A 70,262-nucleotide genomic window follows, 5' to 3' on the forward strand; every position below is an offset into this window, starting at 1 on the left:
GCTGGCGTGAGGCGTGCAATTTCAGGAACAATGGGTACCAAGGTAACCAAAGGGAACAGATGGGGAGTTACTAGCTGAGAGCTGATGAGAAGGGCTAGGCTGTTTACAGTAACTAGGGGCAGGAGGAACAGGAAGAGGTCAGGTTTGAGGGGAACAAAGACAAAGGAAGTTAGCAGGCTAAATCTTTGAAAAGAAACTCAGAGAAACAACACTGTGTGTTGTTACAATTCCTCCCTTTTCATTTTTCTTTTTTTTTTTTTTTTTTTTTTTTTTTTTTTGAGGTAGTCACCGGCTCTGTCGCCCAGGCTGGAGTGCAGTGGCCGGATCTCAGCTCACTGCAAGCTCTGCTACTCGGAGTTCATTCCGGCCTCAGCAGCCCCAGTATGGGACTACAGAAGCCACCTGCACCTACGCCCGGCTAGTTTTGTATTTCTTAATAGAGGCGGGGGGACACCACCGTGTTAGCCAGGATGGTCTCGATCTCCTGACCTCGTGATCCGCCCGTCTCGGCCTCCCCAAGTGCTGGGATTACAGGCTTGAGCCACTGCGCCCGGCCCTTTTCATTTTCTTATGATCTTTTCTCTCTTTAAACTTTTAAACGTGTTTTTGGCTTTGCTGTTGCTTTTAATCTTTTTAAAAGGAAAACACTAGAACAAGGTGGAGGAGAACTAAGGGGGTTTCAGTAAGTGCTGTCTGTGCAATCCTTTGTATTAGCCTATGGATGCATGCTATGACACAACACCTAACAAGAATAATTACATCTGTTAAGGCGAGAACGTAAGTGAGGCTATGATTCTTTGTGAGAACTTCTAGCCATCTTGAAATAGGGTCATTGACTCCAGAATTTTTAGCTAATTCTTTGGATAAAGTGGTAAGTCCTTACTAAAGACCTTTGTTATGCTTGCACTGGGGGCAGTGTTGTTTGGGATGAAGGTGCAACGTGGGTTTTTAATCATAACACAAACTCCACCTTTTAAATTGTCTTATGTCTAGAGTCATTCTGGTTTTGTTTTGTTTGTTTGTTTGTTTTTGTTTTTGAGACACAGTCTCGCTCTGTTGCCCAGGCTGGAGTGCGGTATGAATTTTGATCTCAGCTTACTGCAAGCACCTCCGCCTCCTGGGTTGGTTCACGCCATTCCTGCCTCAGCCTCCCTAGTGGCTGGGACTGAGGGGCCCACCACCACGCTCGCCCTAATTTTTTTGTATTTTTTTTGGTGAGAGCCGAGGGTTTCACCATGTTAGCCAGGATGGTTTCCACGATCTCCTGACCTGTTGATCCGCCCACCTTGGCCTCTCCCAAAGTGCTGGGATTACAGGTATGAGCCACTGTAGCCTGGCGAATACATTCGGTTTTCTTAAGCTATTTGGCTAGTAAGGTCTTCATTGGTCAGCTATTCTTTTGATAGCATCCCTTGGGTAATGATTATAAACTGCTGCTGATTATAATAGATGTAATTTATCTAAGCTTCTGTACATTAATAGTTATTCATGGAAATATAGTTCGTACGATTATTTGGTCTCAGGTTTTGAACTTGTTAGGCAACTGCCGTGGGACTCTAATGGCCTTTATGTAAACTTGAGATTCAAAAGACTTTTTTTTTTTTTTGAGATGGAGTCTTGCTCTGTCACCCAGGCTGGAGTGCAGTGGCTGGATCTCAGCTCACTGCAAGCTCCGCCTCCTGGGTTTATGCCATTCTCCTGCCTCAGCCTCCCGAGTAGCTGGGACTACAGGCGCCCGCCACCTCGCCCGGCTAGTTTTTTGTATTTTTTAGTAGAGGCGGGGTTTCACCGTGTTAGCCAGGATGGTCTCGATCTCCTGACCTCGTGATCCGCCCGTCTCGGCCTCCCAAAGTGCTGGGATTACAGGCTTGAGCCACCGTGCCCAGCCTGAGATTCAAAAGACTTATAAGGGGCTTATTTTATTTTTCGGTGTTGTGGTTTTTCCTTTTATAGTTGATGAAATGCCAGGGTGAAAGGGATTGCCAGTTGGACAAGAGGGCCAGTGCCGCTCCAGTTACTTGCCAGAGTGTCCAGTAAAGGTCCACTACAATACCACCATACATCTGCTTGAGGATGACTAAGGGCAGACTGATGGGTAAGTTTTTGGAAGGGCTTAAGCTTATTGCATCTTGTTAAACTTCTAAGGAATGCTAAATTCTCCTTTTGTCGTGAGAGACACGAGGTGAAATTGACGTTGGGGGAGGGACACTGAATGGCCTTTGGGGGCTGACCTGCAGGTTGTTGGACTTCAGGATATAGCAGAGAGAGAGCTTGGCATGCCTTGTTGCCCCAGGCTGTGGAATTTTGGAAAAGAGCTACCATACAGCCTATGCCTGGTCAACTGAAGGGCTATCCTAGTGGAAAGGAAACAATCCGGGCCTCTGGTCTGCCATGCGTCCAAGCATAACAATTGCTTTTGTTCAGTGTGCAGACAGAATATTGAATCCATTCCAACCAGGCATTTACATCTTGATATCCTGTTTTAATTGCTAGGGTTTGTCTTAAATCTTTTACTTCTACAATATTTACTTTAGTATTATCATTAGGTAGAAAAGAGGTGGCAGTCTGATTAAAAGAAAGCTTAGAAGGAGAAGAGAAGGAAGGGGGTAAAGAGAATGAAAAATTAATAAAACGCACTTCAGAAGACCTTATGAGGTCTGTGCTGGCCAGTTGGCTCCTATGCTATAGAAGGAACTTAAAGTAGGTTTAGGGTCAGTAGAGGCAGAAATTTGTATGGGATTACATTGATTATACTGGCAATTGGGGGAGGGGCTTTTTTAGTGAAATGAATGTATGGTTTTTAGGATATACAGCCACTTGCTGATGAGGTCTAGCCTTGATATTTGGTTGTCCATAGGACATCATTCTAGCTATGACAGACTTGTTTTCTTATATTTGTTAAGGAATAAGAGTCTTGGGGCCGGGCGCGGTGGCTCAAGCCTGTAATCCCAGCACTTTGGGAGGCCGAGACGGGCGGATCACAAGGTCAGGAGATCGAGACCATCCTGGCTAACCCAGTGAAACCCCGTCTCTACTAAAAAATACAAAAAACTAGCCGGGCGAGGTGGCGGGCGCCTGTAGTCCCAGCTACTCGGGAGGCTGAGGCAGGAGAATGGCGTGAACCCAGGAGGCGGAGCTTGCAGTGAGCTGAGATCTGGCCACTGCACTCCAGCCTGGGCGACAGAGTAAGACTCCGTCTCAAAAGAAAAAAAAAAAAAAAAGAGTCTTGGTAGGGGGAGCCTTTCACCTTAAAGGGACAGAGATACTTTTCTGAGGCTGAGACTTGTCTTTGACTTTGGAGATCTTTACAGGGTATGACTAGACATAGCATTAAACGTGATAACTTGGGGTGAGTTTGATTGAGTTACATTAATGACAAGGTGGTCAGCATTAGAAGGGGAAAAGAAGAAAGAGTAATAGAATAGATGGAAGAGAGTTAAATTTTTCTTAGCTTTAGTTTGAGGGGGTTTCCCCCTGCAATAATGGCCTACAATTTTGGGGGTGGCGGTGCTTTCTTGACTCGGGTGTGATGGGTCTATCCTTTCTCTGCTGTCCGGACTGCAGTTTCAATGGTGGGAGGTACTAGGCCGGCTCCTCGGGCTGGTGTTGATGTACTGGGAACTCTAGGGGAGGCACCTGCACTGGAAAATTGTGAGTTTTGAGGGAAGAGAAAGTGGAAGATAAACCAAGTATGTAGGAATGTTGGCAGTGGATTTTTTTCTGGTAACTGAAGGTTATTTAACACTTGGGTGATTAACTCTTCATGAATAAGGCTTTGACCTTTATTATTAATTGTCTGAAATTTTATAAATGTATGAACCACCATAAAGGCGTATTTAGAATCAGTGTAGATTAGAATAGATGGTTCCTTTGCAGGTACTTTAAAGCTTGACTAAGTGCAAACAGCTTACAGATTTGGGTCAACCAATTAAACAATTTTTAAAATTTTATTTCTCTAGGGACTTCTCTGTTAATTATTGAACATCTGTTGAATCCTTTTTTCTTCAATCATTTTTGAAGGGGGTTTCTCTTAAGTTTGGCCAGATGTTTGCATGGTAATCAGTTAAATCTAAACATGTGTGCTTCCTTTTTAGATTTGGATCTTTCTTTAAGAAACTTGTTAGGTTAAGCGAATTACTAGTAATGTTAAACTATCATTTTCAACAGAATAGCTTCATATTTATACACATGCAATTCTTTTTTGGTGGTACATTTTAATATAACTGACTTTAAAGAATCAAAGTTCTTTTCTGGTGGATATTTTCACTTTTAACACTGGCCTGACTATAATAAATGCTAGTGGATATATCAGCTGAAAGATTATCTACTTCTTGCTTAGGAAACTTAGCTGCGGGGATGCCAGGCTGCTTGGAGCCATGGCTGAAGCCCCGTATTACTCGACCTTGGCAAAAGTAAGGCAGATATCCTATAATGTAGTTTGCATGGGGCATAGGCTGGGGCCTGGCTCGCATGTCATGCAGAGCCGCCGTCAATACAGTGCCGGGACCGTGGACCAGCCAGTGGGCAGGAGTATGGGCTTTGCCTGCCACAGGGGTGCACTATGGGCCAGACAATGCTAACAACATGTTGCGGCAGATCCTTCATGTTGCTAGCCTGGCAAAAGCCATCTGGTGAATTAGGAGCTTGGAGTTCTTTAGGGGAGAGGGACTAGGCTGGGGAAGAACAGACTTATGGGGCAATGCCTGAGGGGAAGGGTTGGGTATATTAGGTGAGGAATGGTCTAGGGGATCTTGCGTATTGTTCTTTTTGCTAGGAACCCCTGAGCCCCTTCCTTCACTGTCTTTTTCATTCAAGATGGTTCTATCTTAATAGGGCACATGTATAACTAATTTTCCTCCAAAGATTAGTTTTTGACTTGCTTCTTTCAATCCTTGGAGGAGGGGAAAGGACAACTCCTTGCCACTAACATAGGGCATAATCTATTTCTTCTTGGGAGGCAGGTCTTCTACTAGCAACATTTTCTATTAGAAGTTCACAAATCCGGGCCGGGCGCGGTGGCTCAAGCCTGTAATCCCAGCACTTTGGGAGGCCGAGACGGGCGGATCACGAGGTCAGGAGATCGAGACCATCCTGGCTAACATGGTGAAACCCCGTCTCTACTAAAAATACAAAAAAAAACTAGCCGGGCGAGGTGGCAGGCGCCTGTAGTCCCAGCTACTCGGGAGGCTGAGGCAGGAGAATGGCGTAAACCTGGGAGGCGGAGCTTGCAGTGAGCTGAGATCCGGCCACTGCACTCCAGCCTGGGCGACAGAGCGAGACTCCGTCTCAAAAAAAAAAAAAAAAAAAAAAAGAAGTTCACAAATCCATCCCTCATTTGACTCAAATTCTGGCCAGAAAACTAAGGGTTCAAGGATTAGTTCTTGAGTCTAAAAGGAACAGCAATATTTTATCATTAATTGCTTTTTCTTATGTTTAGCCTTTTCATTATCTTTCTAATATTTTAACATGAGGTCTAGGGGACTATTGGGGATATCTTTGTTGCTAACTTTATATTTTTTGCTTGTAATATTTCCTATACTGGGTCCTGGCTAGGCTCAATCCCTCGTAATAGGAATCTCTTGCCTAGGGGGGCTTGCTGTGGCTCAACCCCTCATATTAGGGATCTCTTGCCTATTTGGGGGGTTCCTTGTGGCTCAACCCCTCATATTAGGGGTTTTTTTGCCTATCCTTCACTGGAAATGTTGCTAAGGCTCAATTCGACTATCCTTTAGCTCCACCTGCTGGAGGTTCGTTGCACTCTTCTTTCGCTTCATCCACTCTGGCTGCTTCCCTCGCAGGTTTGTTTCAGATTCCTCTTAGCATTGATGGCAGGTCAGTATAAACCTGTGACAGGACCCCCGAAGGGCTGCCCTAAGCCGTGTGAGGTGAACACAGAACCGCAGATTGGACCCACTCACTCCGCACAGCAGTAGTGCTTGTTACCATTCATGCACTTTCAACCCCCAGAATGCCCTGCCACACCCCTCCGACTACCAAAGAATTACTTTGTTGCCGACGTTTCCTACCTTGGTGTGTGCACAGAGTTTACCTGGTCCCCGCGGTGTTGCAAGCCTCTCTTCCCCGCGTTGCTGACAGTCCGGGTTTATTCGTCAAAATGGGTGGGTCTCGATCTCCTGTCCCTGAGGCCACCGCAATGGGGCAGTGGGACGCATCTCCCCAGGGTAGGGTGACCGAGGAACCCTTCCAAAAGGAGAATGGGGATCCCGGACGATCCCCCAGAATTGCTGGATATAAAATGCTCCCGGAATAAATGCTCGGTGCCGTGAAATAAAACCAGCACTCAGGCAAAAGTTTAATTCTCTCAGCAAGGCAATTTACTACCGCAGAATGGTGCCACTTGCATCAATCAAGATCACAAGAGCACAGAGAACAAAGGAGACCAGCAGGTTTTTATCCTTAATGAAGTCCCTATCTCTGTGTCACTCCTTCACGGGCTGGGGTTGGACAGCACAATCTGAGCTGACCCGATTGGCTACTTGGGCTACTTGTATATATTTTTCTAAATATAGAAGGGGAGGGGGACATGAGGTACAGAGGTGGAGCGTGTGAGATGTGCAGTTTCAGGGGAACAATGGGTACAGGTACCCAAGGGAACAGATGTGAGTTACTGATTAGAGTTGATGAGAAGGGGGTAGGCTGTTTCAAGGTAACTAGGAGCAAGGAGGAACAGGAAAGTTGAGTTTGAAAACAAAAGACAAGGAAGTTAGCAGGCTAAATCTTTAGAGAAAAACTCAAAGAAATTCACTGTATCTTACAAATCGGACCCCAGAGGCCCCATGCATGTCAAACCCCAAACACTGCCCAGAAGACAACCCCAGGCTTCAGAGGTACAACACTAGAAAGGACAGAACTCCCACACATACGTGTGCATGTTGGTGTTATGCTTTCCAGGGCTCTTCAGCTTCTTGGAATCCACACTCCTTCTGGAGCTGCTTTCAGCAGCTGGAGGCCACCAGTAGGAGAGGGAGGGTTGCCCGGAAGCCCCCCGGAGCTCCCTTTCCCTTCCTTGGCAGGCTCCAGACTGGCCTCAGTGTGGAGTCATTGACCTCGGGCTCTGCTGCCCCCTGCAGGTTATTCAGCTACTTCTCACCCCGTTGATCAGTTCCATGACACAAACATCCTCAATCCCATTGTGTGAATAAGACACCAGCACAGTCCCTGCTCTCCTCCTATGTTTATGTATAAAGTGGGGGAGGAAAATTCTAAGATAACTTAAGTACATTTAAAAGATTTCCAGATCGTGGTGGAGGTGGCAGCTCAGGGACCTACGTTCAATGACACTGCAGCACCTCCAGGCCAGGCTGGTTGGAGAGAGGGTGGAAAGCTGGAGATGGATGTGGATAGGTGGAGGGAGCAGCCCAGGGAACTGGGATCTGCAGCAGCGCGGCTCTAAGGCCCAGAGCCCGGGAGAGCAGAGATGGGGGCTCTCGGGACAGCACATTCGGGGAGGAGAGAGTTGGGCGGTTTCCATGGTACGGGGGTGCTGTGGCAGCTGGTGTGGGCCAGTAGCTATCATAACTAAGCCCGATTGGAACGTGAAAACTTGGATTCCGTGGGAATTTATGAAGAGGAAAGCTCTGATGACAAAGAAGTCATCGATGAGGAGGGGGATGAGGGTCACTGGCAAGCTCCCCCCCTTATGGAAAGAAAAGTGAACACTCAACTACTGCTGCAAAATGGGGTCAAAAGATGAGACTCTCACTGTCAGGGAACAGACTGCTGCAGAAGAGATTGCGAAGACCTTTCGACAACAGCCTGGGAGGCCCAGTGCTGTGGATCATGCCTGTAAACCCAACATTTTGGGAGGCCAAAGTGGGAGGATCACTTGAAGCCACAGGTTGGAGACCACCCTGAGCAGTGAAGTGGGACCCTCCCATCTCCATGAAATTTTAAAAATTACCCAGGAGAAGTGTGTGTACCTACAGTCTCAGCTACTCAGGAGGCTGAGACAGGACGGTCACTTGAGCCCCAAAGTTTGAGGCTGCTGTGACCTGTAAATGGGTACTGCACTTCAGCCAGGCACTGTCTCAAAACAAACAAAATAAAAATCCTACCAAACTCCCTGGGGAAACGCTGACCCCGTTTGATGATCTAAGTGCAAAACACAGCAGGTGGTGACATTTCCTTATGGACTGGATCATTCCAGCCACTTAAGAGGCTTGGACTATTGAGGATTTACCAGGAGAGATGGCCTCCTTGCAGTCAATGGAAAGGCCCTGGTAAAACCATCCCTTTAAACTTTATCAGATTCATCACGGAGGAAGGGAGGAGGAAAACTTTAACCAAGCTTGCAGCACCTCCAGCATTAATCATTGGGTCAGCTTGTTCTCTGACGTTCCTCATATTTGCTTCATACCTAGTGTCCTAGAACCCCTTAGACCCTAAATGATAGTTCCTGTTAACTGCTCTATAGGTAACAACTTGAACATTAGATATTTTCCCTTTGAATTTCCCTTCGAAATATTTCCTTTTCAGGGCGGGGTGCATTGGTTCATGACTGTAATCTCAGCACTTTCGGAGGCTAAGATTGGGGGATCACTTGAGCCTGGGCATTCAAGAACAGCCTGGGCAATAGAGTGAGACTCCATCTGTACAAAAAATTTAAAAACAGTCAGCATGGTGGCATGTGCCTTTATTCCCAGCTGCTTGGGAGGCTGAGGCAGGAGAATCCCTTGAGCCCAGGAGTTTCTGCAGTGAGCTATGATCCCACCACTGCACTCCAGCCTGGGAAACAGAACCACACTATGTCTCTTAAAAAACAAAAAAGAAAAAAGAAATCCAGACATTTGTTGGTCTTCAGATTATTGGACAGCATTATCTGACACTTAGCCCAACATTTGATACCAATATGCAGAATTATTAGAAAGGGGCACTTTGGGACTGGGACACAGCTCTGCAGTTAATGTGTTAGTATGCTGACATATTAACTTCAGCGAGACACGGTCTCAAAAAAAAAAAAAAAAAAAAAATTCCCACGAAACTCCCTGGGCATGGTGGCTCATGCTTGTAATCCTAGCACTTTTGGAGACTGAGCTGGGAGGACTGCTTGAGAAAAAGAATTAGAGAACAGCCTGGGCAACATAGCATAATCCTGTCCCTATTACTTAAAATTCTAAATAAAAGTCTGAAAAGCAGCATTTCCCACCTACTCTCTCTGAGGGAGCCTTCATCTACATAACAAGGACTCCTTAGCAACACAGAAGGCAAGCTTCTTCCCTTCCTCTTCCCTAACCTGTCTTGCCATTAAACCTGACTTACCCACCAAATTCGGGATTTTTTGGCCAGCCACATCTGCATTCTTTCCTGGCCTCAGAATGGTATATAAGCTTTTTTGTCTTACTGTTGGGTGGGTCTTCATTCTGAAGGCTCCCATATATAAATGTTAAATAAATTTGTATGACTTAATCCAAGTTCTATGATCTGAAAACATTTTTCCTGTCTTTTCACCTTATTTTATAAAAAAAAAAAAGTGCAAGAACATACATATCTAAAAATGAGCGTTTTCGTATCTCAGAAATCAAGATATTTTTCATATATAACCAGAAAATGGTATTCGTATTTAATAATGCCCTAGTATCAACACATTGAGGGATATTAAAACATTATTAATAGTGTAAAGCAGAATTCTGGAAGTTTAGCTTTGAATACATTTCATTTTGTCGGTTAAACACTGAAGAGAGTATGTAGTGTTAGGATATGTATTGGTTTTCATCCAGGGTAATAATGTTGGGTGTGTTAGGTCTCCAGGAAAGTCCTTGACCTTCTCCTGCCCTCCTTCCACTCTAATTTAGTTTCCCCACCTTTTTGATTGTGGGTCTTAAAACTCTCCCATGAGAGGGTCCCACTGACTTCATGAAGAGTTTTTCCTACGGAGTGTAGCCTTGGAAATACTCATTAGATTCCCCATCTGTAGCTGTGTGTCTGAAGGTAGTTTCAGCATAAACTACGAGTCTGAGGATTGCTTAAATAACTTATTTCTAAATGCTGAAACAAAAATTCCAGATTTCCGGCCGGGTGCGGTGGCTCAAGCCTGTAATCCCAGCACTTTGGGAGGCCGAGATGGGTGGATCACGAGGTCAGGAGATCGAGACCATCCTGGCTAACACGGTGAAACCCCGTCTCTACTAAAAAATACAAAAAACTAGCCGGGCGAGGTGGCGGGCGCCTGTAGTCCCAGCTACTCGGGAGGCTGAGGCAGGAGAATGGCGTAAACCCGGGAGGCGGAGCTTGCAGTGAGCTGAGATCTGGCCACTGCACACAACCCCGGGCCTAATCCGAAAATCCCTATCTAAAAAAAAAAAAAAAAAAAAAGAAAAAAAATTTTTTTTTCAGATCTCCTTGTCTAACCAGATGCAGAAAAGCATGTTATAGATGAAGCATCAGGACTCAAACAGGCACCAATGTCGCTGACTTCCAAAATTAGTGGCCTTCCTGGCATATGAAGATCCTTTGGGACTGTGCTCCAGTGTCCTCTTTGGGGTGCTCCTTGGGCTCTTTGTGAAGCATCAAGACACCCCCATATCCAGGCCAATGTCAGGCTCTCCACTGTGTCCTGTTCATCACCCTCACCCTGCACTTTCATTGTCACTGTCATTGGCCATTCCAACACTGTGCTTGCATCCTGTGGAAAGTCACATTTGGGATCAAGTGAATTGTGTTGTTTCTACTCTTTGGTGAAAAGTATCAGGGTGTATTTGGCCTTCAAGGGAGAAGGATGAGACAGGGGTTGGATTCAGGTGCATCCAACTCTTTTTTTTTTTTTTATGAGATGGAGTCTCGCTGCGTCGACTAGGCTGGAGAGTGCAAAGGTGTGATCTCAGTTCACTGTTATCTCTGTCTCCAGGCTCAAGCCATTCTCCTGCCTCAGCATCCTTATTAGCTGGGATGACAGGCACACACCACGATGCCCAGCTAATTTTTGTATTTTTAGTAGAGACAGGGTTTCACCATGTTAGCCAGGCTTGTCTTGAACTCCTGACCTCAAGTGATCCACCCGCTTTGGACTAGCAAAGTGCTGGGATTACAGGTGTGAGCCACCATGCCTGGCCAGTTTTCACTGCCCTGTCTTCCCTGCTCTGAGTTACTTTGTGTGATCTGACAATCAATGATTCCACCCTTCACTGATGTGGATACATTATCTGGGACTGGGTATGTCATCTCCACACACAGACAGGGTTTGGTCAGTGATTGATGCTGCATCCTGTGGTGCCTGGATTTTGAACTTAGGGAGTTTTAAATAAGTGTTTCTGAAGAGCAGCTTCATTGGCACCTTAAAGGAAGTGACTGAATTGGTCTATGCCATTGCATAATATATAAAAGAAACTTTTCCATGTTGCTGTTAACTTTACACTGCTGACATAAGCAGGCTGTTGACAAGTTAGCATCGACAGCACATTATCAGAGAAAGACAGGCTTGTATTTAGACAATTTACACAAATTTTTAGCCTCCTATGACTCAGTAAAGCAATTTGAAAAAATGTAGCTTTATAAGGCATAAACCAATTTATATGTTTTAACTAAGGTACTTTCTGGTAAACAGTGCCCATACATTTTAGGAAATATTTTAGTCTTTAGAGAATAAGTAAGGCAAAAACGGGTCCAGGAGTCTACAGATGACATCACCTCACCACAAGGTCAAGTCTTTTTTTTTTTTTTGAGACAGAGTCTTGCTCTTGCTCTGTCACCCAGGCTGGAGTGCAGTGGCGCAATCTCGGCTCACTGCAAGCTCCACCACCCATGTTCACACCATTCTCCCGCCTCAGCCTCCCGAGTAGCTGGGACTACAGGCGCCTGCCACCACACCCGGCTAATTTTTTGTATTTTTTAGGAGAGATGGGGTTTCACCGTGTTAGCCAGAGTGGTCTCAATCTCCTGACCTAGTGATCCACCTGCCTTAGCCTCCCAAAGTGCTGGGATTACAGGCGTGAGCCATCTCACCTGGCCCTAAGGCCAAGTCATTTTTTGTGTTATTTTTGAGATGGAGTTTCACTGTTGCTGCCGAGGCTGGAGTACAATGGTGCGACCTCAGCTCACTGCAACCTCTGCCTCCTATATTCAAGCGATTCTCCTGTGTCAGCCTCCTGAACAGCTAGGATTACAGGAGCATGCCACCACGCCCTGCTAATTCTTGTATTTTTAGTAGAGATGGGGTTTGATCATATTGGTCAGAATGGTCTCGAACTCCTGACCTCAGCTTCCCAAAGTGCTGGGATTACAGGCGTGAGCCACCATGCCCAGCCAAGGCCAAGTCTTTTACTGTTGGAGAGACACGTCATATACCAGGCGTATGAGACGATGCTCCTCAGTGACCATGATGAATCAGGACAAAAACAAGGGCATTTTGTAACTATATTTCTAAATGTGACAAAGGAAAACATATTTCAAATCATAAACATGACCAAAATTTTTCTCTTCTTACTAATGTGACTTGTAATTCTCATACATCTCACAATCATTTATGGCTTTTGGTCATCTTTATCACTATGGTATATTACATCCTTGCTGACAGCAGGTATGGCACTGCTGGTTTTGGAGAAGGCGGCACTCAGAGGTACGTGAGATAACTATTGGTATTATGACTGAATGAAAAATAGGGTTGCAGCTGGGCACGATGGCTCATGTCTGTAATCCCAGCATTTTGGGAGGCCGAGGCGGGGCAAACCATGAGGTCTGGAGTTCGAGACCGACCAGACCAATATGGTGAAACCCCATCTCTAATAAAAAATACAAAAAATCAGCCTGGCATGGTGGCGCATGCCTGTAGTCCCAGCTACTCAGGAGACTGATGCAGGAGAATCGCTTGAACCCTGGAGGCAGAGGTTGCAGCAACCTGAGATCATGCCACTGCACTCCAGCCTGGGCGACAGAGTGAGATTCTTTCTGGAAAAAAAAAAAAAAAGAAGAAAGAAAGAAAGTAGGAAAGATTGATTAGGGTTAGATAAAAATGTAAGTACCTAAGTATGAAAAGTGAAATTTCCAAAAAAAAAAAGATGCCTGGCATTTTATCCACATGGTTATACTGACTCACAATGTCCAAGTAATAACAATTTAACAGTATAAGGTTGATCTAATACATGACACCAATGGGGTATTATAGCTTCTTAATTATTTAAAAGGAATAACATTTGTTAGTATACAGTTATTATAAACAGTTAATTGTTTACATTCATTATCTGTATTCAAAGAATCTTGTCAGGTCTGAATGCTTTCCCATACTGTTTACATTCATAGGGTTTCTCTTGAGTGTGAGTCCTTCCATGGATTTGAAGGTGTGAGGCTGATCTGAAGGCTTTCCACATTGCTTACATTTTTTTTTTTTTTTTTTTTTTTTTGAGACGGAGTCTGGCTCTGTCACCCAGCCTGGAGTGCAGTGGCCGGATCTCAGCTCACTGCAAGCTCCGCCTCCCAGGTTCAGGCCATTCTCCTGCCTCAGCCTCCCGAGTAGCTGGGACCACAGGCGCCCGCCACTTCGCCCGGCTAGTTTTTTGTATTTTTTAGTGGAGACGGGGTTTCACCGTGTTAGCCAGGATGGTCTCGATCTCCTGACCTCGTGATCCACCCGTCTCGGCCTCCCAAAGTGCTGGGATTACAGGCTTGAGCCACCACGCCCGGCCCACATTGCTTACATTCTCAGGGCTTCTCTCCCATGTGTTCTTTCATGATATCGAAGGGAACTAGAAGAAATGAAGGCTTTCCCACACTGCATACACTCATAGGGTTTCTCTCCCGTGTGAGTCCTTTCATGATATTGAAAAGAAGTGGAATAAAGGCTTTTGCACATTGATTACATTGATAGGGTTTCTCCCTACAGTGAGTTTATGATATTGAAAAGAACTGGAAGTGAAAACTTTGCCACATTGCTTGCCTTCATAGGGTTTCCTTCAAGTATGAGTCTTTTCATGTCTATGAAAGGAAACAGGCAAGCTGAATGCTTTTGTGCATTCTTTACATTCATAGGGTTTCTCTCCAGTGTGTGTTCTTGCATGTATTCAAAGGATCTTGGCAGATGTGAATGCTTTCCCACAATGCTTACATTCATAGGGCTTCTCTCCTCTGTGCATCCTTTCATGTATTTGCAAAGAAGAGAAATTATGGAACACTTTTCCACATTCCTTACATTCATAGGGTTTCTCTCCAGTGTGTCCTTTTATGAATTCAAAGATTTTTGACAGATCTGAAGGCTTTCCCACATTGCTTACATTCATAGGGTTTCTCTCCAGTGTGACTCCTACCATGCTTTCGAAGGTGTGAGGTAGATGTGAAGGCTTTCCCACATTGCTTATACTCATAGGGGTTCTCTCCAGTATAAGTCCTTTCATGATATCGAAAGGAAGTGAAAGAAAAAAGGCTTTACCAAATTGCTTACATTCGTAGAGTTTCTCTCCAGTGTAAGATTTTTCATGTATTTGAAATGACTTGGCAGAATAAAAGCCTTTCCCACATATCTTACATTTATAAGGTCTCTCTACAGAGTGCATTCTTATGTGTGCTTGTGTCCTTTCATGAATTTGACGGTTCCGGGCAGATCTGAAGGCTTTCCCACATTCCTTCCATTCATAGGGTTTCTCTCCATTGTGCGTCCTACCATGCATTCGAAGGTGTGGGGCAGATCTGAAGGTTTTCCTTCATTGGTTACACTCACAGGGTTTCTCTTCAGGGTGACTCCTACCATGCATTTGAAGGACTGAGGCAGCTCTGAAGGCTATCCCACATTGCTTGCCTTTATATGGCTTCTCTCCAGTGTGAGTCCTTTCATGATATCGAAAGGAACTGGAACTAATGAACATTGCTGGCATTCATAGAGTTTCTCTCTCTGGTGGCCAGGTTTTTTTCATGTCTTTGAAGCTTGATTTGGAACAATAGAGCCTTCCCACATCATACATTTATAACATCTTTCTCCAGAGTGTATTCTTATGTGTGTTTGTCCTTTTCACTTATTGACTTTGAAGGTTATTCACATATCTGAAGGCTTTCCCACATTCCCTTACATTCATAGGGTTTCTCTCCAGTGTAGGTTCTACTATGCACTCGAGGTGTGAGAGGCAGATCTGAAGGCTTTCCCATTGCTTACACTCATAGGGTTCTCTCCAGTGTGAGTCCCTTTCATGATCTCGAGGGAACTGGAATGAGGAAGGCTTTACCACATTGCGTGCATTTATAGGGTTTATCTCCACTGTGAATTTTTCATGTCTTTTGAAATGAATTTGCAGAACAAAGCCTTTCCCACATATCTTACATGCATAAGGTCTTTCTCCAGAGTGCATTCTTATGTGTGTTTGAAACTTTAATAAGAGGATAATGCTTTCCACACAGCACATTCATAAAATTTTTTTCCTAAGTGGATCCTTTCATGTATCTGAGCGTACTTGGGGACAAGTGAATGCTCCCATTCCTTACACTGATAAGGCTTCTCCGTGTGACTCCTTTCATGTCTCTGATAGGATCTGGGACTATGAAATGCTTTCACATTCCTGATATTCATAAATTTTCTCCAGTGTGAGTTCTTTTATGTATTTAGAGGGTAGCAGAATAGCGGAAGGATTTACCACATTGTTTACATTCATATGGTTTCTCTCCAGTGTGAGTTCTTTCATGGATAAGATATAATCTGAGACAATGGAAGGCTTTCCATAAAACATTTATAAGGTCCATCCCCTTTAGTAATATTACCATGTGTCTTTTGAATGCTTGAATAAGAAACAAAGAGTTTTTCCACATTCTTTACAAACATAGGGTTTTCTCTCCAGTGTGATCCCTTTCTTGTGTTCTAAGGAGAGGCGATATCGGAAGGCTTTTTAGGTTGTTGACACTTACATGGCGGTCCATATTCCTGATACTCATATACCTTGTGTCCAATGTCACCTCGATGTTCATATTAAGATGAGTTACCTATGCCAACTTCACCACACACAAAGCTGTCATGATTTTTAGCCAGGGCTTTCTTCTCCTGGAAGTTCAACCTGTCATCTGGAACCTGGGTAAAAGTTTCTCCACAATGACTGTTTTCTTTAATTTCATTGACTTTCTCTTCTATGAGACTCCTGTCAAAAGTGAGAAGCACATTACAAAGGGTTTGTTTATAATTAATTTTATATTCATCAACAAGTACTGCACTTGCATTTTAACGCACCATCGTCAAAGTGTAGGCTTCGGCCCTGGCTGGTGTTTGAAGGTGATTGGACAACATATTCTACAAAGGTGTCCCAGCCATAACTATTATTTTAAAAAATGTTTATATGGGACTTCTTAATACTCTTCCCAAGTAAACTATTTTACAAATACTAAATACTCTGTGTCATTTTTCTTTTGTTTCAGGGTCTAGTCCTGTTGCCCACGCTGGAGTGCAGTAATATCATCATAGCTTACTGCAGCCTTAGCTGGCTCAAGTGAACCTCCTGCCTCAGTCTCCTGAGTAGCTGGGACTACAGACCACAATGCCCAGCTCATTTTTTGCTGTTGTTGACTTGTGGTCTTGTTATGCTGCCCAGGCTGTTCTTGAACTGCTGGCCTCAAGCTATCCTCCTATCTCCACTTCTCAAAGGACTAGGACTACAGGATTGAGTCCACAGCCTAGGCCACATTTACATATATGTTTTTTGATCACATATTCTAAAAATAAATGAATTTGATCCTGGACTTTGTTCTTTGTTTTACTTATTTTCAATATATTGTCATATTCTAAGATTGTCTAGAGAGACACTGCTTTGTCTTATAAGTACAAATTACCTGAAGTTTCTCCTGGGGTTTTGGTACTCATATTCAATATTCTGGTCTTTCCAACTTTTTCCTAAAATACAGACACACAAAAATAGTCCTGAGGCATTAAAAAATTGTGAAAAATTATTAGACTCTATGCCCATGATTTACTGCAGCCATACCTCATTTATTCATCAAAGTATTTCCTGTCTATGTTCTAAATCACTCAACAGCATTGATGAGCTAGAAACACTGGTTCACTAATGGACTGAGGAAAGGAAAACTGTCATTCTTACCCTATAGAGTCCAGGTTCACCAAGAAGTTTCAGCATCACTTCCCTGTAGAGATTCTTCTGAAAATATCCGGCAGCCCACTCCTCCTGGGTGAAGTTCACAGCCACATCCTCAAAGGCCACGGGTCCTGAAGCATCTCACATGTTTAGAGGAGGAATGGTGGGAAGTGACTTGGCACTGGGGGCCCACACAGACTCTATTCTCAAAAGAAGTTCTCAGGATGCCGTGGACTCCAAACACTTATTCCCTGCTTTGCTCATCAGATCCCTTTCTCCCTGTGTATACTTACCTTCTTCCATAAAGCAACTTTTTTTTTTTTTGAGACAGATTTTCACTCTTGTTGCCCAGGCTGCAGTGCAATGGCGTGATGCTGGCTCACTGCTGGGGTTCAAGCACTTCTTATTCCTCAGCCTCCTGAGTAGCTAAGATTACAGGCATGTGCCACCATACCCAGCTAAGTTTGTATTTTTACTAGAGACAGGGTTTCTCCATGTTGGTCAGGCTGCCGACCTCAGGTGATCTGCTTGCCTCAGCCTCCCAAAGTGCTGGGATTACAGGCGTGAGCCACCATGCCCCGCCAGCAATTTTTTTTTCAAGACAGCGTCTCGTTCTGTTACCCAGGCTGGAGTGTAGTGGCACCATCTTGGCTCACTACAACGTTTTACTCCTGGGTTCATGCGATTCTCATGCCTCAGCCTCCTGAGTAGTTGAGACCACAAGCATGTGCCACAACACCTGGCTAGTTCAAAAAGCAATCATGATGCTAGAACTGAACAAAGGGTAAAGCCACAGCAGAATAGGAAAATGTGTGTATTCACTGAACCCAGGGAGAAAAGTGAGCTGCCTGGCTGTCCCTAATGTCTCTTTGGACTGTGGGTCTGCAGCACCTGTCATAATAGAGTCCTGTGAATTCATATGCAGAACAAAGTTAACATTAGCAGTCCTGAGGCCGTGTATCCTTGAAAATGCCTGTTCCCAAAGTCTAATCTTTGATGATATTGTCATATGAAGCAGATAGCTAGCAATGAGGACGAGGGGGAGACCCTGGGAAATCTCACCCCCAGGGACCACCTGAAACAGACATGCTAGATATAAGCAGAGAGTAGGGGAATCACCTGGGTAGAAAGAAACTTCCATTATGATGTCCAGGATTCATTCACTTTGTAGTTATCCTGTCAGAATGTAGCTAGATAGATGCTGACAGGGCAAAGGGGACATTCCTAAAAAAAACCTGGCACTGTATGTACACAAGAGGGCAAACAGATTTACCCACTATACAACCTTCCTGAGGTGGCAGTAATGAGCAATGCAGCCAATAACCTATCCATTCACGGCTGAATGGAAAAACAAAATGTGGTAAGCATATACATAAAATGGGATATTATTTATTCTTAGAAAATGACATCTTAGCCGGGCATGGTGGCTCACACCTGTAATCCCAGCACTTTGGAACGCTGAGGTGGGTGGATCGCCTGAGGGTCGGAGTTTGAGATCAGCCTGACCAGCATGGAGAAACCCCATCTCTACTAAAAATACAACATTACTCGGGTGTGGTGGCACGTGCCTGTAATCCCATCTACCCAGGAGGCTGAGGCAGGAGAATCGCTGGAACCTGGGAGACGGAGGTTGCAGTGAGTCAAAATCACGCCACTGCCCCCCAGCCTGGGTGACAGAGCCAGACTCAGTCTTTTTTTTTTTTTTTTTTTTCAGACGGAGTCTCGCTCTGTCGCCCAGGCTGGAGTGCAGTGGCCGGATCTCAGCTCACTGCAGGCTCTGCCTCCCGGGTTTACGCCATTCTCCTGCCTCAGCCTCTCGAGTAGCTGGGACTACGGGTGCCCGCCACCTCGCCCGGCTAGTTTTTTGTATTTTTTAGTAGAGACAGGGTTTCACCGTGTTAGCCAGGATGGTCTCGATCTCCTGACCTCGTGATCCACCCATCTCGGCCTCCCAAAGTGCTGGGATTACAGGCTTGAGCCACCGCGCCCGGCTCAGTCTTAAAAAAATAAAAAAATAACAAACCAATCTTTCCAAGTATACCTCCCCCTAAAGAATGTAATTATGGCAAACATATGACAGGATGCTCTACATTACATGTCATTAAAGAGCAAATGAAAACAGGCCAGGCGCAGTGGCTCACGCCTGTAATCCAGCCCTTTGGGAAGCTGAGGCGGGTGGATCACCTGAGGTCAAAAGTTTTGAGACCAGCCTGGCCACCATGGCGAAATCCTGTCTCTAGTAATAATACAAACAGCGGCCATGCGTGGCAGCGTACACCTGTCATCCCAGCTACTTGGGAGGCTGAGTAAGGAGAATCGCTTGAACCTGGGAGGCAGAGGCTGTAGTGAGCTGAGATTGCGACATTGTACTCCGGTCTGGGCAACAAGAATGAAACTCCGTCTCCAAAGGAAAAAAAAAAAAAAGGAAAACAACAATGAAGCACCAGCAAATAAGCAAATACCTGGTGGAGTAGCTAAAATCCAAAACACTGACACTTCCTAATGCCAATGACAGTGAACTCTCCTTCACTATGGATGTGAATGGAAAATTCTACAGCCCATTTGGAAGACAGTCCGCGGAGCTCTGAAGAAAATAAGCGTGGTCTTACTGATTCAGTAGTCTCACTCCTACATATTGACCTAAATCAACTGAAAACTGATGTCCACACAAAAGTCCTCCCACAAACGCTTTTAGAAGCCTTACTCATAACTGCCAAAAACTAGACTCAAACAAGGTGAGTCTTTAAAAAAAAAAAAAAAAGACAAGGTCTCACACTGTATCTACCAGGCTGGTCTCTAACTTCTGGCCTCAAGCAATCTTCTCACCTCAGTCTCCCACATGCTGGGAACTCAGGGATGAGGCATCACACCAGGCTCAAGATGAGCCTTTCAACAGGTGAATAAAGAAACAAACTATGGTAACACTGTACAATGGAATGTTACTCAGTGATGAAAGAAAATGAGTGGCCCTGGCAGGTGCAGTGGCTCCCACCTGTAATCCCAGCACTTTGGGAGGCCGAGGCAGGTGGATCACCTGAGGTCAGGAGTTTGAGACTAGCCTCAACATGGAGAAATCCCGTCTGTACTAAAAATACAGAATTAGCCAGGTGTGGTGGCACACGCCTGTAATCCCAGCTATTCGGGAGGCTGAGGCAGGAGAATCGCTTGAACCCAGGAGGCAGAGGTTGCAGTGAGCCGAGATCGTGCCATTGCACTCCAGCCTGGGCAACAAGAGCAAAACTCCATCTCAAAAAAAAAAAAAGAAGAAAAAAAAAAATAAGAAAATGAGTGGCCGGACATGGTGGCTCACAAGTGGAATTCAGGCACTTTGGGAAGCTGAGGTGGGAGGATCACCTGAGCTGGGAGTTTTACATCCTGTCTTTAACAAAACAAAAATCTTTAGATAAATAAAGAAAAATAAAAAATAAATGAGTTGTCAAGCAACAAAGATATTTAGAGACCTTCAATGCATATTTTTACATGAAAGAAGCAAGTCCGGCCGGGTGCGGTGGCTCAAGCCTGTAATCCCAGCACTTTGGGAGGCCGAGACGGGCGGATCACGAGGTCAGGAGATCGAGACTATCCTGGCTAACACGGTGAAACCCGTCTCTATTAAGAAATACAGGCGGTGATGGCTCAAGCCTGTAATCCCAGCACTTTGGGAGGAGGCCGAGGCAGGCGGATCAAGTCACAAGATGAGACCATCCTGGCTAATACAGTGAAACCCGTCTCTACTAAAAAAATACAAAACTAGCCAAGTAAATTAAGCTGAGCGCCTGTGAGTCCCAGCTTCTCGGGCTGAGGCGGAAGAATGGCGTGAACCCGGGAGAAGCGGAGCTTGCAGTGAGCGAGATCGGCCACTGCACCTCCCAACCTGAAGCGACAAGCCGAACTCGATCTCAAAAAAAAAAAAAAAGCAAGTCTGAAATGGCCACTTACAGTATCATTCCAAATATGTGATATTCTGGAAAATGCAAAACTCTAGAGGCAGGAACATCATCATTTGCTTCCAGGGATAAACAGGGATGGCAAAAGAGTGAGGAGAAGGTATGATTAGAAGGAGCACAGGGGAGTTTGAGGGCAGTGAAACGCTTCTGTATAAGACTGTGATGGTGAATACATGACACATGTAGTTGTCTTTTTTTTTTTTTTTTTTTTGGAACAAGTTTTGCCCAGGCTGGAGTGCGGTAAGCGCGATCTCGACTCACGCCTTCTGCGCTGGTTGACGTTGCTGCTCGGGCAGCTGGGATTAAAGGCATCTGCCACCACCCCGGCTAATTTTGTATTTTTAGTAGAGACTAAAACATGGGGTTTCTCCATGTTGATCAGGCTAGTCTTGAACTCCCGATCTCAGGTGATCCACCTGCCTCGGCCTCCCAAAGTGCTGGGATTACAAGCGTGAGCCACCGCGCCTGGCCAGTTGTCTTAAACTACAGAACAAAAGAGTTAAGTTTAATGTAAAAGATGGACTTTAGGTAATAATAGCAATGGCTTCTTCAATTTTCATCATGTTCACATGTAATATATTCTTGCTTCAGTTGTAGGATACACTACACAAAGTCGATATGGTTTCTTTGGTTTAAAACTATTTTTTTTTTTTTTTGAAACAGGGTCTTGCTATGTTGCCTAGGCTGGCCTCCACCACTGGAGTTCAAGCTATCCTCCTGCTTCGGCCTCCCTAAGTGGTAGGATTACAGGTATGAGGCACAGCACCTGGCCAGTCAAGATGTTTAAAATATAGGGAACTATGAGCCTGGAAGAAAAATGCAGGAACTCTGTGGATTATCTGCTCAATGTTTTGGGTAAACAACCACTGTTCTAAATAATAAAATCAACTAAGAAAGTGAATTAATTATCATTCCGTATAAGGTTCCATATAACTGAGTTAAAATAAAATCTGATATAAAAGATCACGTATTGGTTATCATTTGCATAAAAAACATGCAAAAATAAAACATACTGATGAGGATGCGTACCCAGGTTGTGAAAGTAGGAGGAAAAGTAAGGCAATTATCTTACCATTCCCAATACTGGCTCCATCATTATTATTTGAATTCATTGTGCAATTCTTTTATGTATTTATTGCATATGTAACAGTTTTAGTAAGTTTCTAGAATGCACACTCTATACAGAAATAAATCTCAGTGAATTTTAATTATCAGCAACAATCTGCTGGACATAATTTTTAAAAGACAGCATACCCTATTGAAACTAATTTTTTTCTTGTTTCTTTTCTTTTCTTTTTTTTGAAACAGGGTCTCATTCTGCTTCCCAGGCTAGAGTGTAGTGGTGCAATCATAGCTCACTGCATCCTCGAACTCTCAGACTCAACAGATCCTTCTACCTCAGCCTCCTGAGTAGCTGGGACTACAGGCACACATCACAATGACGAGGTAATTTTTTGTATAGGCAAAGTTAGCCATGTTGCCGACACTAGAATAATCTCTTTATTTTTTATTTTTTTTTGAGATGGAGTGCAATGGAGCAATCTTGGCTCACTGCAACCTTGGCCTCCCGGGTTCAAGTGATTTTCCTGCCTCAGCCTCCTGACTAGCTGGGATTACAGGCATGCGCCACCAGGCCTGGCTAATTTTGCATTTTTAGTAGAGACAGGGTTTCTCCATGTTCATGAGGCTGATCTCGAACTCCTGACCTCAGGTGATCCGCCCACCTCCGCTTCCCAAATATTGGGATTACAGGCATGAGCCACCATGCCCAACCACTAATTTCTATTAAAACTAATTTTCTTGGAGTCCAAAAAAGTCTCAGGAAGGATATAAAATGATTCTTATGTAAAAAGTGTACACTGAAAAACATCAATATAAAATGAAATAAATGGAAAAATATCATCTGTCCTTAAAAGGAGATTAAATAGCACTATGATGTAACCTTTCTGAAATGTGACTACAGTTATATTTTATTCCATGAAATTTACAAGGCAGTTTGTTTTTTCACTAAAATTAAGAAAAAACTACTTCTAAAAACTGAACTACAAGACAATGACTAAGAATAGCCAAGATGCTCTACAGAATATGGTTGGGGGGTGTTATGGCGTGAATATTTGCATCACTCCAAAAAAATCACACATTAATAACCTACCCCCCAATATAGTATTAGAAGTTGACATCTCTGAAAAGTCATTAGGATTAGATGACAGCATAAGAGTCGATCCTTTCTGAATAAGATTAGTGCTCTTATAAGAAGACACAGGAGAGCCGGCTTCCTCTTTTCCATCATGTGAAGAAACCACAAGAAGATGACCATCTGCAAACCAGGAAGCGGGCCCTTACCGGACACTAGATCTGCCAGCTCCCTGAACGTAGACTTCACAACCTCAAGAACTGCCAGAAATAAATGTTTATTCTTTAAGTCACCCAGTCTATGGTAATTTGATACAGTAGCCCAAGATAACTAAGATAGAGAGGCAATACACCCACCCACTAAACACCATAGCTTTGAACTCTATACTAATTAAGAGAAAATGGTATTATCAGAGAGATGGAAAGATAGGCCAATGGAAAACAGCAAATTGTGAAAACAGGGCATCTAGTTTTTTGTTTGTTTGTTTTTGTTTTTTTTATACCGGAGTTTCACTCTTATTGCCCAGGCTGGAGAGCAAAGGTGTGATCTCGGCTCACTGCAACCTCCACCTCCCAGGTTCACATGATTCTCCTGTTTCAGCCAACCGAGTAGCTGGGATTACAGCCATGCACCACCACGCTCGGCTAATTTTGTACCTTTAGTAGTGACGGGGTTTCACCAGATTGGTCAGGCTGATCTTGAACTTCTGACCTCGGGTGGGCCTCCCGCCTCAGCCTCCCAAAGTGCTGGGATTACAGGCGTGAGCCACCGTGCCCAGTCTGGGCATCTGTTTAAGGTAATGTGAAACTACGACAAACCAGGTATTGTCAGCCAATGATACAAGTGGTGAACACTTAACAGAAAAAGCAGGGACAAATGGTTCTCTACCGGAGAATAATGAATCTGCTACCCATCATCTCCATATACAATAATTTAATTAATTCTAGAGCTGCCGGATATGGTGAGTTCTTATAATTATATGTTACCTTAGCATGCATTTTCTTTACGGATTTAACTTTCTCATAACGGAAGAAAACTTTATCCAAACTCAACAGAGTTTCTAGTTCTCCACCTCCTCCCGGTTCCTCCATGGGGTCAACTCACATATATTTCTTACACGACTGCATTCTGGTGACCACCTCCCTGTGGGACAGCTAGATACAACCAATTTGAGCTGTCCCACTAACCCTTACACTCCACATGGATGGCACAGACCAGCTCTTAATCACAGTGCGACTTCACAGAACTAGTGCCTGCTTGCTCTAAATCCACCAGAAACAACTCCCCGAGAGACACTTCCTTGGTCAATTCCCTGGACCCTGAGAAAAGCTTTGGCCCACAGGTCCCTGTCTGTCCTGCTCTCCACCTGCTGGTTGAATGTACATCCTGGATGTTCCCCCCACTCTGTGTTGCTCTGCAGCTGTGCTGCCCTCATCTCCTGGGATTGTGAGCAGTGCACTGTGATGTCATGGGCTTTGTTGAGTTGTCTCTTCTGTGTCTCACTGACCTACGCAATCATTCTTGGATTTGGCCCTAGTGAAAAATGCAATGTAAAGTTACTTTGAAACACTCAAGCTGCAATGTATGAACAATTCTTTACAAGAGACAAGCCCACAGAGGGGCAGTGCTGGCTGGAACACAGTGATGTCTGACTCATGTGTCAGCACAGGTCACCCTGTCACATGAGACATCTCTCCACCCCATCCTCCTCACCGAAGCGCTCAATGACTACTTTCCACCAACACCGCACTATACCCCGCTGTGTACCCGCTTCCATATTCTGATTTGCAGGCTACTGGTCCACCCTGCTGGGGTGGGCTTTCCTTGTGTTTTGGGGTTTTGTCTCCCTTCACAGTTGACACAATCCAGAGGACAGGAATCATCTCTCCTTTCCCTCAATAGCACCATCCAACTGGCTGACCAGCCGTGTGTCTCCAACTTATGAAAACTGGGGTTAGGAAAGAAAAGCTGAGCATCTCCAGGGCTTGGCTATCTAGATGCAGAGTATACCAGGAGTCTCCCTGCACCAGAAGGCATTCAGCTGCTCTCTTGGGAGTCCCCATTCTCCAACCTTACTCTGTCCCCTGGGAAGAGAGACCCAGGGGCTGATACGAGGCCCTCCAAGAGACAGAGCAGCTGTGGGCATATTAGGTCACCCCAATTCTGCCACCCAGGACCAAGAAAACATAGGAGAGTGCACTGAAGACACAATACCCTTTGAAGTTTCCAAAGGGGAGCCTCAACCAAAAGACAATCTGATAAAATGTGTTTCCACAACAGAGGAAAGGAGAAGCATGCATATTTTGACAGGAAAGTGTCTGGTGGTGACTCTCTGAACATTTCACATGAGAGGAAAGGAGAAGTGCTCAATGACTGTTTCCCACCAACACTGCATTCTGTCCCCTGTGTACCCCCTTGTATATTTTGCTTTGCAGGCTATTGCTGCACCCCGTTGGAGTGGCCTTTCCTTGTCTTTTGGGATATTTCTCTCTTCACAGTTGAGACAATCCAGAAGACAGGATCATTTCTCCTTTTCCTCAATAGCAACATCCAACTGGCTGATGGCCATGTGTCTCCAATTAATGGAAACTGGAGTTGGGAGAGAGAAGCTGAGCACCCCAAGAATTGGTTATTTAGATGAAGAGTATACCAGGCATCTCCTCCACCATTAGTCATTCAGGGGCTCCCTCAGGAGGCCCCACTCCCCTAGGCACTGATGGCCACTAGACCCTCCAGGAGACAGGGCAGTCGTGGGGATTTTGAGTCATCCCCAGGCCGTTCTAAAACCCAAAACCTGGAAAAGATAGGAGGTTGCAGGTCTGGGCGCGGTGGCTCATGCCTGTAATCCCAGCACTCTGGGAGGCCGAGGCGGGCGGACCACGAGGTCAGGAGATTGAGAACATCCTTGCTAACACGGTGAAACCCCATCTCTACTAAAAATACAAAACATTATCCGGTGTGGTGGCAGGCGCCTGTAGTCCCAGCTACTCGAGAGGCTGAGGCAGGAGAATGGCATGAACCCGCAAAGTGGAGCTCGCAGTGAGCTGAGATAGTGCCACTGCACTCCAGCCTGGGAGACAGAGCGAGACTCCGATTCAAAAAAAAAAAAAGGATACGAGGGTGTACTGAAGACACATCACCCTGTAAAGTTTCCAGAAAGGAACCTCATCCCGAAGACATTCTGATAAGGTTGGTAAGGTGTCTGTGTCTAGGAAAGATAAGAGGAGGAGAGGCAGAAAGGTTTTCTCGGGAAAATGTCTAGTGGTGATTCTCTGCTTTCCTGTCATGTGACATGTCCGGAAACAGATTTTACTGCAAGCCCTTGAAGAGTTAGGCTGTTGTATGAGGGTGGAGGATTTGAGGCCCTGCATCCCATACATCTGGAAATGGTACGGGGAAACCACTTGCCCTGGAAAGTGTGAAAAAATTTAAATAAGAAGCAATGAGACCAAACTGTGTGTAGTATCCTAAGGTCCTACCTAAGGACACTAAAATCAAATTTATTTATTTATTTATTTATTTATTTATTTATTTATTTATTTTTTGAGACGGAGTCTCGCTCTGTCACCCAGGCTGGAGTGCAGTGGCCGGATCTCAGCTCACTGCAAGCTCCGCCTCCCGGGTTTACGCCATTCTCCTGCCTCAGCCTCCCGAGTAGCTGGGACTGCAGGCGCCCGCCACCTCGCCCGGCTAGTTTTTTGTATTTTTTAGTAGAGACGGGGTTTCACGGGGTTAGCCAGGATGGTCTCGATCTCCTGACCTCGTGATCCGCCCGTCTCGGCCTCCCAAAGTGCTGGGATTACAGGCTTGAGCCACCGCGCCCGGCCTTAAAATCAAATTTAAATAAAACTCTTGAAAAGTACTAATTTATAGGGAAATGAAATTTATGCTTAAGCAGGCACAATCCAACAATTAACCTGTGATTACATGACTAGAAATCTTCTACCTATATAGGCTGTGTGAACAAGTAAGTCAGGCCAGGTGTGGTGGCTCACTCCTGTAATCCCAACACTTTGGAAGGCCGAGGTAGACGGCTCACTTGAGGCCAGGAGTTTGAGACCAGCCTGGCCAACATGGCAAAACCCCGCCTTTATTAATAATAAAAAAATTAGCTGAGTGTGGTGGTATGCACCTGTAATCCCAGCTACTTGGGAGGCTGAGGCAGGAGAATTACTTTAACCCAGGAGGCAGAGGCTGTGGTAGGCCAAGATTGTACCACTGCACTCCAGTCTGGGTGACAGAGTGAGACCCTGTCTCAAAAAAAATATCGAAAAGCAAACAAAAAAAACACAAGTAATTCAAAAATTTAATCTGGTAGATCTCTAAATTATCTTGAAGCAACGTGATCATGGAGTTGAGTTACGTGATACACAGCTTTCACATAGCCAGCTGGAACTCTCCTTTTCCTGATTACAGATTCACCTTCTTTCTTACCTATACTGTTTCGTAAAATGTTGTAAATGACTGAAGGAAAACAGGAAAGTCCCTTTCCCTCGTCACTATTTTTTTTTTAATTTAATATGATTTTTCATAATTGAGATGGGGGTCTCATTATGTTGCCCACGCTGGTCTTGAACTCCTGACATCAAGCCATCCACCTGCCTCAGCCTCCCAGAGTGCTGGGGTTCCGGGTGTGAGCCATCCCGCCAGGCCCCTCTTTACTACTGATCTCTAGAGTAAACTAACTTCCCTCTTTACTTCCTCACACAAAGATTTTATGCCTGTCACATTGTCTTCAGCTGGAATGTTAAATTCACTCTTTTAAATTGAAAAGGAAATAAAAACCAGCTAGAAAGAAAACAAGCTTTGGGAGAAAAAAGCAAACCATAATGAATGAGGTTGTTAGCCAGGTGCAGTGGCTCACGCCTGTAATCCCAGCAATTTTGAAGGCCAAAGAAGGAAGACTGTTAGAGGCCAGGAGCTAGAGACCAGCCTGAGCAACGTATCGAGACCTCACGTCCGGAAAAAAATAAAAAATTAGCCAGGTGTGGTAGTGGGCAACTATAGTCTCAGGTCCTTCGGGAGGCGGAGGTGCTTGAGCCGGGGAGGTCAAGGCTGCAGTAAGCCATGATCGCACCACTGCTCCAGCCTGGGCCACAAAACAAGACATTGTTTCAAAAATAATAATTAAACTGTTGTATCTCGTACATCAGCCTTCTATGGAAAACGTAATCCTGTTGTATTTATTTGCCTTTTGCCTATGTAAGTGTTAGGGAAGCAGGTGCCTAGGGGAGCCAGAATAACACCAATTTAAGTTCAGCTCCATCTTGAGACTAACAAGAAACACTCCTTGCCAGTCACAACCCATGACCATCAAATGTTTCCCATGAAGGAAACAGCCTGAAGATGCCTGCAAGTATCCTTACAGTCCCACAACAGAATGTCCCGATGTCCCAATACCCATAACAGTATGTGCTTTCAAGATAATTACAGTTCTTTTTTTGTTTGTTTTGTTTTGGGTTTTGTTTTTTGTTTTGTTTTGTTTTTGAGACGGAGTCTCGCTCTGTCGCCCAGGCTGGAGTGCAGTGACCGGATCTCGGCTCACTGCAAGCTCCGCCTCGCGGGTTTACGCCATTCTCCTGCCTCAGCCTCCCGAGTAACTGGGACTACAAGCGCCCGCCACCTCACCCGGCTAGTTTTTTTGTATTTTTTTTTAGTAGAGACGGGGTTTCACCGTGTTAGCCAGGATGGTCTCGATCTCCTGACCTCGTGAGCCGCCTGCCTCGTCCTCCCAAAGTGCTGGGGTTACAGGCGTGACCCACCGCGCCCGGCCAGACCCTATTTAATTTTAAACCTTAGCCAATCGAGTTAGCTTAGATTGTGAAGTCCAACCCTAGCCAATGAGGAAAGGACACAGAAGTCCTAGGAACTGCGTTAAGGATAAAAACCCCTGTCCTACCCCGCTCGGTGTGCTCTTGCGATCATCCGTGACTGGCGCAAGCTGCACACTTATGTACAAATAAATGTGCCTTGCTGAGGAATTTTCTGCTTAGATGCTGGTTTTCTTTGTGGCACCGGGCACTTGTTTCTAACAAACTCCATACCCGAGGCGGGATTCCCCCATATCCCTCCCGTGGCCCCCGCATAATGTGGGGAGACGCGGAGCTGAGCGCGCGGAGCTGCCCAGATTGGTCTCCGGGGCAGGGCAGCAGTTGCCGTGCAGGGACAGGGCAGGACGCCCGGGGTCCCGGCTGCCGGCCCAGCCTCACCCTGCGGCCGAGGGGACTCGTGTCCCAGACCCCGGAGTCGCGGCGTGGAGGCCCGGATCTCGCCTCAGCCCGTTCTGGCCGATTCCAGCCCCTCTCCCAGTCGCCCGGACGCAGACCCCTCACACACACCATTTCTCGGCTTCCAGGGTGTTCCGGCGTCCTCTGCGTGGCTCCCGCGACTAGTGTAGGTCACAGTGCAGGTTACAGAGCGACAGAAGCTCTGGTGGAGGAACCTGGTCCCTCTTGGAGCAAGAGCGCCGAGTTCCTGACCGCAGCCTGCACAGCACCAAAGGAAAGGACGAAGGGCGACTGTCCCCTCCCCCTTCCCCGGATGGACTGCTGACAGGGCCCCGCCCCAGCACCCCTGATTGGATGGGGCGCCAGGCCCCGCCTCCTCCGTCCTGAGTGACAGCAAAAGCCCTAGGTAACCGGGTCCTGCAGATCTTGTCTGACTTGTTCCGGCCACAGCGTCTCTAAGCGAGCAGCCTCTCTAAGCGAGCGCCTTCCTTGCGCCCTGGTTATCGGATATTTGCATTTCAAGGCGACTTGCTCCTCACTGTTAGAAGAGGCACTGTTAGCTTCCTCATTCAAGGAGCTGTCCCTGCTCCTTCCTTCTGCACGGGATCACAAGTGTATGCAGGGCATTTCAGATTCAGTGTTCAATGGAGAGATACGCTTGCCTCAGAGCAGGAGTGGAGCCCAGACCAGGCAAGAGGCATGACTGCACCAGGAGAGAGAGGCAGATGTCTTTCAGGGTGCGGGAAATGGGATGAGGCATGGCCAAGGCTTCCTCACATTGCTATGGACCTCTGCAAAGTTTTCCTTGTAAGAGAGCTAACCAAGCCAGAACTTATTAAAGATTTAGAGGCTCTCAGTACTATGTATATCTATCCCTGGTGCATTGACAGTGACTGAAGACCCATTTTTCAGGACACGCTGTGTAGGACTGAACCAGGGAACATGATATAGCATGGCACTTTTATCTCACATATAACCCCCAAGGAGCAGGGTTAACTGAAATGAAAGATGGTCTCAGGGGAAGCTGTAAATGAGAAATTCTGTAATAGAAATTATGACTTAGGCAGGCCGGGTGCGGTGGCTCATGCTTGTAATCCCAGCACTTTGAGAGGCTGAGGCCGGCAGATCATGGGGTCAGGAGTTCAAGACCAGCCTGGCCAACATGGTGAAACCCTGTGTCTACTAAAAATACAAAAATTAGCCAGGAATGGTGGCACGCGCCTGTAATCCCAGCTACTTGAAAGGCTGAGGCAGGAGAATTGCTTGAACCGGGAGGCAGAGGTTGCAGTGAGCCAAGATCATGCCACTGCACTCCAGCCTGGGACACAGTGAGACTCCGTCTCAAAAAAAATATATATGTTTTAGGCATCTTTTTTTGAGATGGGGTCTCACTCTGTCATCCAAGCTGGAGTGCAGTGGTGCGATCACTGCTCACTGCAGCCTCAACCTTCCAGGTTCAAGAAATCCTCCCACCTCAGCCTCCTAAGTAGGTGGGACTACAGGTGTGTGCCACCATGCCTGGTTAGTTTTTTATTTTTGGTAGAGATGGGGTCTCATTCAGTTGTTCAGGTTGATCTCAAACTGCTGAACTTAAGTGATCCTCCAGCCTCAGCCTCCCAAAGTGTTGGGATTACAGGTGTGAACCCGGCCTCTCGGGCATCTTCATTGCTCCACACCTTAAAACAATAAATTCAATATTCCATGAATACTGTCTGGAGAAATTAGCACAGCCATAACTTGTGATAAGGCAAATCAGGTGTTGAAATTTAAACATTCCTGGAAACTTCATTTAATAAACCTAATTTTGCTTATGTGTGAAAGTACTCATACATATTCATTGTTCAGACATGGATAACCATGGCAAGAAGATGAGGTGCTATGAAAAATTATGTTGGGACAACAGGTACTATCGAGGATTCTCCTTGGCAAACCAGGACACATGGTCAGATGATTTCTGAGGCAGCTTCTCTCCTGTGTATGTCCTTTCATGTCTGCGAAAAGAACTGGAAAAACTGAATGATTTCCCACACTCCTTGCATTCACATGGCTTCTCCCCAGTGTGAGTTCCTTCATGGATTCGAACAGAACTGTGCCAACTGAAGGCTTTACCACATTGTTTACATTCATATGGTTTCTCTCCAGTGTGAGTCTTTTCATGGATAAGGTATCAACTGAGACAATCCAAGGCTTTCCCACAAAACTTACATTTACAAGGTCCATCTCCGCTGTGCATTACCATATGTCTTCGAACGTTTGCAGGAGAAATGAAAGATTTTCCACATTCCTTACAATCAAAAGGTTTCTCTCTAGCGTGAGGCCTTTCATGTGTTCGAAAGCAGTGGCTATCGCTCAAGGCTTTCCCACGTTGTTCATGCTTATATGGCTTCTCTCCAAATTTCTGACACTTACATGGTTGGTGTCCAGTGTCGGCTCTGATGTGCCTGTTAAGGGATGAATGTCCCATGAAGACTTCTCCACACGTACCGCTTTCACATGATTTTACTCCAGAAACAGTTTTCTTGTTCAGCATGTCTTCCGGAACCTGGGTGAAAGTTTCTCCACACTGGCTACCTTCTGTACTCTCAAAGAGGCTCTCTCCCATAAAATTTCTGTGCAAAATGCCAAGCACGTAATGAAGGGTCTGTTTATAAGTGATTTAATATTTGTTAATAAGTATTACACTTGCATTTTTAATGTTTTTGGTTTTTTTCGTACAAAGTGTCGCTCTGTTACCCAGGCTGGAGTGCAGTGGTGTGATCATAACACACTGCAGCCTTCACCTCCTGGGCTCAAGTGATCCTCCCACCTCAGGCTCCCCAGAAAGCTGGACTACAGCTGTGTGCCACCATACCCAGCTAATTTTTTGTTTTTGGTAAAGATAGAGTCTTGCTGTGTTTCCCAGGTTGATCTTGGGCTCTTGACCTCAAGTGGTCCTCTTGCCTTGGTCTCCCAAAGTGCTGGGATTACAGGCATGAGCTACCATGTCCAGCTGCATTTTTAACATTATTCTGCAAAGTGTAGGCTTTCTGCCCTGTCTGAATTGTTTAAACATGAATGGATCACACATTCTACAAGATGGCCTGTCTATATCTATCATCAAAAAAAGAATATTTACATGAGGTTTCTTTTTTTTTTTTTAGATGGAGTTTTCCTCTTGTTGCCCAGGCTGGAGTGCCATGGTGGCGCGATCTTGGCTCACTGCAACCTCTGCCTCCTGGGTTCAAGCGATTCTCCAGCCTCAACCTCCCGAGTAGTTGGGATTACAGGTATGTGCCACCATGCCTGGCTAATTTTGTATTTTTACTAGCAACAGGATTTCTCCATGTTGGTCAGACCGGTCTTGAACTCCTGACCTCAGGTGATCCGCCCACCTTGGCCTCCCAAAGTGCTGGGATTACAGGCGTGAGACACCGCGCCCAGCCCGAGCTTTCTTAATACTATTTCCAAGTAAACTATCTTATGAACATTAAACCTCTATGTCAACTGAAATACGTTTTTAGAGAAAATTTTCTAAGAATAAATACATTTTGGCCGGGCGCGGTGGCTCAAGCCTGTAATCCCAGCACTTTGGGAGGCCGAGATGGGCGGATCACGAGGTCAGGAGATCGAGACCATCCTGGCTAACACGGTGAAACCCCGTCTCTACTAAGAAATACAAAAAATAGCCGGGCGAGGTGGCGGGCGCCTGTAGTCCCAGCTACTCGGGAGGCTGAGGCCGGAGAATGGCGTGAACCCGGGAGGCGGAGCTTGCAGTGAGCTGAGATCCGGCCACTGCATTCTAGCCTGGGCTACAGAGCGAGACTCCGTCTCAAAAAAAAAAAAAAAAAAAAAAAAGAATAAATACATTTTATGCTGAGCTTATTTCTTTTGTTGGCTTCTTTTTAACAATTTCTGACAGTCTGAGATTTTCTTCAGAGACATTTCTTTGTCTTGTGAGTGTAAATTACCTTAGAGTCCTCCTGGGATGTTTGTGCTGATCTTCAATATTCTGGCCTTTCCATTTTTTCCCTAAAATATAGACCCAGAAAAATAGTCCTGAATTAGTATACGATTATTTAAAAATCATTAGCTTCCATGTTTATGGGACACTGCAGCCATGCCTGATTTGTTCATCGAAGGATTGCCTATCCATATTCCAAATCCCCGAATAGCACTAAGGAGCTAGAAACACGTGTTCCTTAATTCACTGAGGGAGGTAATATTGTCACCCCTACCTACAGAGATGAATTTCCTGAAAGTTTCCTGCATCGCATCTCTGTAGAGATTCTTCTGGAAGGATCCAGCAAAGCCCACTCCTCCTGGGTGAAGTTCACAGCCACATCCTGAATCCTGAAACATCCCACAGGTGCAGAGGAGGACGGGTGAGACTGACAGCACTGGGATCCTAGACTCTATTCCTAAGAAATTCTCATGATGCTGTGGACTCCAAACATGTATTCCCTGCCTCTGTCATCAGACCTCTTACTCTCCTGTCTACACTCACTTCCTCTCAAACAGCAATTTTGATGCCAGAGTGGAACTGTGGGGTAAAGCAACAGCAAAATAGGAAAATGTAGCCTTCTGCCACGTGAGGACACAGCAAGAGGATGGAGTTCATGAGGAACGGACCCTCTGGATATGGAACCTGCCAGTGCCTTGATCTCTTTTTTTTTCTGAGATGGGGTCTCACTCTGTCACCTAGGCTGGAGTGCAGTGGCACAATCTTGGCTCACTGCAACTTCTGCCTCCTGAGTTCGAGCAGTTCTCCTGCCTCACCCTCCTGAGTAGCTGGGATTGCAGGCGCGCGCCACCATGCCCAGCTAATTTTTATATTTTTAGTAGAGACGGGGTTTCACCATGTTGGTCAGGCTGGTCTCAAACTCCTGATCTCATGATCTGCCCATCTTGGCCTCCCAAAGTGTTGGGATTACAGGCGTGAGCCACCGCGTCCAGCACGCCTTGATCTTAGACTTCCCAGCATCCAGAACTATGGAGCTGAATTGGCCCTCCTCCCTTGAACCTATACTGGACTTAGTGACTCACTTCCAAAGAACAGAGTATGGAAAGGGGAAAAAATAGTAACTTTAAAGTGGAGAAACCTGAAAACACTGCTTTAAGCAAGTGATCAAGGTTACTGTCACCAGCTGTATCTAGTGATGAGCCTGGACACTTCACCTTTGTGGCATTCTCCCGCAAAACACCTAACTCCAGTCTAATCATGAGAAAAATTCCAAAATGAGGAACATTCTATGGATACCTGACCAGCACTCTTAAAACTGTCAAAGTGATTTTTAAAAAACAAGGAATGACTGAGAAATTGTCACAGAACAGATCAAGGAGACATGAGGACTAAATACAGTGGGGGTATACTGGATTGGGTCCTAGAAAAGAAAAAGGATATTAGTGGAAACACTGTTGAAAATCTGGAGTTTCATTAATAGTAATATATAAATGATAATTTCTTAGTTTTAATGGACCATGGTTATGTAAGATGCTCACATTAGAAGAAAATGGGTGACAGGTATATGGGAACTTTGTATATTATCTTTACAACTTTTCTATATATCTAAAATTATTCCAAAATAACAAATTTATGGCCAGGCATGGTGGCTCACGCCTGTAATCCCAGAACTTTGGGAGGCCAAGGCGGGCAGATCACCTGAGGTCAGGAGTTCAAAACCAGGCTGGCCAACATGGCAAAACCCCGTCTCTACTAAAAATACAAAAATTAGCCGGGTGTGGTGGCAGGCGCCTGTAATCCCAGCTACTCAGGGAGGCTGAGGCATAAGAATCACTTGAACCCAGGAGGCAGAGGATGCAGTGAGCCAAGATCGAGCCACTGCACTCCAGCCTGGACAACAGAGTGAGACTCCATCTTAAAAAAAAGAATAGGAAAATGTATCTTTTTGGTGAATCCGGAGAGAAAGATGTGCTTCCTGGGTACACCTAATGTCTCTTTGTACAGTGGGTGTGTAGCATCTTTCGTAACAGAGTCCTACTAATTCATGTGCAGAAAAAAAAGCTCACAATAGCAGTCCTGAGACTACATATCCTTGAAAATGTTTATTCACAAAGTTTAACCTTTGATAGTATCTGGAAAGTGGATTTGATTCTGATTCAAACAGCACAGGCGAATGCAAAAACAAACAAAAGCGGAATTTTGCATGGGATCTCACCGACCCAACTGATTAAGAGAGTCATAACTAACTGAAACAGAAACGCATGACCAAAACCATTTGGGAAATAGTACTGGGGTAGGACAACATAAATTGTAATTGATGAAGTGCTGAAGGCTGAATGGGGATAAGGTTTAGAGGTAAAAACTCTGTGGGGGGCAGTCTTAACAAAAAGGCAATGTGATTTATGAAAATTAAGCACTTTTGTGTAGGGGAACACACTGTCAACAAGGGAAAAGAAAACTCATCAATTTGGAGAAAATAATGGTAAGTCATATATTTGGTATGGTCTTAATATTCAGCAAATATAAAGAACTTCCATAATTCAACTATAAAAAACACATCAAACGCGCCAAATGGAAAGCTTTGATGAGGATGCTGGCAAACCGGAACCTATGTACACTGTCCAAAGGATTGTAAAATGGCTTAGCTATGAAAAACAGTATGGCGGTACCTCAAAAATTAAAAACAAAATTACCAAATGTTCCAGCAACCCACTTTTGGGTTGAATTATATTTTCAGTTCAAAAGAATTGAAAGTAGGATCTCCAAGAAATATTTGAAAATCATTAACAGCTGGGTACAGTGGCTGATGCCTGTAACCCCAACACTTTTAGGAGGCTGAGGCAGGAAGATCAATTGAGCCCAGGAGTTTGAGACCAGCCTAGGCAACAGAGCGAGATCCGATCTCTATAAAAAATAAAATAAATTGAAATCCATTGTTCACAACAGCCAACAGGTAGATCAACCTAAGTGCCAATCAGTGGATGAATGGATAATGAAAATTTATATATATACACAATGGGATATTATTTATTCTTATAAAATGACATTCTGTCCCATACTACAACAGGCATGAAACTTCATGATACTATGCTAACTGCAAAAGACCAGTCAGAAAAAGAAAAATGCAGTATGACTCTTCTTAGAGAAGTTACATAAAATTGTCAAACTAACTCAATGGTACACTTAAAATGCTTGAGCTAGTAAAACTTTTAAGGTTTTTCTTATTGTAATTAACTAGAAAAACTATTGTACCAAACAAAAAACTAATTGACTAAAATAAGGGCAACCGCATGATCTCGGCTCACTGCAACCTCCGCCTCCCAGGTTCAAGCAATTCCCCTGCCTCAGCCTCCCAAGTAGCTGGGACTATAGGCACGCACCACCACGCCCAGCTAATTTTTGTACTTTTAGTAGAGACAGGGTTTCACTATGTTGGCCAGGCTGGTCTCGAACTCCTGACCTCATGATCCACCCACCTCAGCCTCCCAAAGTGCTGAGATTACAGGCATGAGCCACTGCCCCTGGCCGGGCAATAGATTTTAAGGACATTTCTCCCAGACATACACAAATGGCCAACAAGCACATGAAAAGATGATCAATGTCAAGACTCAGGCATGGGTTTTACCCAATGTAGTTTTGGGTAGTTACTGAATAGTTTCCTCTTATAAAAAATATTCATAAACAAAATATAACTTTTTTTAAAAAAATTTTTATTTATTTATTTATTTTTGAGATGGAGTCTCGCTCTGTCGCCCAGGCTGGAGTGCAGTGGCACGATCTCGGCTCACTGCAAGCTCTGCCTCCCGGGTTCACGCCATTCTCCTGCCTCAGCCTCCCAAGTAGCTGGAACTACAGGTGCCCGCCACCACACCCGGCTAATTTTTTTGTATTTTTAGTAGAGACAGGGTTTCACCGTGTTAGCCAGGATGGTCTCGATCTCCTGACCTCGTGATCCGCCCACCTCGGCCTCCCAAAGTGCTGGGATTAGAGGCGTGAGCCACCGCGCCCGGCCTATTTATTTATTTCATAGAGATGAGGTCTCTCTATGTTGCTGGGCTTGTCTTAAAAACTCCTGGACTCAAGTGATCCTCCCACTTCGGCCTTTCAAAATGCTGGGATTACAGATGTAAGCCTGCACGCCAAGCCCTAAAGTTTTCGTTTTTTTGAGACAAGGTTTCACCCTGTCTCCCAGGCTGGAGTGCAGTAGTGCCCTTGTGGCTCACTGCGGCCTCGGATCTTTGGGGCTCAGGCGATCCTCCCGCCTTAGTCTCCTTAGTAGCTGGGACTACAGGAATGTGCCACCATGCCCAGCTATTTTGTTTGTTTGTTTTCAGTAGAGATGAGGTCTCGCTATGCTGCCCTGCCCACTCTGGTCTTGAGCTTCTTGGCTCAAGCAATCCTCCCACCTGGGCCTCCCAAAGTGCTGGGATTACAGGAGTGAGTCACTGTGCCTGCACTAAATATTTTTTTAAAATGTTTTCCTTCCCCTGTCTCTACTAAAAATATTAAAATTAGCTGGACATGGTGGCATATGCCTGTAATCCCATCTACTTGGGAGGCTGGGGCAGGAGAATGGCTTGAACCCAGGAGGCTGAGGTTGCAGTGAGCCAAGATCGTGCCACTGCACTGCAGCCTGGCAACAGAGTGAGACTCTGTCTCAAAAAAAAAAAAAAAAGGTTTTCCTTCTTTTCAAAGGTGTTGATAACATTTTTAAATAGTGCCATTTATTGGTCTGTGGGAAAATGATAAAATATGGCAGCTGTTTCAAATGTAGCATGGGAAACACATAATTGATAAGGATGTCAATTGGAGAGGGGAAGTTGGTGTTTTTGAATGTGAGGAGAAAACCAGAAATTTAGGGATTCACTGTCATACCTGGGAAGAACAAGGCTGAGGAAGGGGTCTGAAAAACTCCCTCTTGATTAGACTAGAATCAGGCTCCTCAGAGCCCCCTTCCTCTTGACTAGGCTTTGGCCTTTTCCTGCAGAGCCCTGTGGTAGCAAAAACCCTTCTAAGGGAGTTGAGAGAAAATTCCTCCAAACTTGATATCCAGTCAAGTCCCTTTTCCCCTACATTTGACAATCTCTTCCCTAATTCTTGACACTAACCCAACTTCCATCCTTTCCCTCACCTTGTCCATTAGCTGTAAATTCAATACTGTCATTGATGTAGCCTTCATCTCCTGAGCTCAAGCAATTCTCCTGCCTCAGCCTCCAGACTAGCTGGGACTAGGGCACGGCCATTATACCTGACTAATTATTTATTTATTTATTTATTTATTTTTTGAGACGGAGTCTCGCTCTGTTGCCAGGCTGGACTGCAGTGGCACCATCTCAGCTCACTGCAACCTTCGCCTTCCGCGTTCAAGCAACTCTCCTGCCTCAGCCTCCCGAGTAGCCGGGACTACAGGCTTGTGCCACCACACCCAACTAAATTTTGTAATTTTAGTAGAGAAGCGGTTTCACCATGCTGGCCAGGATGGTCTCGAACTCCTGACCTCGTGATCGGCCCGCCTCGGCCTCCCAAAGTGCTGGGATTACAGGCGTGAGCGACTGCGCCCGGCCATACCCGACTAATTTTTAAAATTTTTTGTACAGTCGGGATCTCGCCATGTTGTCCAGGCTGGTATCACCTTGCCTTAGGCTGGAATGTTAAATATACTCTTTTAAATTATAAAAGAAAAGACTTTTCTTCACAGCTTTACCCAGCTGTAAAGAAAAAAAGAAAAAGAAAGAAAGAAAAAAACAAAAAACGCGAAGCTCTATGAGGGGCGGGGCGGACCAAACTGTAACTAATTAAATTGTTGTGCCTCACAAACTAGCCTTGTATAAAAAACGTTGTAATCCTGTTAAATTTCTTGGCCTTTTGCCTACATAAGCAAGAACTTAAACTTTTAAATTTGAAGCACTGAGCCCATTTCCGTGGATCCTGTGTTTTCCCAAATGGGCCATTCCCAGCTTCTCGCTTGAGTAAACTTTAAAAAACTGGAATCTGATCCTTTTATTTCAGGTCCACACAAGGCGACAGCATCACTGTAACTAATCAAGTATTTAATCCGGTTTGTCTCCTCATGCAACTTATAAAAGCCTTTTCTTCAGTCACAAGCCATGACCAAGTGTTTCTCACTCAGGAATCGCTGTGTGCTCCAACGAACTCTTTAACTGTTAACAGAGCCTCGGTTTAATTTTTAACAGAAGAAAGGCTGGACACATACGAGTCGGGATTCCCCGTCATGACCCTCCCGTGGTCCCCGCACAATCTTGGGAGACGCCGGGCTGCGGGCGCGGAGCTGCCCAGAGAAGGCTCTAGGGCCGGGGTCGCAGTCGCCGCGCAGGGACGGGACAGGACGCCCGGGGTCCCAGCTGCGGGCCCAGCCCCACCCAGCGGCCGAGGGGACCGAGGGCCGAGCCACGCCATGGGGGACGTGGGTCCCAATCGCCAGGGTCGCCAGAGCGGAGGCCTGTTAGTTCCATCCAGCCCCTCTTCCATGTATCTGGACGCCAGGCCGTTCACATTTACCATTTCCCTGATTCTGAGTGTCCCGGCGTCCTCTTTATGACTGCGGAGCAGGTCACAGCGCAGGTGACAGCGTCACGGGAGCCGTGGCGGAGGCACCTGGGGCCTCTCGGTGCACCCAGAACTGGATGCCGAGCGCAACGGACCCCCGTAGCAAAGGAGTACTGAGACCCCGAGTGCCGCCTCCTCCTTCCCCGGATTGACAGTTGGCAGGGCCCCGCCCGAGGGCCCCTGATTGGATGGGGTCCCAGGCTCCGCCCCCCGGCCCTGAATGACAGGGGAAGCCCTGGGTAACGGAGCCATGAAGAGCCCGGCTGATTGGTCCTAGCTACAGCCTTCTTAAGGCGCAGCTCACTCCCTGCGCCCTGGTCATTGGATATCTGCATTTCAGCCAAACTTGCTACTTATTGTTAGAAGGGGCACTGTTAGCTTCCTCGATCTGTCAGAAATCTGTGCAGGGAATTCCAGACTCAGTGTTCAATGGAGTCATTCCTTTACCTCAGAGCAGGAAGGAAACCCAGGCCAGGCCAGGCAAGACTTCACCAAGAGGGAGAGGCAGCTGTCCTCTACGGCGGGAACTGGGGATAAGACTTCCTTATACTCCCCCGTCCCCCCCCCCCCCCCCCACCCCCACCCCGAACTTGGAACCGCTTCCTCCTCCCAGACTTCATTTTCACCAGAAGTTCTTACCTGGGGTCAGTTTAAGCTTCTAACCTAAGTAAACTACTACCTTCATAAACCCTTTCTCCAGGTGACACGTTGTAGCAGGACCAGCCGCAGATAAAACTCAGACACCGGATTAAAGAAGGAAGAGTTTTTTATTAGGCCAGGAGCGTCCGCAGACTCACGTCTTAAAGAGCCAAGCTCCCCGAAGAAGAAATTCCTAGCCCTTTTAAGGGCTTACAACTCTAAGGGGTCTATGTGAAAGGGTCATAATAGATCAAGCAAGCGTGAGGAACGTGACTGGGGGCTACATGCATCAGCTAACAGAACAAAAAGTTTTACAGTGCTTTCTCATACAATGTCTAGAATTTACAGATAACACAAGTAGTTTTGGTCAGGGGTTAATATTATTATTATTATTATTATTATTATTATTTTAACCACTAGGGCCAGGGCTGGCACCAAGGTCTTCTAGCTATTTATTTTACTTCTGTTTCTTTTCAACTTTTTGCTTTCTCCTTTTTTTCCTGTCTATATTATAAACAAAGAAAGGGGAGGTAGGGGAGAAGCTGGGAGGGACAACAGGAGAAGTGGTGGTCTCATTTCATATGTCCCCCTTTTGAGAATTTTCACTTTTTAGTGGGAGTTGTCACTTTTTTCTTTACTTTTAGAGTCTTTTTGCGAGATAGACTGATCGTGATGCATATAATACACGTGTGCTGAAGTTGTCTATGAACTAAGGTAGCAACAAAACATATTTATCATTTGAAAAAGTAAGGGTAATACACAGGGGAGCAGTAAGCAAGTTCCTATTAGTAGCAATACACTTACAATGAGGGTTTTAAATCTTCTTATAGCTGGAAACTATTTTCTAAATAAAGACCTAGGATCAAATTCGTGCCAAACCTGTATAGGCACACGTGCCAACTTTGTCATGTCCCTGACTATGTTTTCAACCACCTGTCCTTGATCATCTATTTGTAGGCAGCAATTGGTTAAGTTAAATTTTCCACAGACTCCTTTAGCTGCTAGCAAGTAGTCTAAGGCCAGTCTATTCTGATAGATAGCATTCCTCATTTGGGTTTCCTGCCAAGCTAAAACAGTCAAAGCTCTGCCAGTTTCATTAGTAATTATTTCTAAGAAGGCCTGCAACCGTATGATCTTATTGAGCATGTAGATGGGGGTTCGGTATCCCTATGAGCCATCTTGTGCCCATGTGGCAGACCCATAATACTGTAGGATACTTTCAGGGGGCCACTCATCTTTTCAGTTTTCTATAACTGTGCTTCTCCTTTTTCGGGAGGCATAGACAGAGAAACCTAGATGCTCACCCATTTTTACAGGTAATAAGAAAAAGGACGACTTAATAGTGCCAATAACACCACTACTTGCCTATTTATTAGGTAACCGAATGTAGGCTCTGTGCCCACATATCCAGTATAGTCCAGCGGGAGCCGTCCAGTCCTGATGAGATTCTGGATGAGCCCAGGCAGTTTTTAATTTAGAAAATTTACTAAATGGGTTCTTTTCAGTGTGGTTTAGGCCCCATTAAGTAATTGTCTTTGTTGTGCTGTTTGTACAACTTCTGTCCTATACAATTAAAGTTTCTTACAGGGATGATGAAGTCTTTTCCTTCTCTAGCTATACAGTATTGTCCAATAATTGAGGTTTTTAGGACCCAGAAGTTGCTAGCTTAGGCCTTCTGAACTGGAATTATATCAGGAGCTGGATCCGTGGGCACCAACTCTCAGGTTTCCTGAGGCCATCGATCTCCAGTAGTGGTTCCCCCACATACATAACAAGAAGTAACATTAAGGGAATGAGCTACACTTTCTGCTAATTGAAGAAACAAATTTTTTGTCTTTTTCGGAAGTTCTGGGGCTGGCAGATTCAGCTCATCATAAAAGGTTTGAAACACTGGTTGGGAGAGCACTTGTAGACCTCCCTTCGGACTAAAATGGCAACTTGGGGGTTTAACCCTGTCTTATGGATCCCTAGAGTTTTCATAGTTCTCCTTTTCTAGCGGGGACTTAGGGATGCAATATGAGTTCTAGTGGGGTTACAGTGACCGCAGCACAGGAGGGGTTAAGGGATCTAGGGGATGGTGATTATGAGTCTCGGGTGGGCTACAGTAACGCAGCACAGGAGGGGTTGGCTGGGATCTTAGGGATGCAACATGAGTCTCAGTGGGTTACAGTGACCGGCAGCACAGAGGGGCTAGGGATCTAGGGATGGGTGATTATGAGTTCTAGTGGGTTACAGTGACCGACAGCACAGGAGGGGTGGGCGGGGATCTAGGGGATGGGTGATTATGAGTTCTAGTGGGTTACAGTGACCGGCAGCACAGGAGGGGTTGGCTTCCCCTTTCTGAAGATGAACTGGGTCCTTTTTGTTCTTTTTCTAAGTAGCCTAAATAACACACGGCCAAAAGGCACAATTTTCACAAACCTCTGACTCATGACAAACATATTTATTTTCTACTCTGTGGCTCCTTTCCCAGTTAAGAGAACCACATCCTGTTCCTAGCTTGTTACTATTAATGGCTGCACAAGCATCAAATCTTTTTTTTTTTTTTTTTTTTTGAGACGGAGTCTCGCTCTGCTGCCCAGGCTGGAGTGCAGTGGCCGGATCTCAGCTCACTGCAAGCTCCGCCTCCCGGGTTCACGCCATTCTCCTGCCTCAGCCTCCCGAGTAGTTGGGACTACAGGCGCCCGCCACCGCGCCCAGCTAGTTTTTTGTATTTTTAGTAGAGACGGGGTTTCACCGTGTTAGCCAGGATGGTCTCGATCTCCTGACCTCGTGATCCACCCGTCTCGGCCTCCCAAAGTGCTGGGATTACAGGCTTGAGCCACCGCGCCCGGCCACAAGCATCAAATCTTAAAGTTACTTGTTTGGGGATTCCTTTTTCTTCTGTTCTAGTTATTGTTTTACTTGTATCACCGAGGAAAAGGCTAGTTCTTAATCTTGTTTCAAAAACGGTGGTTGCAGGGGGCTCAGATGGATAATAACGCACATCAGGTTGGTCATTTCCTGGGCTACATACCTTGTACTGAGCGCCATTATACAAACAAGTTTCTTTTAACATTCGTATACATTCATAATAACTGTAGATCAGAAATATTGTTTTAATTTGCTATCTTGCCTCAGTGACCTGATGAATACACTGGGAACAGTCCTTAGTTTGAGTAAGGTCAGTTGAAGCCCTTACTGTATAAGTCCAAAATTTAAGAAAAATGAATTTCACAATGAGCTTTCTCATGCTTTGGAGGTGCGTGGACCAGTCAGCTTCCGGGTGTGACTGGAGCAGGGCTTGTCATCTTCTTCAGGGTCACTCTGCAAGGGTTGTCCGGGTTTGGTCTTGCCTCCCAGGTTTCAGGCGCTGCAGGTTTTACACAGCTGTGGTGGATCCAGGCTGGGATTCCCTCTACCTTCACAGAGGTGGGAGTGGTCAGGACGACTGTCTAGGGTCCTTTCCACCGTGGGCACAAAGAGGCTACGTTCCGGTCCTTGATCCACACTCGATCATCTGGGGAGAAAGGGTGAACTGGGGAGAATAAGCTAACAGGGCATCTCTCATTTACCTAGGCTGAGATTGTTTGTGTAATTTTTCCTAAAGCCTGTAGCTGTCACTGTAAGTCAATTTCACCTAACTCTCGGGGAGTGCCTGGAAGTCCCTGCAATATGGGAGGGGGCCTATGATATAATATTTCATAAGGGGAATATCCTGTTCTTTTAGCAGGGGTACATCTAATTTTAAATAATACCATAGGGAGAGCCTGTATCCATTTTAAGCCTGTTTCCTGACATACTTTCCTTAAACTATTTTTGATAGTCCGATTCATCCGCTCCACCTTTCCGGAACTCTGAGTCCGGTAGGCGGCATTCAGTGTCCATGTGATCCTCAATACCGTTGCCGTCTTCTGTAGCAAGTCAGCCACAAACTTTGGCCGGTTATCTGAGCCGATCCATAAGGGCAGTCCAAATCTAGGAATAAGATCTTGGGCCGGGCGCAGTGGCTCAAGCCTGTAATCCCAGCACTTTGGAAGGCCGAGACGGGCGGATCACGAGGTCAGGAGATCGAGACCATCCTGGCTAACACGGCGAAACCCCGTCTCTACTAAAAAATACAAAAAAAACTAGCCGGGCGAGGTGGCGGGCGCCTGTAGTCCCAGCTACTCGGGAGGCTGAGGCAGGAGAATGGCATAAACCCGGGAGGCGGAGCTTGCAGTGAGCTGAGATCCGGCCACTGCACTCCAGCCTGGGCGACAGAGCGAGACTCCGTCTCCAAAAAAAAAAAAAAAAAAAAAAGACCTTGAAGAAGCACACGGGTTACTTCACGACCTTTCTCAGTTCATGTTGGCTAAGCCTCCACCCACCCAGAGTAGGTACACACAAGAACTAGTAAATACTTGTTACCTCCACACTTTGGCATCTCTGTCAAGTCCACCTGGAGATCTTCAAGGGGGGCTGCTCCATAAGCTTGTATGCCGGGCAGAACGGCTGGACCTTGCCTCGCATTATGCTGTCGGCAGGTAACACACCGCTGTGTCACCGTTTTGGCAAGGGCTGACACATGCAAATGTAGAAATACCAGCCTAACAACTTTTCAAGTGACTTCTGACCTAGATGGGTGATTTCATGCACAGCCAGTACAACTGCAGCTCCCAGGAGCTGTGGCACAGCTACTTTTCTATCTGGTACCCGAATCCATTCTTCCTTCATCATCTGTTCTCTTTCTGCCTGGAGAAAGTTCTTTTCTTCTTTAGAGTAAGTAGGTACAAGATCAGGTGCTTGACGGAGGAGGGGGGCTGTGACTGACGCCTGGAAAGGGGCAGATGCTGCTCTTCGAGTCTCCCAGTCGGCGCACGAATTCCTCAAACCCAACAAGGTGGAAGCTCGCTGGTGTCCTCTGCAATGCATAACTGCCACCTTGTGGGGTTTCCATACTGCTTCTAATAATTGTAAGATTTCTTGTTGATATTTTATGTCCTTTCCCTCAGAGTTCAATAGGCCCTTTTTATATATATATAATGCTTCATGTACTTGAAGGGTTAAAAAGGCACACCGAGAGTCAGTGTAAATGTTTAGTCTTACCTTCACTGAGTTGTAAGGCCTGAATTAAAGCAATGAGTTCAGCTTTCTGGGCTGAAGAGCCCTGGGGCAACAATCTGGCTCCAACAACAGTGTCCAGGGTTACCACTGCCTACCCTGCACATCTCTGTCCTTGGGGGTTGATGAAGCTGCTGTCATCCGTGTATAGTTCCCAGTCTACTGATGCTTAAGGCTGGTCCCGGAAGTCAGGTCTGCTAGAGTAAACTGAGTCCAACACTTCTACACAGTCATGCTTGACAGGCTCTCTGATACCGGGAGCAAGGTGGCGGGGTTCAGGGTGTTACAAATTTCAATGGTTATACAGGGATTTTCACAGAGCAAACTTCGGTACTTGGTGAGTCTAGCATTCATTAGCCAATGAGGTCCTTTAGTATTCGTTAAAGTCACCACAGCATGGGGGGCCTTAATGTTCAGGTTTTGCCCAAGAGTCAGCTTATCTGCTTCTTGTACTAGCAGGGCAGTTGCTGCCAAGGCCCTCAAACACGGGGGCCATCCTTCAGAAAACCCGTCTAGTTGTTTAGAGAGGTAGGCCACAGGCCTCCGCCAGGGCCCCACAGTTTGGGTTAAAACTCCAACTGCCTTTTTTTTTTTTTTTTTTGACACATACAATGTAAAAGGCTTTGTCAGATCTGGTAGCCTCAGGGCTGGAGCTGACGTACGTTTTTTCCTTTAACTCATGAAAGGCTTGCTGTTGTTGGGATCCCCATTCAAAATGTTCTCGGTCCCCCCCTTTGGTGACCTCATACAAAGACTCGGCTAATACTGCAAAGTTTGGGATCCACAGTCTGCAAAACCCCACAGCTCCCAAGAATTCTTTCACCTGCCTTCTGGTCGTAGGCTCTGGTAGATTGCAAATGACCTGCTTTCTTTCTGATTTCAGGCTGCGCTCCCCCTATTGGATAGTAAATCCTAAGTAACGTACCTGCTGTCAGCAGATCTCAAGCTTTTTTCTTGGACACCTTATACCCACAGTCCTCCAGGTGCTGGAGTAGGGCATCCGTTCCCTTGGCGCATCCGATTGCCAAGGGGTGTCCCAGGAGAAGGTCATCAATGTACTGGAGCAACACGCAGCCTAGGTCTCTGGTGGAAACTTCTGGAGGTCTCGAGCCAGGGTCTCCCCGAAGACGGTGGGGGAGTTCTTGAACCCTTGGGGAAGCCGGGTCCAAGTGTACTGAGTAGTGACACCTGACTCCGGATCTTCCCACTGAAAGGCAAACAGCTTCTGGCTCTTACAAGCTAATCTGATGCTAAAGAAAGCATCTTTCAGGTCCAAGCAAGTGAACCAGGTGTCCTCAGCTGGCAGCAACCCCAACAATGTGTACGGGTTAGGTACTGTTGGATGTAAAGTCACTGTAGCTTGATTAACCAAGCACAAATCCTGTACCGGCCTGTAGTCCTTGGTCCCTGGCTTGGGGACAGGCAGGAGGGGAGTGTTCCGTGGAGACTGACAAGGAACTGCAATTCCAAAGGTTCTTAGGCATTTGAGATGGATCTGGATACCTTTAAGAGCTTCTCTGGGGGACCGGGTACTGTTTTTGCCTAACCGGCTGGGCCCCAGGCTTAACTTCTATAAGTACGGGGGCTTGCTTGACTGCCAGCCCTGGACGGTTGGTTGTCTTCCGCCTACACTCTTGGCCACCGCTTAGCCAGAGCTGGTGTTATCTCTTGGCCTGGCTCAGTTAAGAAAAGTCTCCATTCCTCCTCTCAGGGGACCGTAAGGGTCAGAATGACTCATGTCCCAGGTAACTTTAGCCGCAAAGAGCCATGCTCTGTAAAAGAGATAGTAGCTCTCAGCTTGCTAAGCAAGTGCCTTCGCAACAAGGGCAAGGGACAGTCAGGCATGTGCAAAAACTGATGAATCACTTTATGTCCTCCTACAGTACAAGTCCAGGGCAAGCAGAAGGCTTGCTTTGCTAAAACCCCGGTGGCTTCGATTATGTCAACAGTCTTTTTGGATAAGGGGGCGACCGGAGCGGTTACTACCGAATGTTCAGCCCCGTTATCTACAAGGAAATCAATGTCTTTAACCCTGACTGTCATCCTGGCCATAGACTCTTTGGGGGCATTTGAGCCCGGTCCCCCTCAGTCCAATAACCCTTCGGCCAGGTTGAGCAGGGCCCCTTCCTCCTTGTCTGGGACCTCCTGCTCTGAGTCACCTTGTTTTCTTTTTAGCTGACGGCATTTGTCCTTCCAATGTCCTATTTCTTTACAATAAGCACACTGGTTAAGCTGCAGACTCTGACAGCCAGGCTGAGTTTCTTTCCCGGGACCCCTCTTCCCTTGCCTCTTTGGGGGGACCCCTCTGGTTGCTGCGGCTAACAGGTCGGCATTTCACTGGGCCTGACGTTCATTTTCTTTGCAGTTTTCCTTATGGCTTAGTGCATCCCTGTTTACAAACACCTGGTTAGCTATTTCTAATAACTGTGAGGTACTCATGCCTGCAAACCCAGCCTGTTTCTGCAGTTTTCTTCTAATGTCTGCCATGTTAATCGTGCACTGATTTTCAGGGCTATCGGGATCAAAGGGAATACGATAGGCCTCACACAGTCTCTCACAGAATTGTGCTGGACTTTCTTCTTTTCCCTGAATAACCTCAGAGACCTTGTTAATGTTTGTGGCCTTCTGGGCTCCCCTCTTTAATCCTTCCAAGAGAGCTTCCCTGTATCGGTTTAGCCTTTGCACACCCTCTCTTTCATTTAGGTCCCACTGGGGGTTGGTTCCTGGGAAGTGGGTGCTTACATACTCTTGGGGGTTTTGGTAATCAGCCAGTGCATGTTCCTCTAGCCACTTAGTTGCTGCTTGGAGCACTCTCCGCCTTTCATCTGTGTTAAAGAGGAACATGAGCAGCTGGTGGCAATCAGCCCAAGTGGGGTTATGGGTCTGGACAATAGTTTGGAGCAAATCAATTCGAGCTTGTGGCTTTTCAGTATAGGAAGGGGTATTGTTTTTCCAGTTGAGAAGGTCGGCAGAGGTGCAGGGCTGGTACCCAAAAACACACCTCTCCACCATGTGCCCATCCTCATCTATCCCAGTATACTGCTGCTCTCTCAGGGGCATTTGTATCCCAGTTTTAGGTCCTAAACAAGCTGCCAAGGGAGGGGTTTCTCCCGAGGCTTCACCTCCTCTTTTGTCTACTCCCGGTGGCCTAGGGATATGCTTGTCTTGCAGATGCACAAGCACTGTGGGCTCAAGAGTGGGGAGCCTGTCTCCCTGGTAAGGGGAGGGCACCACTGGGATCACTGGTGCCGTCTCCTGCAATGGGTCTTCTGATGTCGGGTTGAACAGAACTTCAGGAGTTGATTTCCCTTGGCTGGTGGAATGGGATCCTTCCTTGGCTATCTGTCCCTTTGCTACTAGCACTGCTGCTGCCTGCCCTCCTAGTCACTGTTGAGGGGGGCGTCTAACACCAGCTGTAACCAAGTGTCTATGTATGGGAACTGGTCTGAGTGATCTGACTTACCAGTTACCTTGTGCTATACCTTAGAAACAAGGGACCTGTCCAGACTTCCTTCTGATGGCCAACCTACTTCTAATGCTGGCCAATCTATTTCACACAAAGTTCTAAGTTTCCCTGGTGTCATAGTAACCCCATAGTCTCCATTAAATCTCTTCTTAAAATTTTTTAACATAGTTCCTAGTGGAGTGGGCTTATTTTGTGTCTGACCTATGTTTCCTCGAGACAAAACACCATGCTCACACCACACGCACACCACAGAACAAAGAAGGGGTAAAAAGGGCACACACACACTTTTTCAGTTTACACCAAACCAGAATCAAAACCAAAATCAGAGTATTCAGAAATTTAAGCAAGGTCAAAACCAAAACCAAAGTATCAAGCAATTCAAGTTAAGTCAAAAACAAAAACCAAAGTGGCGGTACAGGCACGCCGTGGGTGATCAGGCCACGCTTCCACTGAAATGGAGTGGGCAAGTTCCAAAGATCAGTCCTACCAAGTTTCAAATGTCTGGACTTAAAGTGCCAGTTCCTTCCCGGTTTTCAGCCACTGCGTTGATCCTCCGCGGGGGCCTGCTGTGCACTGCTCTGATGAGGCGTTCCACCGGGGCAACTGCCTATCAGGGAGTGCTCCCAGGATCCGTGTCGCTCAAGCTGGCTGGAGGGATGCTCCACAGGGCAGGCCTAAGCCACCTAAGGGGCTGCCTCGACCGTCTGTTAATCACTTCACTTCCTGGTCAAGGAACCAAGAAATGTAGCAGGACAAGCCGCAGACAAAACTCCTCAGACACAGGATTAAAGAAGGAAGAGGTTTTTAATCAGCCAGGAGCATCAGTAGACTCACATCTTAAGAGCCGTGCTCCCCAAAAAAGAAATTCCTAGCCCTTTTAAGGGCTTACAATTCTAAAGGGTCTACATGAAAAGGTCATAATAGATCAAGCAAGCGTGAGGAATGTGACTGGGGGCTACATGCATCAGCTTACAGAACAGAAAGTTTTACAGTGCTTTCTCATACAATGTCTGGAATTTACAGATAACACAAGTAGTTTTGGTCAAGGGTTAATATTATTATTATTATTGTTATTATTTTAACCACCAGGGCCGGGTGGTGGCACCAAGGTCGTCTATTTATTTCACTTCTGTTTCTTTTCAACTTTTTGCTTTCTCCTTTTCTTCCTGTCTTATAAACTAGGAAAGAGAAGGTAGAGGAGAAGCTGGGAAAGACAGCAGGGGAAGTGGTGGTCTCATTTCAATGTCAGACAAGTCTTTTTTTTTTTTTTTTTTTTTGAGACGGAGTCTCGCGCTGTGTCACCCAGGCTGGAGTGCAGTGGCACGATCTCGGCTCACTGCAAGCTCCGCCTCCCAGGTTCAGGCCATTCTCCTGCCTCAGCCTCCGAGTAGCTGGGACTACAGGCGCCCGCCACCACGCCCGGCTAGTTTTTTTGTATTTTTAGTAGAGACGGGGTTTCACCATGTTAGCCAGGATGGTCTCGATCTCCTGACCTCGTGATCCGCCCGTCTCGGCCTCCCAAAGTGCTGGGATTACAGGCTTGAGCCACCGCGCCCGGCCTGCTTTCTCCTTTTCTTCCTGTCTTATAAACTAGGAAAGAGAAGGTAGAGGAGAAGCTGGGAAAGACAGCAGGGGAAGTGGTGGTCTCATTTCAATGTCAGACAAGTCTTACTGAACCTGACCTTCACAGATTGTATGTACAAATAACAGTCTGCCGCCGGGACACTTTGCATGTAAAAAGCAAACACTGCCCCCACAAAACATCCCTAGGCTCTAGGTACAACCCCAGAAAGGACAGAACCTCCCCCTCAACCCCCTACACAAAGTGCATGTGCATGTGAGTCTCCTGCTTTCCAGGGCTCTGTAGCTTCTCAGGATCCACATTCCTTCTGCGATTGTTCTGGGCAGCTGGAGGCCACCCGCAGAGGAGGGCAGGCTGCCCAGGAAACACCCAGGGGAGCTCCCTTTACCTCCCTCTGCAGGCTCCAGACTGGCCTCAGCGGGGATTCACTGGCCTTAGGCTCTGCTGCTCCTTGCAGGTTACTCACCTCCTTGATCGGTTACCTGAGACAAACACCCTCATTTCCACTGTGTTTATGTATAAAGTGGAGAAGGAAAATTCTAAGATAATTGAAGTGAATTAAAAGACTTCCAGGCAGGGTGCGGTGGCTCACGCCTATAATCCCAACACTTTTGGAGGTTGAAGTGTGAGGATTGCTTGAGCCCATGAGTTCATCATCCTGGGCAACATAGCCAGACCTCCTCTCTAATAAAAATTTAAAACTTAACAGTGCATGGTGTCCTGAACCTGTAGTCCCAGCTACTTGGGAGGCTGAGGTGGGAAGATCTTGAGCCCAGGAGTTCAAGGCTTCAGTGACCTATGATCTCGCCACTGTGCTTCAACCTGGGCAACAGAGCAATACCCCATTTCTTAAAAAAAAAAAAAAAAAATCCTGGGAGTGCTTTGCTTTTCTTCCCAGTCAATTGTCACACATTACTAATTTTCAGGTAATCCAAAGTTTTTTTTTTTTTTGAGACAGAGTCTCGCTCTGTCGCCCAGGCTGGAGTGCAGTGGCGCGATCTCCACTCACTGCAAGCTCCGCCTCCCGGGTTCACACCATTCTCCTGCCTCAGCCTCCTGAGTAGCTGGGACTACAGGAGCCTGCCACTACACCCGGCTAATTTTTTCATATTTTTAGTAGAGACGGGGTTTCACTGTGTTAGCCAGGATGGTCTCGATCTCCTGACCTCGTGATCCGCCCGCCTCGGCCTCCCAAAGTGCTGGGATTATAGGCGTGAGCCACCAAGCCCGGCCAATCTAAAGCTTATTTTGGGAAGTGCTCCACCAGAATGTCAGATTTTTGAAAGGTTTCTATTAAAAACAGTTGTTTTTGCAGGTAGTGAGATAGTAGTGAGACAGTGTCAAGTGGAGTATAGGGAAATGGATTGGAACTTGGCCATAGTAGGTGTTGTGAAATCTTTGGAAACCAAACCACAGAATGAAATTCAGATCCTGCAATTAGACATGCATGCTGGTGCTGCATTGCATTCTGGTGCCTATAGTTTCTTAGACTGTAGTTCAGTATTTGTAGAGGAAGGCAGCAATGTGTCTTCTATCCTACTGTTGGATATAAAATGCTCCAGGAATAAATACTCGGTGCTGCAAAGTAAAACCAGCATGCAGGCAAAAGTTTAACCCTCTCAGCAAGGCAATTTATTTTTGCCTTATTATTATGGTGTCACTCGCGTCAATTAAGATCACAAGTGTACAGAAAATAAAGGAGACCAGGGGGGTTTTATCCTTAACGCAGTCCCTGCCTCTGTGTTACTCCCACATGGGCTGGGAGTAGGACTGCACAATCTGAGCTGACCCAATTGGCTACTTGTACATATTTTCCTAAATATAGAAGGGGAGGGGGATGTGAGGTACAGAGGTGGAGCGTGTGAGACACGCAGTTTCAGGGGAATAATGGGTACAGGTAACCAAGGGAACAGATGTGAGTTATTGATTAGAGCTGATGGGAAGGGAGTAGGCTGTTTATGGTAACTAGGGGCAAGGAAGAACAAGAAAGTTGAGTTTGAGAACAAAGGATAAGGAAGTTAACAGGCTAAACTCTATGAAGAGAAACTCAGAAAGATTTATTGTATCTTACACTACTTACAAAAAAGTACAGCCAATGGGCTTTTGGTATGTTACCAGCAATAGTCCTAGCAACATTCCTAGGCAGTTTGAGTCTGGTTGGGATGAACTTTCATTCATGTGAGCCTAAGTGGATATTCAAGAATATACCTTATAAACTTCAGTTACAGATGCTGAAATTTTCAGTGAATCCCAGGATTTAGTTTTTTTTGTTTTGTTTTTTTTTTTCTGGAACTGATGCTCCTAGAGCAAAATCCTAAAGACGGCTATCAGAAATGGAAGTACAAGAACAGGAATGGAATTGTGAAGATTATGAGGTATATGACTCCAAAAAGTATACACGGAAGTGAAGTTATTTTCTTTCTTTCTTTTAGAGACAAGGTCTCACTTTGTTGTCCAAGCTAGAGTGCGGTGGTATGATCACAGCTCACTGTAACCTTGATCTCCTGGCCTCAAGTGATCCTCCCATCTCAGCCTCCCAAAGTGCTGGAATTATAGGCATGAGCCTCTATGCCTGGCCTGGAATTTTTTTATATTTGATATCTGCTTTTTTTTTAAAATCTTTTTTTGACAGAGTCTTGCTCTGTTGCCAGGCTTGAGTGCAGTGGCGCAATCTTGGCTCACTGCAACCTCTGCCTCCCTGGTTCAAGCGATTCTTCTGTCTCAGCCTCCCCAGTAGCTGGGACTACAGTTGCGTGCCACCACACCCAGCTAACTTTTTGCATTTTTAGTAGAGATGGGGTTTCACCCATGTTGGCCAGGCTGATCTCGAACTCCTGACCTCGTGATCCACCTGCCTTGGCCTCCCAAAGTGCTGGGATTACAGGCTTGAGCCACTGCACCTGGCCTGACATCTGCATTAAAATGTACTTCCATAATTTCTGAAGCCTTCCTACCTTTTTCTCTCCTAAGAATTACTCTTCTTTAGTTGCTGTGGGCTCAAAACTCTGGACTCATATTTTATTCTTCTTTCTTCCTTACCACCTCATGTAGTCATTCACTAAATTGTATATCTTGACATTTAAGCACCGTTTTGTTTGTTTGTTTGTTTTTGTTTTTCGTTTTTTTTAAGAAGGAGTTTCACTCTGTAGCCCAAGCTGGAGTGCAGTGGTGTGATCTCCACTCAGTGCCCACTTCCAGGGCTCAAGTGATTCTCATGCCTCAGCCTCCCAAGTAGCTGGGACTACAGGCAGGCACCACAGTGCCTGGCTAATTTTTTTTGTATTTCAGCAGAGACGGGGTTTCACCATGTTGCCTACAGTGGTCTTGAACTCTTGAGCTCAGGCAATCTGCCTACCTCGGCCTCCCAAAGTGCTGGGATTACAGGCATGAACCACCATGCCCGGCCTAAGCCTCGTTTTTTATGATGTAGTTCAGGTCATCATCTTCCATATGGTGCAATAACCTCATAGTTCATGCTACTTTCTGTATTCCATGCTATCATATATACTGCTGCTACATTATTATAATTTTTATTTATTCTTAGCTAATATTTATTGAACACTTATGTGTCAGGCCAGTCACGGTTGCTGTTCTGTTGGGATTTGTAGTCTAGTGGGAAAGGCAACCAATGAATGTATGATTATAAACTGAATGCTCTGAAAGAAAAGAATTTGGTTCTATAAGAGGAGGTAACAAAGAAACCCGATGAATACTTTTTTTTGTTTTTTTTTAAGACAGGCTAAGTGCAATGGCATAATCATGGCTCACTGCAGCTTTCACCTTCTGGACTCCAGCAATCCTCCCACCTCAGCCTCCTGAGTAGCTGGGACTACAGCCACATGCCACCAAGACTGGCTAATTATTTATTTTTTGTAGAGGCCAGGTCTCACTATGTTGCCCAGGTTGGTCTTAAACTCCTAGACTCAAGCAATCCTCCCATCTTGGCCTCCCAAAGGGCTGGGGTTGTAGATGTGAGGCACTATGCCTGACCCAAAGACTTTTAAAGTTACAATTCTGATTATTTTACTTCTCGCTGAAAGATGTTTCATGGCTCTCATTACCTACATAGGCCAGCATCCAAGATCCTGTATGACTTGACCAAACCTGGGTTTCTTTAGACTTATTCTTCACTTCTCACTCTATTAATATCTCCTTACAGCCTTTTCTCCAACTTAACCCTACATTTTTCAGTCTCTACATTTTCATTTTGTTCCTATTCTCTTCGGTAGAATGCCCTTCCTTGCTACTCAAGCATTCAACTCTCAAATTCAACTCTGCCTTCAATCTAACAAAAAATTTATTCTCCTTCTTGAAGCCTTTCTTTTTTTTTTCTTTTGAGACGGAGTCTTGCTCTGTGCCCCAGGCTGCAGTGCAGTGGCGCAATCTCGGCTCACTGCAAGCTCCGCCCCCCGGGTTCACACCATTCTCCTGCCTCAGCCTCCCAAGTAGCTGGGACTACAGGCACCCGCCACCACGCCCAGCTACTTTTTTGTATTTTTTTAGTAGAGACGGGGTTTCACGGTGTTAGCCAGGATGGTCTCGATCTCCTGACCTTGTGATCCGCCCGCCTCGGCCTCCCAAAGTGCTGGGATCACAGGCTTGAGCCACCGCGCCCGGCCCTTGAAGCCTTTCTTACCTCACTTTTTCCAGTCAACTATCTCCAGAATTAGTTTCATCTTTGTATCTCTGTAACTTTTTGCTGGGGCACTGTTATTGCCCTTTCCTCACATACCGTCTTTATTATTATTATTTTGAAACAGAGTCTCGTTCTGTCACCCAGGCTGGAGTGCAGTGGTGCAATCTCGGCTCACTGCAACTCTGCCTCCCAGGCTCAAGGGATTCTTCTGCCTCAGCCTCCAGAGTAGCTGGGATTACTGGTGCATGACACCATGCCCAGCTAATTTTTGTATTTTAGTAGAAAGGGGTTTCACCATGTTGGCCAGACTGGTCTTGAACTTCTGACCTCAAGTGATCTGCCCGCCTCGGCCTCCCAAAGTGCTGGGATTACAGGCATGAGCGACCATGCCTGGTGGCACGTTGTCTTCAATTATAATTATTTGTAAATGTATATTCTTCCTCTCTCATTCTAAACTCCCTAAAAGACCTGTGTCTCCTCCATGCCCCTGAAATTCCAGCCCAATGCTTTAAATATAACTTTATGCTTAGTTAATGATTTCTGAATTGAATCAGGATTTGATTTTTTTGTTGTTGTTTTTTTGTTTTATTTTGTTTTGTTTTTTGAGACCGAATGTCACTTATCACCCAGGCTAGGGTGCAGTGGCGAGATCTCAGTGCACTGCAACCTCCGCCTCCCAGGTTCAAGTGATTCTCATGCCTCAGCCTCCCAAGTAGCTGGGATTACAGGCGCCTGCCACCATGCCCAGCTAATTTTTGTATTTTTGGTAGAGATGGGATTTCACCATGTTGGCCAGGCTGTGCTCGAACTCCTGACCTTAAGTGATCCACCCATCTTGGCCTCCCAAAGTGTTGGGATTACTGATACATCTTTTTTTTTTTTTTTTTTTTTGAGACAGAGTCTTGCTCTATCGCCCAGGCTGGGGTGCAGTGGTGCGATCTCAGCTCACTGCAACCTCCATCTCCCGGGTTCATGTCATTCTCCTGCCTCAGCCTCCCGAGTAGCTGGGATTACAGGCACCCTCCACCACGCCTGGCTAATTTTTTGTATTTTTAGTAGAGACAGGGTTTCACCGTGTTAGCCAGGATGGTCTCGATCTCCTGACCTTGTGATCCGCCCGCCTCGGCCTCCTAAAGTGCTAGGATTACAGGCATGAGCCACCGTGCCCGGCCTACTGATACATCTTGATATATCATCAAGACAGACAATCAACAAAAAAATTGGACTTAAGTTGGACTTTGGACCAAATGAAGCTAACAGACATTTACAGAACCCAACGATTTCAGAATATACATTCTTCTCATAAGTACATGAAACTTTCTCCAAGATAGACCATATGCTAGGCCACAAAACTAGTCTTGACAAATTTTAAAGTCAAAATCATTTCAAGCATCTTCTCTGATCGCTGAATAAAACTAAAAATCAATACCAAGAGGAACTTTGAAAACTATATAAATGCATGGAAATTAAACAATGTGCTCCTGAATGATCTCTGAGTCAAAGAAAAAATAAAAACAGAAAATAAAAATTGTGTTTGACACGAACAAAAATGGCAACACAACATATCAAAACTTCTGGGATATAGGAAAAGTCATGCTAAGAGGGAAGTTTATAGAATTACATGCCTATGTCAAAAAACTAGAAAGATCACAAATTAACAACCTAACATGGTACCCCCATGGAACTAGGAAAACAAGAATGAAACAAATCCAAAGTTAGCAGGAAAAAAAAAAAAAGAAATAACAAAGATCAAAGCAGAATTAAACAAAACCAAGACTAAAAAACACACAAATGATCAACAAAACAAAAAGTTGGTTCTTTGAAAATATCAACAAAAGTAATAAACTTCTGGCTAGATGAACCAAGAAAAAAAGAAGATTCAAAGGAACAAAACCAGAAATGAAAAAGAAGACATTACACCAATACCACAGAAATACCTTCAGAGACTAAGAACAACTATATGCTCACAACCTAGACAACCTATAGGTTTTTTTTTTTGAAACGTATAACCTTCCAAGATTGAACCAGGAAGAAACAGGTATCCTGAATAGACCAATAATAAGCAGCAATATTAAATCAGCCATAAAAAATTTCCCAAAAATGAAAGCCCTGGGCCAGATGGATTTATACCTAAATCCTACCAAACAGGCCAGATGTGGTGGCTCATGCCTGTAGTCATAGCACTGTGGAGCCTGAGACAGGAGGATTGCTTGACGTCAGGAGTTTGAGACCACGCTGGCCAACATAACAAGACCCCATCTCTAAGCAAAAAAATAAAAATTTAAAAATTAACATGGAAAAAATCCTACAAAACATACAAAAAGAACTATACTAATACTCCTGAAACTGTTCCTAAAAATCACAGAGGAGGGAAATCTCCCTAAGTCATTCTATGAGGCCAGTATCATCCTAATACCAAAAATAGACAAGGACACAACAACAAAACTGCAGACCAATATCCCTGATGAACACAGATGTGAAAATCCTCAACAAAACCCTAGCAAACTGAATCCAACAGCACTTAAAAAGATGATAAACTAGGTTTTATACCAGGAATGCAAAAATGGTCCAACATACATAAGTTAATATATGTAACACATCACAAAAACAGAATGAAGTATAAAAACCATATGATCATCTCAATAGATTTAGAAAACACTTGATAACATTCAGCATCCTTCATGATAAAAATTCAAAAAACTGGCCGGGCGCGGTGGCTCAAGCCTGTAATCCCAGCACTTTGGGAGGCCGAGACGGGCGGATCACGAGGTCAGGAGATCGAGACCATCCTGGCTAACACGGTGAAACCCCGTCTCTACTAAAAATACAAAAATGGCCGGGCGCTGTGGCCGGCAGCCTGTAGTCCTAGCTACACGGGATGCTGGAGGTGAGAATGGCGTGAACCCGAGGCGAGCTTGCAGTGAGCTGAGATCCGCCACTGCACTCCAGCCTGGGCGACAGATGGTAATCTGCCTCAAAAAAAAAAAAAAAAAAAAAAAAAAATTCAAAAAACTAGGTGTAAAATGAACATTTCTCAAAATAACAAAAGCTACACAAGATAAACACACAGCCAACATCATACTGCATGGGGAAATAGTTGAAAGATAAAAAGTAGAACAAGATAAGGATGCCTACTTTCACCACTCTTATTCAACCCTAGTACTGGAAGTCCTGGTCAGAGCAATCAGGCAAGAGAAAGAAATAAAAGACATGCAAATTGGAAAAGAGGAAATAAAATTATTCCTGTTCAGTGATATATAATCTTACATCTAGAAAATCCTTAAGACTCCACCAAAAATCTCTTAGATTAGATAAATTAATTCAGGAGTTTCAGGATACAAAGTCAATGTACAAAAGTCAGCAGTGTTTCTACACACCAATAACAATCTATCTGAGAACCAAATCGAGAAAGCAAAACCACTTACGACAGCGACCAAATAACACCCCCGCCCCACCTAGGAATATATTGCACCAAGGAGGTGAAAGGCCTCTACAAAAAAGAAATCTATAAAACACTGATTAAGGAATTGTAGATGATACAAACAAATGGAAAAAAATTTCATGCTTATGGAAAGAACTAATATGAGAAGAATGAATTTCATTAATTATTCAGAGAGAATTAATATCATTAAAATGACTGTACTTCCCAAAGCAATCTACAGAGTCAATGCAATCCTTATCAAAATACCAATGTTAGTTTTCACATAATTAGGAAAAACAATCCTAAAATTCATACTGAACCAAAAAAGAGCCCGAATAACCAAAGCAATCCTAAACAAAAAGAACAAAGTTGGAGGCAATGTTATAGGACAGGGGTCCCAATCCAGACCCCAAGAGAGGGTTTTTTAATTTCCTGCAAGAAAGAGTTCAAGGCGTGTCTGCAGTGGAAAGTCAAAGCAAGGTTATTAAGAAAGTAAAGTGGTGAAAAAACAGCAACTCCATAGAAAGAGGTGGACGTTTCTGTAAGTAAGAGAAGGAACGTATCCACCCTAGGTACAATGCTTGTATATATGGGGAGATGTGCTGTGCTACAAGGGTTCATAATAAAAGATTAATTTTCTTAATTACTATATTTTGCAAGAATCGATATTATTATCTTTTTTTTTTTTTTTGAGACGGAGTCTAGCTCTGTAGCCCAGGCTGGAGTGCAGTGGCTGGATCGCAGCTCACTGCAAGCTCCGCCTCCCGGGTTCCCGCCATTCTCCTGCCTCAGCCTCCCGAGTAGCTGGGACTACAGGCGCCCGCCACCTCGCCCGGCTAGTTTTTTTGTATTTTGTAGTAGAGACGGGGTTTCACCGTGTTAGCCAGGATGGTCTCGATCTGCTGACCTCGTGATCCGCCCGTCTCGGCCTCCCAAAGTGCTGGGATTACAGGCTTGAGCCACCGCGCCCGGCAGATATTATTATCTTTAAAGCAAAATTAGAAATGCCTTTGTTCTCCAGATATTGGGATATCTGGACACTACCAAGTCCGGGTCTGTTTAATAAACATTATTAATTTGTTCCCTTAACCGTAAACATCTAGAGGCTAGGTATGCCTAACTTTCTGGGAATGAGGACCAGCAATTCCCAGCCTAAATTTCCTAGCCTTCAGAATGGAGTCCCTCTGGTTTGAATGCCTCTGACAACAACACATTACCTAACTTCAAGTTATACTACAAGGTTATTGCAATCAAATCAGCATGGTACTGGCATAAAAACGTACACAGAGATAAATGAAACAGAATAGAGAACCTAGAACTAAATCCACATATTTACATCCAACTGGTTTTTTACAAAGTCAACAGGAACATGCATTGGGGTAAGGACACCCATTTCAATAAACGGTGCTGGGAACATTGGATTGCCATACGGAAAAGAATGAAGCTGGATCCTGATCTCTCTCCATATACAAAAGTCAATTCAAAATGTACTTAAATGTAAATCCCAAAACTATACAAATACTAGAAGGAAATCTAAGGAACTCTCTTCTGGACATTGGTCTAGGCAAAAAATGCCTGATTAAGATCTCAAAAGCGAGCCTGAGGCGAACAATGGCGGAGCTGGGTGAAGCTGATGAAGCTGAGTTGCAGCGCCTGGTGGCCGCCGAACAGCAGAAGGCGCAGTTTACTGCACAGGTACATCACTTCATGGAGTTATGTTGGGATAAATGTGTGGAGAAGCCAGGGAATTGCCTAGACTCTCGCACTGAAAATTGTCTCTCCAGCTGTGTAGACCGCTTCATTGACACCACTCTTGCCATCACCAGTCGGTTTGCCCAGATTGTACAGAAAGGAGGGCAGTAGGCCATCCCCCAGGAGAATGACAGAAGCAAAGGACTTCTTATTAAGCAGACTTAAGTGCCTGTGGGGGAAGGCTGTCAACCCATTGTCAGATCAGCATCAGGCTGTTATCAAGTCTGTTGGTGCTAAAAAGTAAAAGATGAAATGTTCAAAAAAAAAAAAAAAAAGATCTCAAAAGCACAGGCAACAATAACAAAATAGACAAATGTGACTTAAGTAAATGGAAAAGCTTCTGCACAGCAAAATAAATAATCAATAAAGTGAACAAACAACCTGAAGAATGGGAGAAATTAACTGCAAACTATACATTAACAAAATACTAATATCCAGAATACACAAGGAACTCAAAACAACTCAACAACAACAAAAACAACCCCATTAAGAAAAGGTAAAGGCTGAGCGTAGTGGCTCACACCTGTAATCCCAGCACTTTGAGAGGCTGAGGTAGGTGGATCACCTGAAGTCAGGAGTTCGAGACCAGTCTGGCCAACATGGTGAAACCCCCGTCTCTACCAAAAATACAAAACTCAACCGGGTGTGGTGGCAGGTGCCTGTAATCCCAGCTACTCAAGAGGCTGAGGCAGGAGAATCACTTGAACCTGGGAGACAGAGGTTGCAGTGAGCTGAGATCACACCACTGCACTCCAGCCTGGGTGAGAGTCTGTCTCAAAAAAAAAAAAAAAAAGGTAAAAAGTGGTCTAAGGACATAAATAGACATTTTTCCTTCCTTTCTTTTCTCCCTCCCTCCCCCTTCCTTCCTTCCTCCTTCTTTTCCTTTCCTTTTTCTCTTTCTTTCTTTTTCTCTTTCTTTTCTTTTCTTTTTTCAGAGACAGTGTCTCATTCTGTCACCCAAGCTAGAATTCAGTGATACAATATTAGCCACTCAAATTCCTGGGCTCAAGAGATCCACCTGCCTCAGCCTTCTGAGTAGCTGGGATTACAGGCACATGTCATGACACCCAGTTAATTTTTTTTTTTTTTTTAAGAGACATGGTTGGGCCGCATGTGGTGGCTCACGCCTGTAATCCCAGCAATTTGGGAGGTTGAGGTAGGCAGATCATGAGGTCAGAGTTTGAGTAAAGCCTGACCAACATGGTGAAACCCCGTCTCTACTAAAAATACAAAAATTAGCCAGGCATGATGGCATGCGCCTGTAAGCGCAGCTACTCAGGAGGCTGAGGCAGGAGAATCGCTTGAACCCAGGAGCTGGAGGTTGCAGTGAGCTGGGATCCTTCCACTGCACTCCAGCCTGGGCAACAGAGTTAGACTTTATCTCGGAAAAAAAAAAAAAAAAAAAAAAAGAGAGAGAGAGAGAGAGACAGAGTCTCACTATGTTGCCCAGGCTAGTCCCAAACTCCTGGCCTCAAGCAATTCTCCTGCCTTGGCCTCCCAAAGTGTGGGTAATACAGGCGTGAGCCACCATGCCCAGCTGACATTTTTCAAAAGAAGATATACAAATAGTTAACAAGCATATGAAAACATGCTCAGCATCCCTAATCATCAGAGAAACGCAAATTAAAGCCAAAATGAGATATCATCTTACACCAGTCAGAATGACTATAATTAAAAAGAGGGAAAAAAATAACAGATGTTGGTGAGGATGCAGAGAAAAGGGAATGTTTATATGCTGTTGGTGGGATGTAAATTAGTACAATCTTTTTTTTTTTTTTTGAGACAGAGTCTTGCTCTGTCACCCAGGCTGGAGTGCAGTGGCCGGATCTCGGTTCACTGCAAGCTCCGCCTCCCGGGTTCACACCATTCTCCTGCCTCAGCCTCCCGAGTAGCTGGGACTATAGGCGCCCGCCACCTCGCCCGGCTAGTTTTTTTGTATTTTTTAGTAGAGACGGGGTTTCACCGTGTTAGCCAGGATGGTCTCGATCTCCTGACCTCGTGATCCGCCCGTCTCGGCCTCCCAAAGTGCTGGGATTACAGGCGTGAGCCACCGTGCCCGGCCAATTAGTACAATCTTTATGGAAAACAGTATAGAGATTTCTCAAAGAACTAAAAATAGAACTACCCTTTGATCTGGCAATCCCACTATTGGGTATCTACCCAAAAAACAAGAAATCATTATTTCAAAAACATACCTATACTTGTATGTTTATCACAGCACTATTCACAATAGCAAACATATGGAATCAACCTAAGTGTCCATGAATAGATGACTGGATAAAGAAAATGTGTTATATATACACAATAGAATACTATTCAGCCATAAAAAGAATAAAATTCTATCTTTTGCAGCAACATGAATAGAAGTGGAGGCCCAATCTTAAGTGAAACAACTCAGACACAGAAAGACAAATACCGCATGTTCTCACATGTAAGTGGGAGCTAAGTAATGTGTACACATAAACATAGAGTGTGAAATAATAGACAGTGGAGAATTAGAAGGGTGGGGAGTGGGAAGGGAGGGGACAGAGAAATTACTTAATGAATACAATGTACTTTTTCCCAGTGATGAATACACTAAAAGCCCTATCTTCACCACTATGCAAATATATCCATGTTACAAAATTACACTAGTACTACACATTTTTTTTCTTTTTTTTTTTTTTGGAGATGGAGTCTGGCTCTATTGCCCAGGCTGGAGTGCAGTTGCGGGGTCTTGACTCACTGCAACCTCTGCCGCCCGGGTTCAAGCGAGTCTCCTGCCTCAGCCTCTCAAGTAGCTGGGACTACAGGCGCCACACCTGGCTAATTTTTTTTATTTTAGTAGAGACAGGGTTTCACCGTGTTGCCCAGGCTGATCTCGAACTCCTGAGCTCAGGCAATCCACCCACCTTGGCCTCCCAAACTGCTAGGATTACAGGGGTGAGCCACCATGTCTGGCCTTACATAAATTTATATGAATAAAATTTAAAATATTTTCTCTTCCTTTCTTGTTTTATTTTTAATTTTGTGGGTACATAGTAAGTGTATATATTTATAGGTTACATGAGATATTTTGAAAGAGTCATGTGGTGCATAATAATCACATCAGGGTAAATGGGGTCATCACCTCAAGTATTTACCCTTTGTGTTACAAACAATCCAATTATACTTTTAGTTATTTTAAAATGTAGAACTAAATTATTTTTTACTATAGTTACCCTGTTGTGCTAACAAATACTAGGTCTTACTCATTTTGCTCTTTCTTTTTTGTACCCATTAACCATTCCCATTCCCCACCCCCTATACCCTTCTCAGCCTTTGATAATCATTCTTCTACTCTTTATCTCAATGAGTTCAATTGTCGCAATTTTTAGCTCCCACAAATAAGTGAGAACATGTGAAGTTTGTCTTTCTGCACTTGGCTTATTTCACTTAACATAATGACCTTCAGTTACATCCATATTGCTGCAAATGACATAATTTCATTCTTTTTGTGGCTGAATAGTATTCTATTGTGTATATATAACATATTTTCTTTATCCAATCATCATTGATGGACACTCAAATTAATTCCATGTGTTTGCTATTGTAATAAATAAATATGGGAGTGCAGATATCTCTTTGATACACTGATTTCCTTTCCTTCTCTTTGATATACTGATTTCCAATCCCACCCAGCTGTGGGATTGCTGGATTGTATGGCAGCTCTATTTATAGTTTTATGGGAAACTTCCAAACTGTTCTCCATAGTGGTTGTAATAATTTACATTCCCACTAACAGTGTACAAGGGTTCCTTTTTCCCTACATCCTCACCAGCATTTGTTACTGCCTATCTTTTGGGTAAAAGCTATTTTAATTGAGGTAAGGTGATATTTCCTTGTAGTTTTGATTTGCATTTCTCTGATGATCAGTGATGTTGAGCACTTTTTTATATGTCTGTTTGCCATTTGTATGTCTTCTTTTAAGAAATGTCTATTCAGATCTTTTGCCCATTTTAAAATTAGATTATTAGATTTTTTTTCTATAGAGTTGTTTGAACTCCTTATATATCCTGGATATTAATCAATTGTCAGATGTTTTCTCACATTCTATGGGTTGTCTCTTTGTTGACAGTTTCTTTTACTGTGTTGATTGTTTCCTTTTTAACTTCTTGTGATCCCATTTGTCCATTTTTGCTTTTGTTGCCTATGCTTGTGGGGTATTACCTAAGAAATCTTTGCCTACTGCAATGTCCTGGAGACATTTCTCAATGTTTTATTTCAGTAGTTTCATAGTTTGAGGTCTTGGGTTTAAATCTTTAATCATTTTGATTTGATTTTTGTATATGGTGAGAGATACGGGTCTAGGTTCTTTTTCCTGCATATGAATATTCAGTTTTCCCAGCACCATTTACTAAAAAGATTGTCCTTTCCCCAAGACCGTCCTTTGCCCAATAAACATTCTTGGCACTTTTGTCAAAAATGAGTTCACTGTAAATGTATAGATTTATTTCTAGGTTCTTTATTCTGTTCCAGTGGTCTATTTATCTGTTTTTATGCCAGGACCATGCTGTTCTGGTTACTATAGCTCTGTAGTATAATCTGAAGTCAAGTAATGTGATTCCTCCAGTTTTGTTCTTTTTGATCAGGATAGTGTTGGCTATTCCAGCTGTTTTGTGGTTCCATATAAATTTCAGGATTATTTTTTCTATTTCTGTGAAGAATGTCCTTGGTATTTTGACAGGAATTTCTTTTAATCTGTAGGTTGCTTTTGGTAGTAGGCACATTTTTAACCATATTTATTCTTCCAATCCATGAACATGGAATATGTTCCCATTTTTTGTCCTTTTCAATTTCTTGCATCAAAGGTTTATGGTTTTCATTGTAGAGATCTTTCACTTACTTCTTAGGTTAAATTAATTCCTAGGTATTTTCTTTTATTTGTAGCTATTATAAACAGGACTTTCTTGATTTCTTTTTCAGATTGTTCACTGTTAGCATATAGAAATGCTATTGATTGTTGGCTTTTATTTTAATTTTTATTTTTTTTCTCTCAGTGATCCTGAAGAGAATGCTACTGATTTTTGTATGTTGATTTAGTACCCTGCAACTTTACTGAATTTATTGGTTCTAAGTTTTTTGTGAAGTCTTTAGGTTTTTCCCAAATATACGATCATGTAATCTGCAAAGAAGAATAATTTGACTTCCTTCTTTCCAGTTTGGATGCCCTTTATTTCTTTCTCTTGTCTGATTGCTCCCACTAGGACTTCAAGTACTATGTTGAATAACAGTTGTGACAGTGGGCATCTTTGTCCTGTTCCAGATTTTAAGGCTGTTTTTCTCCATTCAGTATTCTAGTTGTGGGTCCGTCATATACGGCTTCTTATTATATTGAGGTATGTTCTTCGTATACTCGGTTTTTTTTAATCATAAAGGGATGCCGAACTTTATAAAATGCATTTTCAGCATTATTAAAATGATCATATAGTTTTTGTCCTTCGTTCTGTTGATATGATGTATCACATTGATTGATTTGCATATGTTAAACTATCCTTGCATCCATGGGATAAATCCCACTTGGTCCTGATAAATTATCTTTTTGATGTGTTGTTGAATTTGGTTGCTAGTATTTTGTTGAGGATGTTTGCATGAATATTCATCAGGGATATTGACCTATAGTTTTCTTGCTGTGTCTTTGCCTGGTTTTGGTATCTGGGTAACACTGGCCTCATAGAATGAGTTTGAAAGTATTCCTTCCTCCTCTATTATTTTTTTCTTGAGGCCGAGTCTTCCTCTCTCACCCAGGCTGGAGTGCAGTGGTGTGATCTCAGTTCACTGCAACCTCTGCCTCCCTGGTTCAAGTGATTCTCCTGCCTCAGCCTCCTGAGTAGCTGGGATTACAGACACATGCCACCACACCCGGCTAATTTTTGTATTTTTAGTAGAGACAGGGTTTCACCATGTTGGTCAGGCTGGTCTCGAACTCCTGACCTCATGATCTGCCCGCCTCAGCCTCCCAAAGTGCTGGGATTACAGGTGTGAGCCACCGCACCTGGCCTCCTCCTCTATTTTTCAGAATACTTTGAGTAGGATTGGTATTAGTTCTTTAAATGTTTGGCTTATGCCTGTAATCCTAGCACTTTGGGAGGCTAAGGTAGGTGGATTGCTTGAGCCCAGCAGTTTGAGACCAGCCTGGGCAACACTGCAAAACCGTGTCTCTATAAAAATTAGTTGGGCATGGTGGCATGCACCTGTGGTCTCAGCTGCTCAGGAGCCTGAGGCAGGAGGATCACCTGAGCCTAGGAAGTCAAGGCTTCAATGAACCATGATTGCACAACTGCACTCCAGCCTGGGCGACAGAGTGAGACCGTCAAAAAAAAAAAAAAAAAAAAAAGAGTGGACATTTTTTTAGTTTGAAAAGTCCTTTGGTAAGTTCAAGCCAAAGGCCGAAGGCTACTTAAAAACATTAGTCATGGAGTGGCAGAAAATAGTTTTGTTGTGAATTAGCAAACTGAATATTGATCATATAAATTCTTGCCAAACTCAACTATAAGAGTCAACAGGCCAAGGGGGAAAAGCATTCAGGGCACATACCAGTGCTGCAAGCATGTCATTCTCTGCTAAGCTGCTGAAACAGCCAGTTGTATCCTGAAACCAGTTTTATCTAATAGTTACTGAAACAACTTGCTGTGATTTTAGGAATAGTTTTATTCATTGCCATCACTTACCGATCAGAACTTTCCAACTCCCAAAAACCTTACTAGTGCCAATGAACTTTCTTGAAGAACCACATGTAACACTTCTCCTTTTCGTGAAACCTCCAATGTTCTCTGTTTTTCAGACATACCCAAACCACTCGGTCTGTGTGTATGCCCTGAATTACAAGTATTTCTTCCCAAATGTTTTAATTTCAGAAATTCATCTCTGACAAATCTGACTTTCTGACATTAGACACTTCCATGAGTCTACAGTCCCTTTTCTTCAGTTTTACAAACCAAAAAGTTCTGAAAACTCTTTTGTAAGGTAGACACGAATCGGATATCAAGAAATAAGAGGCTATTTATTGGCCCGGCGCCGTGGCTCAAGCCTGTAATCCCAGCACTTTGGGAGGCCGAGACGGGTGGATCACGAGGTCAGGAGATCGAGACCATCCTGGCTAACACGGTGAAACCCTGTCTCTACTAAAAAATACAAAAAACTAGCCGGGCGAGGTGGCGGGCACCTGTAGTCCCAGCTACTCAGGAGGCTGAGGCAGGAGAATGGCATAAACCCAGGAGGCAGAGCTTGCAGTGAGCTGAGATCCGGCCACTGCACTCCAGCCTGGGTGACACAGCGAGACTCCGTCTCAAAAAAAAAAAAAAAAAGGCTATTTATTGGCTTTTTTGTTCTGTTTAAGGCTATTTATTGGCTTTTTTGTTCTGTTTCAAGTATTCACTCATTTTGTTGTAGGAATATTGCTGAGTTTGATCTCATGGTGCTGTTTCAGTTTCTACTGAGAACACTACATTATCTATGATACATTAATTATCTCAGCTTTTCACAGGTGAAATAACAGGCTCAAAGAGGTGCAGTGACTTGCCCAAGGTTGTTTCACATCTAGGGAAAATAAAGAGTAGAACTGAGGTCTTCTGCCCCCTTCAACTGTTTTTTGTTGTTTTTTCCTCATTGCACTGTACTGCTTCCTCATGATACTACCTCTGAAGACCATCTTGATAAATTCTTCTGTGTGGAAGAGGTTAAGCAATGACATTCATCTTATTTGACATTTTCTTTTATCTGAGACAGGGTCTCACTGTGTCACCCAGGCTGGCATGCAGTGATGCCATCACGGATCACTGCAGCCTCAACCTCCTAGGCTCAAGCAATCCTCCCACCTCATCCTCTGGAGCAGCTAGGATTACAGGTGCATGACACTATGCCTGGATCATTAGAAATAAACTTTTTTGGTAGCAATGAGGTCTTGGTATGTTGTCCAGGCTGGTCATTCATAGGTATTTAAAGTGTGATAAATGGATGATTTAAGTCTGATAGAACCTTTACACATATTATACATTTAAGTATGCACATGGAAGCTTCTAGAGTTGGTTATGTTTACATGGCGGAAAAAAAACCTTCAAAATAATTATTAGTTCGAGAAAAAGATGTCAATACATAATTTCTATGTCAACACACTGTTATATGGAAAAGAGCTAATCAAATGTGAGCTTCCGACAATTCCCTCTGCTTCATTCTTTCTGACTTTCAACAGATCATGGTTAACACCAAGGGCTCTGTGTCTGAGGTTTCACATGTTTAGGTCACCTATTTTAAACGGTCTCAACCCCACTCCACCACCACTGACCCATCCAATCATTTCCGCAGTTAAATCCAAAGTATTGTGTAAATAGCTTTCCCTTTTTTTTTTTCTTTCTTTTTTTTTTTGAGACGGAGTCTTGCTCTGTCACCCAGGCTGGAGTGCAGTGGCCGGATCCCAGCTCACTGCAAGCTCCGCCTCCCAGGTTCACGCCATTCTCCTGCCTCAGCCTCCGAGTAGCTGGGACTACAGGCGCCCGCCACCACGCCCGGCTAGTTTTTTGTATTTTTTTTTTAGTAGAGACGGGGTTTCACCATGTTAGCCAGGATGGTCTCGATCTCCTGACCTCGTGATCCGCCCACCTCGGCCTCCCAAAGTGCTGGGATTACAGGCTTGAGCCACCGCGCCCGGCCGTTTTTTGTATTTTTTAGAAGAGACGGGGTTTCAATAATACCACACATCTACAGCCATCTGATCTTTGACAAACCTGAGAAAAACAAGAAATGGGGAAAGGATTCCCTATTTAATAAATGGTGCTGGGAAAATTGGCTAGCCATCAGTAGAAAGCTGAAACTGGATCCTTTCCTTACTCCTTATACGAAAATTAATTCAAGATGGATTAGAGACTTAAATGTTAGACCTAATACCATAAAAATCCTAGAGGAAAACCTAGGTAGTACCATTCAGGACATAGGCATGGGCAAAGACTTCATGTCTAAAACACCAAAAGCAACGGCAGCAAAAGCTAAAATTGACAAATGGGATCTAATTAAACTAAAGAGCTTCTGCACAGCAAAAGAAACTACCATCAGAGTGAACAGGCAACCTACAGAATGGGAGAAAATTTTTGCAATCTACTCATCTGACAAAGGGCTAATATCCAGAACCTACAAAGAACTCAAACAAATTTACAAGAAAAAAACAAACAACCCCATCAAAAAGTGGGCAAAGGATATGAACAGACATTTCTCAAAAGAAGACATTCATACAGCCAACAGACACATGAAAAAATGCTCATCATCACTGGCCATCAGAGAAATGCAAATCAAAACCACAATGAGATACCATCTCACACCAGTTAGAATGGCGATCATTAAAAAGTCAGGAAACAACAGGTGCTGGAGAGGATGTGGAGAAATAGGAACACTTTTACACTGTTGGTGGGATTGTAAACTAGTTCAACCATTATGGAAAACAGTATGGCGATTCCTCAAGGATCTAGAACTAGATGTACCATATGACCCAGCCATCCCATTACTGGGGATATACCCAAAGGATTATAAATTATGCTGCTATAAAGACACATGCACACGTATGTTTATTGCAGCACTATTCACAATAGCAAAGACTTGGAATCAACCCAAATGTCCATCAGTGACAGATTGGATTAAGAAAATGTGGCACATATACACCATGGAATACTATGCAGCCATAAAAAAGGATGAGTTTGCGTCCTTTGTAGGGACATGGATGCAGCTGGAAACCATCATTCTTAGCAAACTATCACAAGAACAGAAAACCAAACACCGCATGTTCTCACTCATAGGTGGGAACTGAACAACGAGATCACTTGGACTCAGGAAGGGGAACATCACACACCGGGGCCTAT

General features: G+C 44.7%; 3 protein-coding genes and 1 long non-coding RNA gene across 5 annotated transcripts; 1 reads left to right on the top strand and 3 right to left on the bottom strand.

The window, feature by feature from the left end:
- Window positions 1-13,537: 13,537 nt before the first annotated feature.
- Window positions 13,538-31,387, bottom strand: LOC108583170 (zinc finger protein 69). The gene is given in 16 exon segments (XM_017951977.3): window positions 13,538-14,363; window positions 14,366-14,644; window positions 14,729-14,805; window positions 15,155-15,236; window positions 15,239-15,334; window positions 15,337-15,485; window positions 15,487-15,504; window positions 15,506-15,655; window positions 15,657-15,724; window positions 15,726-15,758; window positions 15,760-15,811; window positions 15,813-16,061; window positions 16,747-16,834; window positions 17,033-17,137; window positions 29,426-29,786; window positions 31,343-31,387. Coding segments are annotated over 16 exon segments (2,040 nt in total). The 3' UTR covers window positions 13,538-14,175.
- On the bottom strand, window positions 21,612-25,992 carry LOC116271693. Its single transcript, XR_004180372.1, has 2 exons — window positions 24,074-25,992; window positions 21,612-23,347 (listed from the first exon to the last, which is right to left on the bottom strand). It is a non-coding gene; the product is annotated as an uncharacterized LOC116271693 (long non-coding RNA).
- LOC116271692 (zinc finger protein 491-like) lies at window positions 30,870-42,442 on the bottom strand. 2 transcript variants are annotated; one of them, XM_031659873.1, is made up of 4 exons: window positions 39,774-42,442; window positions 33,529-33,643; window positions 33,262-33,322; window positions 30,870-31,923 (listed from the first exon to the last, which is right to left on the bottom strand). In XM_031659873.1, exons 1-4 carry the CDS (start codon window positions 39,774-39,776, stop codon window positions 31,482-31,484), a joined length of 621 nt encoding a protein of 206 aa, XP_031515733.1. In that variant the 5' UTR covers window positions 39,777-42,442; the 3' UTR covers window positions 30,870-31,481. The 2 variants fall into 2 exon arrangements, with proteins under 2 accessions (XP_031515733.1, XP_031515732.1); XM_031659872.1 differs by lacking the exon at window positions 39,774-42,442 and having other exon boundaries at window positions 33,529-34,026.
- Window positions 42,443-60,212: 17,770 nt separating this feature from the next.
- Window positions 60,213-60,674, top strand: LOC101021244 (mitochondrial import inner membrane translocase subunit Tim8 B). The gene has a single exon (XM_017952025.3). It carries the CDS (start codon window positions 60,259-60,261, stop codon window positions 60,508-60,510), a length of 252 nt encoding a protein of 83 aa, XP_017807514.2. The 5' UTR covers window positions 60,213-60,258; the 3' UTR covers window positions 60,511-60,674.
- The last annotated feature ends 9,588 nt before the right edge of the window (window positions 60,675-70,262 follow it).

This window comes from Papio anubis, chromosome 20 (assembly GCF_008728515.1).
Source record: "Papio anubis isolate 15944 chromosome 20, Panubis1.0, whole genome shotgun sequence".
In the NCBI taxonomy this organism is placed as follows: Eukaryota; Metazoa; Chordata; class Mammalia; order Primates; family Cercopithecidae; genus Papio; species Papio anubis.

Excerpts from the sequence above, each read along its gene's own strand:
- LOC116271692 (XM_031659872.1), bottom strand. The coding sequence starts at position 33,652 with ATGTTTCAGGATTCAGGATGTGGCTGTGAACTTCACCCAGGAGGAGTG. Across the intron at positions 33,323-33,528 it reads CAGGAAATTCATCTCTGTAG|GGAAAAAATGGAAAGGCCAG; the intron begins GTAGGGGTGACA and ends TCTATATTTTAG. Across the intron at positions 31,924-33,261 it reads CATCCCAGGAGGACTCTAAG|AAATTTTATGGGAGAGAGCC; the intron begins GTAATTTACACT and ends CATTTTGCACAG.
- LOC101021244 (XM_017952025.3), top strand. The coding sequence starts at position 60,259 with ATGGCGGAGCTGGGTGAAGCTGATGAAGCTGAGTTGCAGCGCCTGGTG.